A 72,089-nucleotide genomic window follows, 5' to 3' on the forward strand; every position below is an offset into this window, starting at 1 on the left:
GATTGCCAGATAAAACCAGGTAGAATACTTTCCAGTTTGGCACAGCAGTTTTGAACAATGTTGAATCATAGAGATAAATTGCAAGACTGTGGCTTCAGCCTTTAAGGACCCAGGGTCAAAACTTTTCCGCTGTTCTGCCTCCTTTTCTGTCAGGAAATGTAGAGGAGTCTTGACCTTGGTGCAAAGCAGCAAGAATGGTTTAGCAGTGAGCGTCCACTTTATTAATAAGTTACAAAATAACAAGCCACATTGGGCCACAAAACCATAGAGAATGGCACTTAACACAACAAGGCTAGGAAGAGCTGACTGGTTCAATGGGCAAATCAGGATTGTTGATGCGAGCTGGGTTTAAATAGGCTGCAGGTGATGAGTTGGAAACAAGTGGCAGGTGACTCCTGTTAGCTGGATAAAGACTGGGAAGTGCCTGTCCGTACAGTGCCTGAAACTTTTTGGCCCTGTAGATACTCCATAACACCCACTTCTTTGACCTCTTCTTATGAGGACTGATTTGAAATTTTATTTGATAAAGCTCTCGTGAAGCTACAATTCAAATAATTGTTGAATGCTACCAGTTACTGTGAATGATTATGGCTGTACCTTACTCTTGGCAGTGAACAACCTTGGTCACCGCGTGATCTATTTGTACCTGCAGTAAGATTTTTGCTTATATCGCTTGTCTTTCAACTGTAATTTTTTTTTCTATTACTTTAAATAAAGCAATTAAATTTGCCACCTCTGTTTTTTAGAATCTAAAATTCAGGGATCTAAGGACTTTAAATGCTCCATTTCCTCACTTTGACCAAGTAGAGTAGATTTTTAGCATGCCAAATTCAAAAATGAATGACTGACCAGGACTACCAAAAGTGTCTTTCTGGTTTATATCTCTATTAAAAGCATTCAATGTCAGATAGATGTGCAAAACTCTGCCACTATTAATTAGTAGGTTATTTAAATTCCCTTGCTCATGCATCACCCCCGTCCCTACTTCCTCCCCACTCCCCACCCCACTGCTGATACAAGGTCGGCTGCCATAGAGATCCCAGAGCTTACCCACCTAGAGAACTGTTCTTCAAAACTTGTGCAAAACACCCAATCCTCATTAGGAACCTCTTCCCTCTGGTTTTAGTCGTCTGTTCTATATGTAAAGTTTCTCATGATCTAGCATGCCTGTGCCCCTTGTACCTTTGACATATTAGGTATGTCTCCACTACTAGGAGGAAAAACCCAGTCTATTAAGTTGAAATACCCCATCCCAGGTAACATATGCACCTTTTCCAGTCCACCTTCGAATAACTCGCTGGTCTTCACAGCTCTAACTAATTTTCATAAAGTTGTCCCATAATCTCCCTGCTTGAATTCTGTGCCCCAGTTAATCAAGTCATTTGCCTTTTTAATCACCATTTTTATCTATACTGCCAACTTCTTGGCCCTCAATACTATATGCAGTCCTATCATTCAATGGGCATATCCTATCCTGATTAGTCCTCCTAAAATGCATCACTTTACATTGCATTTCATCTGCCCGTCATAGACACAAGAGATTCTGCAGGTGCTGGAAATCCAGAGTACTTAGCCTGAAACACCAGCTCTTTATTCATCTCCATAGATGCTGCCTGACCTGCTGTGTTCCTCCAACATGTCATATATGATGCCTTTCCCACATCACTGAGACCACTCTGCAGTCAGACTATCCTTCTCAGAATCAGCAACTTCAGCAAATTTGTCAATTTTAAATGACATCTCTTTCTCTGTTAACTTAACATGGGTTGAATTTAATTTAATGAATTAATATATTTGTCACATTACATACATATGCATAAACACATACACACATTAAAAGATGGGCAACATCTTTTCATTTCAAAATATATTAGTTAAAACTACTTTTGGATTCATTCACTTTTAAAGTACTCTCTACAGTTTGACTTCAGATAAATACATTCAAATGATCAACAAACAATATATTGTAAATAGAAAGATTTTGTGATTAATCCTCAGTCTCAGCCCATCAAATGCAAGTGCAGTACATTTATAACAAAACAGAGTATCTGTGATATCCATGTATAAACAAACCATTTCTTCCTTTAAACATAACAGATGCATGTATCATTGACTTCTACATCATCATGTTATTTATAACTTGGGTCAATATCAACAAATTTGATCATCAGAAATGTACACCAAGATGAATGCATTACACCTCCACATTTGCTTTATTGGGAATATACACCCTGAACCAAAACAATATGCTCTAAATTTGCGATGAAGCATCTATTAAAACAGAGAAGTCAATAGTTTATTACTAGCAACCTTCTGACTGCATAAATAGAATTATATCCATACATCTTTCAATTAAGGACTCAAATACCATATACCCAACACACAAGACTCTGTAAATACATTGCCTCAATATATTATTCTACCAAAATATTAATAGCAGGAAGTCCTGACATTAGGAATACAAGTGCTCACAGCTGCTCTGCACAATTTATGCAACAGTTCTATGAATCTCAGCTCATCATTACAACAATAATGTGCTCAAATATCTATCTAATATAATAATCTATCGATAGCAGCTTCTGATTATTGATAAGCATGGTGGAAAGAAATACAGTGCTAGAGATAATATAGTCATATCCACACAACAGTAATCCTTCAGATATTAATGGCTTCCACAAATATGAGCCCTCATCAAGAAAATTCAAATCTAAGCTAGTTCACTACTTACACTAAGTAAGCTCATACTGATCTTTTTAAATGTACAATAGGGACAGCCACGTTCACCTTAAAGTTATTTCTTGCACTACTGGCTTGTGACAGCATGTTAACAATATGGGCCATTACAAATCATTTTGTTAGCACTTCAAAATTAATTTACTAATACATCTGTTTAATGCCGCATAGAAGCTTTTATTTCTCTTTGTCAAGCTGTGTGACCTGATACTGCCTTTTCTTTATCCATCTGGCATCTGGTAGTAACGCCAGCAAGCTTCACCCTGGTGGGAGTGGGTGAGATGACTCCATCACGTTACTTCCAGTGACGCTGAGGAGACGCGGTCACACTCAGCACGTGAACGCAGGCTGTGCCATTGCTCAGATGAGGTCCGGTGTAGGTTCAGAAGCCGACGCCAGTGATTGGACTCGGGCGCACCCGTAGAGTACTGCCCAATGACAATCCGACCGACAAAATCATTGCTGCTTTTCATGTTGTGACCATAGACTAAAAAGGATGAAATATCACAATTAGAACTTTAAAATGTAAAATAATAAGCTTAAACTATGATCAATTGCGTTCAAAGCCAAACTCCCAAACAGTGCTCCAACTGGAAAAGCCCAGAACCACCAATGGTAAAAAATGATTTATCTCAGTGATCTCATCAATTGTCCATATTGATTGTAGTATTTGTAATTATTCCAAATTAAAATATTTGAATGTTTTGCTAACATAATTATTTTGTTATCAAAACTCATTAGCAAAGATCTTCAAAGGTATCATGCTACATGGTTTCAGCAGTGAAACACGCTGAAATTTCAGTTCCAAATGTTATTGAAAACAAATTGGACAGCAAGCCACAGCAACAGTGACCTGTAATGTATTTACCAAGTGTCAATTGTACACAAGAATATCAAGCAAAATATTTCTATATTTAAATTTTAAGACCATTATTTAATTTAATCTATCAATATATTTTAAATGTAACAAAAAAGGCTTTAGCAGATTAATGAAATCTCTGCTCAGCAAAAGCAAATACACTTAATAGTTTTGCACCGAGGATTGCATTTCCCAATAGTAAAAGTAATGCATGATATTCTTATCAAACCTATCCACCAGCTGGAGGTGACATTTCAGTTGCCTTGGTTCAGATTATTCACTGCAAATTTAGGCAAGCAAATAATCTGTTCAATCAAAAGAAAATAAAAAGTTAAAATACAACTTTTGAATGTATATTAAAAATTAAAAGTGCAATGTTTTCAATTGAATTTGGAAAATGTCTGCCTTTTATTAATCAGTATTCTCCAATATGTAGAAACCACATTTAAAAAAAGTAACTGCCATTCAAACTCAATATTGTGTATGAATAACTCATAAAAACAAAATGGAAAATAAAGGTAATTATCTACAAACCAAATGGTAGCCCAAAATAGAAGTTTAGTAATAGATTAAAGTTGGTAAAAGATTATAGTTATAGATAAATGAAACAAGTAACATCCCCATTAAAACCTCTGCTGCCCTCAACAGGTTCTGCGGTGAAGTGCAGCATTTAGAAAGTTGATTGCAAGATTAATTTCATATTTAGATAGAAATGTTCTACTAAAATAAGGATATCGAGCAAACATCAACTTATTAGAAGAATGTAACAAGCCTAGTGTAGGCAATATTCAGTGAAAAAATATTACTCAGTAGAGATAAATTAGTCCCAATAACTTCAAGAGAAAAAGTAGGATGCAGCTGTTCAGAACAACAACTTGAATGGAACACATTTAACTTCGTATTTTGCATCCAATATTTCAAATTGCAACATGACCAATAAACTTATTTCTGAAGTCACTGAAATTGTATTGGAAAATGGCTCGACTCAGACATATAGAGAGCGATAAGAAATGCAGAGTGCTATCACTCGTTAAGCAAACATGAACAAGGACAATTTTTTTTAATAGCCTTTTCTTCTGACATGGACCATTCTTCCTCTGAGAGTCAAGGGAGGTGAGCTGCACCAGTACACCATTCTCTGACTTATACAGTTTTGTTGATTTGACTTCCTGAGAGGGTAACTTTATAACTAAGCCTACAGTCTATTTGAAATGGCATTTAATTCATTCTGTCAGCAAGAAGCAGAACCATTTGCAATATTTTATTGGATCTTTAGTGGCATGAATCCCATATAACACGTGTATTACACACTGGTCCATTAATATAATTCACCCACAATTTACTGACCAAACAATGGTAAGCTTAATACACACTCTGATAATAGTGTACAATCATTTTGCCAAAGAATAGATAGATACAGGATAACTGGTGAGCCACAACAAACTGCTGCCAATTTTCACCGTTAGCATCAAGAAATCAATAGCTTGTCATCAAACTCCCATGAGTTTCATGAAATTGCTACATTTGTGTTTTAATTACACATTTAACTCTTGTGGAAAGTTAGAGCAGCAGCGAGTGATTTAATATCCATAGTAACAGTTCATGTCTCTGAACCAAGGAAAACAATGGGTACAGTTTGTTTATTTTTTTTTAATGTTGCAGTTCTTTATTTTGTTTTACCCTCACTTTATTGTTCTTTCCATCCCTGATTCAACTCTAATTCACCTTATTTCCTTTCAAAAAATTCTTTCTGAAAAGCAATAGGAAACCAGCTTCAAAAAATAGAAACAATCTCCTTAGGATATTTAAATGACGCTCCTGTAACCATGCGAATCATGAACTAGTTTCAGTATCTTGTCTCAATATGGTTTTCTCTCCATTTCAAGCTACTTTTAAGGTTCTATCAAATGGCAAGCTCTCCTTACAACAGCTGATTTAATTCTGGTGTACATTACTTAAACATGAAATGACTAGTGATTGCTGATGCAGCTGTGCTGTGGCTTTCTTGTGTTTTCACACACATTTCCTTACATCATGAATTGCCAGACCATGCATCTGTTGAGATATTTAAAGGAATCAAACTGTCTCCTTCATATGAAGCAAGATAAACTAGAGGCCATGCTCCCCCTGTTTTGTAATGAAGTATGGAACGTTGCTGAAGACACTGACAAAAGGAAAATTATTATTATGAATTCTATCAAGACCTCACAATCTACCTTTTCGTGATGTACTCCTTACTCCACATGCCCTGCTCTTTCTTTGAACTATAACACTTTACTCTGCACACTGTTACTGTTTTTCCTTGTACGAGTTCAATTAACAGTAGTAATGAATTGATCTGTATCGATAGTATGCAAGACAAGTTTTTAAATGTACCTCAGTCCATGTGACACAATGAACTCATCAATTAATCAAAACAATCATTCAAATTTGTTTTGAATACAGATAAAAACAAAGCTGTAGATAAAATGAAAATGACACAAACATGAAATCAACTGCTCTTTCCAGGGGGAGGAATGGTTCACATGTAATTGAAAAGCAATGTTAAAATTTTCCCTCTGTGTAGAATATACATCCCTTAATAATTTCTTTTAATAAATCACTTTCATGGAATTCAGTATAATAATTTTCAGTATAATAATCTCTCACTCATTATCTCCCCTTGCAAGAGTCTCCATCATCACTCAATAGTAGAAGTTCATTTCTGGCATTTCTGGGACATCTAAGATTATCCAGAAACTATTCAAGTAACTTAGGATTGTTCTTTGCACAAGAGAAGCTTGATACTTAACCCCTGAAATTTCAGAAAGCCAGAAAAAGAGTTGACTTATTATAATAGTTAACGTCATCCACTAGCATAGGAGTGCCCAAAGGACAGAACTCAACTACACAAATAGAAAGATATTGCATTCCCTCATGAAGCAGCACCAAATAATTCTACTCAATTCCACAGACAGCCCTGAAGCCATCATCAACCAAATTAGTGGATGGTTTTTGGCTGGCAAAATCTAATTCCTGCTCTGTTGAGCATTGACGGCACTCAAAGCAGCTTGAACAGTACAGGCAACTTTCTAATAAGTGATGATAAAAACTGAACAGGTCAGTTAAGGATATTACAAATTGGATGTTGTGGATAATAGTGGCTTGCAGGACACTTCATAATTCTATCACTGTGGGTTTCATCGCCAGGGTAGCTAGGGGTCATTAGACTCTGCGTTACAATTGTTTCTTGAGGGTGTTATTCTGTTTACTAGAAGTATATCAGAAGACAAGTTGTCTCAAGAAAGGTTTCCTCTGTTTAACTTACTACATCACAACCTTACTTTCTCCTCACTTGTAAATGAACAATAAGAAATAGCTCTTCTGCCACAAGATAGTTTCATTCTCCTCTGTGATTTTCAACAAATGAGGCACAGATCTGGTAGATAATCCAGAGACTTTTCCCCAGGGTGGAAATGGCCAATGCAAGGGGGGGCATAATTTTAAGGAAGTTGGAGGAAAGGTAAGTGTTTTTTACACAGAAGATGGTGAGTGGTTGGAATATGCTGCCAGGGGTGGTGGTAGATGCAATTACAATAGGGACATTTAAGAGACTCTTTCGCATGAATGAAAACAAAATGGAGTTCTATGTGGGAGAGAAAGGTGAGATAGAGTAGGTTAAAAGGTCAGCACAACATGTGGGCCACAGGGCCTGTACTGTGCTGTAATGTTCCATGTTCTGCAAATACGCGAGTAATCATTACCTGAGTAAACAAATCTATAGGAAAATGTGCAGTCTTTCTCCAATAAATAACTGCAAAATGCAAACATGCTCCTGATGTACAGTACAATTTTCCAGGGAAAATGGCTATTCATAACAGTCTATAACCTATTTCAGTGCTCCTCCAGAGTAAGATGTGAAGGACAAGATCACTGGAGCAGTTTGGTTGTTCAAGCTGGACAGGACAGTGAGTATCATGAAGCGAGCCCTGCCTAACAGCATCTGTCTGGTAGCACGGAGCCAACTGCTCTCTGCATCTTTGGAGGGCGTTATCCCCCTCACAATTTACAGGAGGCTTGGTGTCAATTGCTCTCCTGAGAGAAGGCAGAATGCAGAGGTTGGCCTTGTCTTTTGCAATGCATGTCAGGGTCATGAGTACTAAATCCCTCTAACAATCAAGGTGCTCACATTGAACTAGCGTGTTTGCAGATGTGTGCATAATATCTGTCAAATTGAAGCGTTCTCAAAGAGCAGGCAAACTTTGTCTGATTACCCGTGTTACCTTCCTTCCTGCCTCCAATTAACACAGAAACACTAAAAGCAGGAGTGAAGTAGACTATTTACATCTTCTAGCTTGCTTTACCATTGAATAAGATCATGGCTGATCATTTACCTCAGTGCTATTATTCAGCACACTTTTCCCTTAATTCAGTAATCTGTCTATCTTTATTAAGAAGAAACACGAGCCCTCTGGAGCAAATAATTCCAAATTCACTGCCTTCTGTATAAAGACGTTTCACCTCACTTCAGCCATGTAAGGCTGACTCCTTATTCTCAATATATGCCTCCTAGCACTGGGCTCCTCAAACGTGCAATCCTGCCTGAATGCTGCCCAAGAATCTGTAAGTTTCGATGAGATATCTTTGATTCAACTTCTGAGAACATAACTCCAATCCTTTCAGTCCCTCAAAGTTCAAAAGTTCAAAGTAATTTCATTATCAAAGTACATATATGCCACCATATAATACCATGAGATTCATTTTCTTGTGTGCATTTGTAGTAAATAGAAAGAAACACAAAAGAACGATGAAAAATTGCACACAGCAGAGATGGGCAAACAACCAACGTGCAAAAGACGACAAACTGTGCAAATACAAAAAAAAAACAGGTATATAAATAAATAAGCAAACAAGCAATAAATATTGAGAACCTGAGTTGTTGAGTCCTTAGAAGTGAGTTCATAGGTTGTGGAATCAGTTCAATGTTGGCGTGAGTGAAGTTATCTCCTCTGGTTTAAGAACTTGATTGTTGGGGTGTCATAACTGTTCCTGAACCTGGTGGCGTAGGACTTGAGGCTCCTGTACCTCCTTCTAGATAGCAGCAATGAGAAGAAAGCATGGACTAGATGGTGGGGCCCTTGAAAATGGATGCTGCTTTCCTGCGACAGCACTCCTTGTTCATAAGTCTTTAAGACATAAGATCTTGCTCAATGGTGGAGAGGGCTTCACCTGTGATGGACTGCATTATATCCACCCCTTTTTTGTAGTTTTTTCTTCTTTAAGGATATTGGTGTTCCTGTACTAGACCAAGATGCGACCACTCTCTTACAGAAGTCCTGCCAATCCTTGAACCAGTCCAGAAAATCTCCATCACTAGGGCAAACAAACTCTCGTGGAGTAACTAAAACAATTCTGAAGTGCTATCTCATTTAGGTACTATACAACTTCAATATAACTTTCTTACTTCTGTACTCAGATGCCTTATAATAAAAGGCAGCATACAACTTGATTTAGGAGACTGAATTAGAGCAGTGCAGAGACATTGGAGGGTTACAGGGCAAAAGAAGATACAGAGATAAAGTGGAGGTTGTAGTGAGATATGGTGGGGGGGGGGGAACCCATCGAGGGATTTGATAAAAGGATTAAGATTTTTTTTTATAGCTTCATGTAAACTGGAGCCAATATACATCAGAAAACCTAGCAGTGAGGGGTAACTAGGATCTGATGTTCAAATTCAGTGGCTGAGATACAGCAACTAGAATATGAAACCAGCCTGGAGTGCACTCTAATGGTTTCAGCCCTCCAAGAAGACTACAATCCTGTCACAGTTTGGAGGATTACATTCATTAATGACCCAAAAATCTATGCTAGCTAGAATCAGGGCTTTATGCTTTGGCTTTTGGTAGGGTCACCCTTGCCAAACTGGCCAATTTCAACTGGTCATACTAAGAGTGATTCACCAGTCCTCCAGGTTTGGGGGTTCAACTCAGGGCTAGCAACCCTGACTGGTCAAACAAAACTGTTATGGAAATAGCAATGAAGGGACAGACAAAGGTGAAGGGGCTTCATTGCTGCCCTAAATGCCAGCAGGTGTAATGGGCAGTAAGTAAGTAATGGTTTCCGTAGCACATGAGCTACAGCAGGGGAGTTAGGTCATGCTATGGAGTTAGAAGCAGGCAGCTTTAAGCATTGGTATTGATACAAGATTCAAATATCATCTTGGGTTAATTAAAGTTGCAAACAATCTGATTCACCTTTTGCCAGAGTGAGGCACAGAAATATCCTCCAAAATGTATCTCCAAAATACTTTGTGAATCATTTGATACCATACCTTTCCTCAGCATCTGAAGAATACCCTTCTGAAGAAAGAAACAAGCAATAGTTTCTCAGTAAGCTGTATGAAGAAGGTGACTGAGTCATCAACTCATATCTCCAATGTTCCCTAGAGAACCCTCCATGAAACAACTGTTTCATTTAAAAGATTAGTGTCCTCCTTTTAACTAATAACAATCTCTTACATTTAGTTAGTATTATTAACACGATAAAACATATCATGGCACACTGCAGAGACATAATCAGAAATTAACAACAAGCTAAAGAATTAAAGTTCAAATTAAATTAATTATCAAAGTATGTACATGTCACCATGCTTCATTTTCTTGCAGGCATTCCCAGTAGAGCAAAGAAATACAATAGAGTCGGTAAAACTACACAAAAAGTCAGACAACCAATGTGTTGACAACAACAAATTGTACAAAGACAAAAAAAACCCAAATAATGTATAAAATAATAAATAATACTGAGAACTTAAGTTGTAGAATCCTTCAAACTGAATTAGTTCATTGTTGAGGTGAGTAAACTTGTCTATGATGGTTCAGGAGCCTGATGATTGAAGGGTAATAGCTGTTCCTGAACTTGATAGTGTGGGACCTAAGGCCCCTGTACCTCCTTCATGATGGCAGCAGCGAGAAAAGAGCATGGGCTCTGTTTGCAAGATGGGTGACTAAAGCATTATTCATTGTGAATTTTAGGTATAGTCTTAATTAGTGATTTCAGCATCAGGATCCAATTTTTAAATTTGACATAATAGAGCATGAGACATAGAAGCAGAATTAGTCCACTCGGCCCACTGAGCCTGCTCTACCATTCCCTCATGCCTGATTTATTATCCCTCTCAATTCCTGATGCCCTGACTAATCAAGAACCTATCAATCTCCACTTTAAATATACCCATGACTTAGCCTCCACAGCCGTCTGTGGCAATGAATTCCACAGATTCTATACCCTATGATAAAATAAATTCCTCCTCACCTCTGTTCTCAATAGACGTCCCTCTATTCTGAGGCAGTGGCCTCTGGTCCAAGACTACTCTGTAATAGGAATTATCCTCTCTACATTCACTCTATCTAGGCCTTTCTATATTTGATAGGTTTCAATAAGATCCCCCCCCCCCCCATTCCTCTAAACTGCAGTCAGTACAGATGCCGAGCCATCATTCCTTCCATTCCCAGAATAATTCTCATGAACTTTTTCTGGACCTTCTCTAATACCAAGACATTATTTCTTAAATAAGAAACCCAAAACTTCTCACAATACTCCATGTGGTCTGACCAATGCCTTATAAAGCCTCAACTTAACATCCTTACATTGCATTTGTCTTCCTTACCAATTATGTAACCTGCAAGTTAACCTTTAGGGAATTCTGTATGAGGACTCCCTTTGCACCCCTGAATTTTGAATTTTTTCCCCCACTTAGAAAACAGCCTTTCCCTTTATACCTTGTACCATAATGCATGACCATACACTTCCATACATTATATTCCATCTTCACTTTGCCCATTCTCCCAATCTGTCTAAGTCCGCCTGCAGATTCCCTGCTTCCCCGGCACTACCTGACCCTCCAGTATCTTTATATTGTCTGCAATCTTGGCCACAGAGCCATCAATTCCATTATCCAAATCACTGACAGCTAACATGAAAAGAAGCAGTCCCAACAACAACCCCTGTGGAACACTGGCTAGACACCAGCAGCCAACCAAAAACGGTCCCATTTAATCTCAAACATTGCCTCCTGCCAATCAGCCAGACTTCTATCCATGCTAGTATCTTTCCTGTAATACCATGGGCTCTTAATTTGTAAAGCAGCCTCATGTGGCACCTTGTCAAGGGCCTTTTGAAAATCCAAGTAAACAGCATCTACAGACTCACAAACATGAGAAAATCTGCAGATGCTGGAAATCCAAGGCAACACACACACACACACACACACACACACACACACACACACACACACACACACACACACACACACACACACACACACACACACACACACACACACACACACACACACACACACACACACACACACACACACACACAATGGTGGAGGAACTCAATGGGCCAGACAGCATCTATGGAGAGGAATGAACATTTGACATTTCATCAGGACTGGAAAAAATGATGAGAAGTCAGAGTAAGAAGGTGGGGGAGGGAAAACTACTAGGTGATAGGTGAAACCAGGAGAGAGTGAGGAGGGGTGAAGTAAAGAACTGGAAAGTTGATCAGTGAAAGAGATTATGGGCTGGAGGAGGAGGAATCTGATATAAGAGGGTAGGGATGTTACTGGATGTTCGAGAAATCGAATGTTCATGCTATCAGATGGAGGCTGCCCAGACAGAATCTAAGATGTTGCTCCTCCAACCTGAGTGTGGCTTCATTGCAGCTGTACAGGAAGCCATGAACTGACCTGTTGGAATGGGAATGAATAGTTTAATTGAAATAGGTGGCTACTGGGAGATCCCATTTTTCTGGTGGATGGAGTGCAAGTGCTCGGTGAAGCAGTCTTCCAATCTGCGTAGGGTCTCATTGGTGTGCAGGAGGCCACACCGGGAGCACTAGATACAGTAGATAACCCCAACAGACTTGGAAGTGAAGTATTGCCTCATCTGGAAGGACAGTTTGGGGCCCTGAATGGTAGTGAGGGAGGAGGCACAGGGGCAGGTGTGGCCCTTGTTCCGCTTGCAAGGATAAGTACCAGGGAGGTACTTCCCTCAGTGGGGATCGGTGGGGAGAGACAAATGGACAAGGGAGTTGTGTAGGGAGCGATCTCTGCAGAAAGTGGAAATGTGGGGGAAAAGGAAAGATGTGCTTGAGGGTGGGATCCCACTGGAGATGGCGGAAGTTAGGGAGAATTATGTGCTAATGGGGTGGTAGGTGAGGGCAAGAGGGACCCTATCCCTGGTATGGTGGTGGGAGGATGGGGTAATGGGGTATGCGAAATGGAAGAGATGCGGGTGAGGGCAGCGTTGATAGTGGAGGAAGGGAAGTCTCTTCCTTGAAGGAGGATATTTCTTTGTTCTGGAATGAAAAGCCTCATCCTGAGAGCAGATGCAGCAGAGACAGAGGAACTAAGAGAAGTGGATGGCATTTTTAAAGTGCCAGGTTGGGAAGAGGTATAGTCCATGCAGCTGTGAGAAAAATATATCGGTGGATAGACTGTCTCCAGAGTTAGAGACAGTGAGATCAAGAAAGGGGAGGGAGATGTCAGAAATGGACCAAGTAAATTTGAGGGCAGAATGGTAGATGGAGGCAAAGTCGATGAAGTCGATGATCTTAGTATAGGTACAGGAAGCAGGACCAATGTAGTCGTTGATGTAGTGTAGGAAGAGTCGGGGAGTGGTACCAGTGTAGGCTTGGAACATAGACTGTTCCACATAGCTGACAAAAAGACAGGCATAGCTGGGACACATGTGAGTGCCTTTGATTTGAAGGAAGTATGAGGAGCCAAAGGAGAAATTATTGAGAGTGAGGACCAGATCCACCAGACAGAGGAGAGTGGTGGTGGTGGGGAACTGGTTGTGTCTATTTTCGAGAAAGAAGCAAAGAGCTGTAAGGCCTTCCTGTTTGGAGATGAGGGTGCATAGGGACTGGACATCCATAATGAAAATAAGACAATTTGGGCCAGGGAACTTAAAGTCATTGAAAAGATCAAGAGACTCTCCTTTGTCTATCATGCCAGTCATTCCTTCAAAGAATTCTATCAGATTTGTCAGGCAAGATTTCCGCTCAAGGAAACTATGTTGTCATTGGCCTATTTTATTATGTGATTTTAAGCACTCCAAAACAACATTTTTAATAATGGATTCCAACATCTTCTCAACCACTGAAGTGAGGCTAACAGATCTATCATTTCCCTTCTACTGGCCCTCTCTCTTCTTAAAGAGTGCAGTAACATTTGCTTTTTTCTAGTCCTCCAGAACCATTCCAGAATCTAGTGATTCTTCAAAGATCATTACTAATGCCTCCACTTTCAGAACCCTGGGGTGTTGTCCATCTGGTCCAGGTGGCTTATCTACCTTCAGATCTTTCAGCTCTCCAAGCACCTTCTCCTTAGTAATAGCAACTACATTCATTTCTTCCCCCTGACATCTCCAATTTCTGGCATACTGATAGGGTCTTCCACAGTGAAGACTGATAGAAAATACTTATTAAGTTCATCCAACATTTCCTTGTTCCTCATTACTACCTCTCTAGCATCATATTCCAGTGGTCAGAATTCTGCTCTTGCTTCTCTTTTACTCTTTATATATGTGAAAAAAACATTAGTGTCCTCTTTTATATTACTTACTAGCTTATTGTTTTTCATCTTATCAAGTCAAGTCAAGTCACTTTTATTGTTATTTATTATGCCTTTGTTGTTGCCTTCTGCTGGTTTTTAAAACTTTCACACTAATTTTTGATATATGGTATCAAAGTTCAAAGCAAATTTATTATCAAAGTACATATATGTCGCCAAATACAATACTGAGATTTATTTTTGTGCTGGCACATTCAGTAAATCAATGAAACATGGTAGAATCAGACTGCACCCAAAAGGACGAACAAACAACTAATGTGCAAAATCCAAAAAACAGCCTCTTTGGCTTTTAAAAACGCAAACACGAGGAAAACTGCAGATGCTGGAAATTCAGGCAACACACACAAAATGCTGGTGGAACACAGCAGGCCAGGCAGCATCTACAGGAAGAAGTACAGACAACGTTTCGGGCCGAGACCATTCGTCAGGATGGACGAAGGGTCTCAGCCCAAAACGTTGACTGTACTTCCTATAGATGCTGCTTGGCCTGCTGCATTCCACCAGCATTTTGTGTGTGTTGCTTGTCTTTGGCTTTTACGCTGTTTTGACTTCCCTTGTTATTGACAGTTGTGTCATTCTCCCTTTAGAATACTTCTTCTTTGGGATAAATCAATCCAATGCGTTCCGAATTGTTCCCAGAAACTCCAGCTATTACTTTTCTGCTGTCAACCCTGCTGGTGTTATCTTCCAGTCAACTTTGGCCACCTCCTCTCTCATGCCTCTGCAATTCCATTTACTGCATTGCAATACTGATACATCTGTCTTTAGCTTCTCCCTCTCAAACTGCAGTATGAATTCTATCATGATCATTGTCTCTGAAGGGCTCCTTTACCTTAAGTTCCCAAATCAAATCAGGTTCAATGCACAACACCCGATCCAGAATTGCCTTTCCACTGGTGGGCTCAACCACAAGCTGCTTGAAAAAGTCAACTTGCAGGCATTTTTAAAGTTCCCTTCTTTGGATCTAGTACCAACCTGATATTTCCAATCTACTGGGATATTAACTATGTTAACTTATCTCCACAAACAGTGAAGGGGCGAGTGATGGCGAAGCGAGTTTGGAGGACGAGCCAAGGTGGTTTGTTGCAGAATTGATGCAGTTGGAGTTCCAATGCTCGTGCAGCCGGCCTGGGAGAGAGGTTGGATTACTCTGGGTGCCAAAAGAGGTCGGGCCCTGGGTGAAGAAGTTCCTTTGCTCATTCAACTGGCCTGGGATTGAGATTCGATTGCTCTGGGCCCTGAGCAGATTTGAAGAGCTTGAGAGCAGCTTCAAGCTGCTCGGCAAAACCCGGGCCCAGAGTGAGTTGCTGGCCAGTGTGGTCTAAATCCTAGTGCAAGGCACAATTCACCGTATAGACAATTTAAGCATTGGCTCAGATCAGAGGCAAGAGACAATTTCACTCGTTCTCTGCGATGTTCACTCCTCTCTCCAGGATGCAGAGACTTTTACTGTTCCATTGTTGGGTCAAGTTAAATGCCAGCCCAGATAGACTGAAAAGACAGGGTATCGGTCAGGATGAAAACTGACTTCAGTCATTCTCTGCGGTGGTCATCTCCATAGTGCTGAGGCTATGAAGACTGCCCCGGCTGCTGTGCTCTGTGCCCGCTGATATGATGAACTGATAAGTAAGGCTTTGGGCCTACTCCGAGCTGCTTCGAGATTCAGATCTGAAGACTCAGTTTTGGTTTGGGATGCTGTTGTTCACTTCAATCGTTTGCATGATTTGTGTTTTTTTTCTCTTGCACATCGAGTGTTGGTCTTTTATTTATTTTTTATTTAAATTGGACTCTTTTGGGTTTCTTGCTTTGTGGCTCTCTGTGACCAAGCAAATTCCAAGGTTGTATAATTTATACATTCTTGCACTTGAATCTTGAATTTTGTATATTGAAATCTCCTATGACTATCGTAACATTGCCCTTTTGTCACACATTTTCTATCTCCCTTTGTAATTTTAGCTCACATCTTGGCTACTGATTTGAGGCCTGTATATAATTCCCATAAGGGTCATTTTACCCTTGCAGTTTCTTAATTCCACCCAAAAATATTCTACATCCTCCAATTATTGCCTCTTTCTAAAGATTTGATATCAATTTTTACCAACAGAACCACCCACACTCTCTACCTACCCCTGTCCTTTCAGTATGACTCAGTGATGCCCACAACGTCATACCTGCTCTATCTGGGCTACAAGGTCATCTACCATATTCCATATGTGTGTGCATTCAAATATAGCACCTTTAGTCCTGTATTCATCACTCTTTTCTATTTTTCCTCCATGTTACACTTCATCTCATCCCACTGACTGGAAAGAGCTCAGGACATCTGCCTGTTGTTCCTCCCAGTCTTGCTACACACTGCCTTTGCTTGTATACCAACCTCAGCCCTATCACTTCACCCCCCCCCCACCCCCATCCTCCTGCCAGATTAGTTTAAACCCTCCCCAACAACTCTACCAAACCTGTGCACAAGGATATTAGTCTCCCTCAGGTTCAGCTGTAACCTGTCCTTTTCGTACAGGTCATACCTTCCCCAGAAGATATCAATGATCCAGAAAACTGAATACCAGCCCCCTGCACTAATTCCTCAGTCACACATTCATTTGCCAAATTATCCTATTCTCACCCTCAAGGACATGTGGCATAGGCAGCAATCCAGAGGTTACTGCCCTGGAGGTCCTCCTTTTCAACTTTCACCTTAATAGCCTATATTCTCTCTTCAGAACCTCCTCCCCTTTCCTACCTACATTATTGGTACCAATTAGTACCATGACTTCAGGCTGCTTATCCTCCTCCCTGTAGAATGCTGTGGACCTGATCTGAGACATCCTGACCTGACACCTGGGAGGCAATATACCATCTGAGTGTCTCTTTCACAGCCACAGAATACCCTGTCTGCTCCTACCACTGCTGCACTCTTCTTCTCACCCCCTTACCCTTCTGAGCCACAGAGCCAGACTAGGTGCCAGAGACCGGGTCACCGAAGCTTCCAAATGCTCGGTCATCCACCCAGACAGTAGCCAATGTGGTAAACTTATTACTGAGGGGAATAGATACAGGGATACTCTGCACTGGCAGCCTATTCCCTTTTGCTTTCCTGACAGTCACCCAGGTAATTGCCTCTGGCAGCTTAGGGGGTGACTACCCCTCTGTAGCTGCTGTCAATCACCTCCACATTCTCCTGTATGACCCAAAGGTCATTCAGCTGCAGTTCCAGTTCCTTAACACGGTCTCTAAGGAGCAGCTGCTCGAAGCACTTTCGGCAGATGTTTCGGGGAGACTGAAGGTCTCAGAGTTTCCACATCTGGGACCTCTGGTATTGCCACATCTCACACAAAAAACACACCACTAAACCCGGGCTGTTTCTCACTGGACTAGCTACGTACTAATAGACAAAAAGAAAAATAAAACTTTCTAGAAACTCACTCTGCCTGTTCTTGCTTAAGACTGTTGAGCTAAATCCTGACAACTCTAACACTGTCCACTCACACAGTGGCCACTACGCTTACACTTCACTTCATTTTATTGGCCCTTGATGAGCGCCCAAGAGATCATTATGATTGCAGCCCACTAAAAAATCCCGAAAGGTCCTGAGCTCTTTTAAAACCTTGTACCACCTCGGCCAAATGGTGACTGCTGATGGATTTAGTGACAAGGTTAGTCAACAAGCACATTACAATTCCCAACACATGCTCCCTACACTGAGCTCCATTGAGGAGAACAGTTTCTATAAGAACACAAAGGTGTCCTCAAAATCTCTGAAAACTTGCTCTATCATCACTGTGCCATTGGAATTCATTGTCCAAGACTACACAGGAAAGCAGCATCCATCAACAAGGACTTCCACCATCCAGGCAATGCTTTCTTCTTGCTGCTGCCATTGGGAAGGAGGTACAGGAGCCTTAGGTCCCACACCAACAAATTCAGGAAGTTAGTACCCTATAGCATCATGCTCCTGAAGTCGGCACGGACTAGGAGGGCCAAGATGGCCTGTTTCCGTGCTGTGATTGTTATATGGTTAAGTGGCAGAATAATAACTCCGAACTGATTCTACAACCTATAGCAACACACATTAAACACTGGAGGAACTCAGCAGGCCAGACAGTATCTATGGAAAAGGGTACAGTTGAAGTTTCAGGACAAGACCCTTCGGCAGGACTGGATTGCGGAGTGGTGGTGGGTAAAAGGGAGATGGAGGATCCAATGGCAGTGCATGAAGACCCAGGCTGGAGGCCAAGGCTGGAGTCAGAGTTGGAGGTTGAACAATCGGCACTTTGGAGATCTCTGAGTTTGCTGGAACCCACATTGATGACGGTGGAATCCAGGTTTTGAATCTGCTCTGGATCATTTTTCTGGAGGCGTCCGGGTCTGCCGATGTCAGGGACAGCAGATTCTGTGGTCTGTAGACGGGCAATCTTCCGATCCTTGCAGGGCGTGAGGAAGTCAAAGATCCGGCGATTGAAAGCGTGGGTCCGGCGGAGGATAAAGCAGCACACAAGTTCATCACAGGTGATGGAGAGAGAATCCTGGAGTTGTGGAAGTGACTGGGATAGGGATGCCAGGTACCTCCTCATGGCGGAAAGAGTGGCGCATAGAACACGGTGGGAGAAGCAGTCAATCGAATGTGAGTACCTGGGGATCGAGAAGCCTGAAAACAAGTCTCGAAACCGTGTGGTAAAACTCATGGCGAACTCATGTTCACAGAAGAGATACATGGCTATGGTAGTGGGACTGGGTGAGCTATGGACTCACTTTCAAGGACTCTACAACTGATATTTTCAGTATAATATATCTATTTATCTATCTATCTTAGTTTTTTTATTTACACAGTTTGCCTTTTTTTGCACATTGTTTGTCTGTCTTTGTGTGTAGATTTTCATTGTATTTCTTCATTCCTCTGTGAATGCCTGCAAGGAAATGAATCTGAAGGTGGCATATAATGACATATACGTATGTTGGTACTTTGAGCCTTGAAGTTTGAACACAAGTGGTGGAGGAGTTTTCAGGATGCATCTTAACACTCCAGGTCTACCTGCTGGAAGCCCATGGAGATGAGGTTTAGGCAGTGGAAGTTGTGTACTGTAGTTCATCAAGTCATTCACCCACCCTGAATGTGGCACTGTTTTCAGATGGTTTTTCAGTCACTCCAGAACTCACAGAACTGCAGTTCAAGCAAGTAATATTCAACCCCCTCCCCCCCACCACATGTAGGGGAAATACATGTGTTTTCACTGTGAGATGCAATAGACCCAGTGGGCCAAATGGTCTCCTTTTTCACAACAGAATATGTGTGATTATGTTTGCCTATAAAGAAGAATGCGTATGTACTGTATGAATCAGGATACCAGGGATGGAAACTCAATGTGTGTTATAAAAATTAACAAATGTTGGGAACAGTCTGATTTAACTTAAGACTGGGATGGGGAGGAAAAGCACGCTGAGATGAAGCTGATGGCTAATTCAATGTTTGCAAGATTTACTTGCAAAAAACTGTGGCTTACAAATGCTGAATTTAGACTGTGGTGCTGACAGAATCAAAGAGAAAATTGAGAGTAGTGGAGACAGCAGAGATTTTAAGAAAGTTAAGGAGAGTTAATGCAACAAATGCTGGTTATTTGTTGTTGGACTTTCAATAGTATTTCCAGTGTTCACAGCAACGAGACTAAAAAATAAATGAACAAAACTGCTGGAAGAACTGTATTATAAATGGTTATGTTTAAACTTTGTTTATATAAGTTAGTTTAGGCCACCATTGAGTTATAAAATGCAGAAAGAGCACATGAGAAGTTGAAAGACCTAGATGGACTTGAAATAGGGTCTGGTGTTTTTGTTGAATAACTGCAGCATTCTTCAGTTACCTCCAGAGGGAGCCCTATTGCTTTACTCTCCTCCATTGGAGACGGACAACAGTACTAATGCCACCAGGGAATCTATGTCCATTCTGGCACCACATCAAACAATGCAAAAGAATAAACATCACACAGTTGTCTACTCACTGCTGCCAGTACTCAGAAGGAGATTCTTAAACACGTGTCCAACAGCAATTTGAACACCTGGAAAATCACCTGTGCAATGGCAACATTATGGTTAAATCATTGCCTTGGTTTGGATTAATAATCATCCAATGACCAGAATTAAACTCCCACCACAATGTAGCTGAGGAATTTAATTTCAGTTAATCAATTAGATCAGAGAAAAAAAACATCAGTGACCAGATTGTTGTAAAATCCCATGTGGTTTACTTGGGGGAGGAAATCTGCCGTACCAACTGGCCTTTTGGTAATACCAGACCACTGTCAATGTGGCTCAATCTTTCCGTTCTTTTGAAAAAAAAGTTAGTGTGCTGTTCAGTTGAAAAGTGATGAGGGATGAGCAATAAGTTCTGGCCCTGCAGACAGTACCCACATCTCATGAATGATTTTTAAAAAAATAGGCACCACAGAAGTGATGTAGTACAGACACAAAATATTGCTAATGTTGTAGCTTTTTAGCTTTCCTGCACATTCCTTTTAGGGATATCGATTTGGAAACCTGATACCTGCTGCATTTAGCATAAACAAACTGACTTTAAGCCAGGTACAAACCAAAACATCAGCAGTAGGTTTAGTTTTCATACCATAGGTGGGGAAGGGGTTACCCCATAACCAATACTGAATCAGTTGAGATCTGGATAAAGGAAAATAATTCCAAACTGGATTCCTTTGTATCTGTGAAACAGTCACAACAACAATTCTGCTTCTAGGCCATTGCCCTTAACACACTAAATTTACAGCCAAATTGAAACTATAGTCACACATGTGTGAACAAAAACTATTGATATTGTCTTATGAAATAATGCAGAGCAAGTATTTTAAAAACAAATTTGAAATTGGGCCATGGTGAAACTAACTATGACAGAAATAATTAAGGCACTAAAAATTGGTTTCTGTATCATTATGTTTAAGCTAATTCAATTTTCATAATGCAGTTAGTTCTTTGAAGCAACAGCAATAATTTCATTTAGCATCTCAGAAAGACAAAATATAATCAATCACAGCTTGTTGCCAAGCCAATTCCTCCATTTGCACTGAGGTATGGAAGATGTAAGATGTCAAATATAATTAAATAAATGTGTTTGTCACTTAGGTAATACAGAAGATAAAATTTACAAATCCTATTCAATGAACTGTCTATTCCCCAAGCAATCCATTTTAACAGTGTTCCAGTAGAGGACACCATAAGACCATAAGGTATAAAAGCAGAATTAGGCCATTTGGCCCTTGAAGTCCGCTCTGCCATTTCATTACAGCTGATCCATTTTCCCTCTTGGCCCCTATCTCCTGCCTTCTCCCCGTATCCCTTCATGTCCTGACCAATCAAGAATCTATCATCTTCTGCCTCAAATATACCCAATGACTTGGCCTCCACAGCCGCCATTGGCAACAAATTTCACACACTCACCACTCTCTGGCTACAGAAACTCCTCCTCATCAATCTAAAAGGACGTCCCTCTATTCTGAGGCTGTATCCTCTGGTCTTAGACTCCCTCATCATAGGAAACATCCTCTTCACATCCCCTCTATTGAGACCTTTCAATATTCAGTTGGTTTCAATGAGGTCACCCTTATTCTTCTGAATTCCAGCGAGCCATGAAACACTCCTCATATAATGCGCCTTTCAACCCCTGAATAATTCTCATGTATCTCCTTTGAACTCTCTCCAAAGTCAACACATCCTTCTTAGATAAGGGGCCTAAAACTGCTCACAATACTCCAAGCACGGCTTCGCCAGTGCTTAATAAAGTCTCAACATTATGTACTTGCTTTTACATTCTAGTCCTCTCGAAAAGAATGCTAACATCACACCTCCTCACCACCAACTCAACCTGAAAATTAATCTTTAAGGAATTCTGCATGGGGACTCAAAATTCCCTCTGCATCTTGGATTTTGGAATTTTCTCTCCATTTAGAAAATAATCTATGCATTTATTTCTTCTACCAAAGTGCATGACCATACACTTCCCAACATGGTATTCCATCTGCCACATTACAGATGATGTATTTATGACATAATCATATCTTCTTCTTAGGCATTGTTTAGGATTGTGAATGACTTGCTTCTACTCCAATTTTGTGAGAAAGAGGTGTCGGATGAGGTAATTTTGGATACACAGAAGGGATAGAGGTCCCTAATCAGTTAGGCTGGTGGAAACTTGCGAGGCAGTGCACTCCTTCTGTCACTTCCACAGGGTTGTGTTGCTCCTGAGACATGGACTTCAGGTTCTTTATTCTCAGAATCAGAATCAGAATCAGAATCAGGTTTATTATCACCAGCATGTGACGTGAAATTTGTTAACTTAGCAGCAGCAGTTCAATGCAATACATAGTCTAGTAGAGAGAGAAAAAAATAATGATAAATAAAACATAATAAAGAAGCAAATCAATTACATATATTGAATAGATTTTATAAAAATGTGCAATAACTGAAATACTGTATATTAAAAAAAGTGAGATAGTGCCCAAAGCTTCAATGTCCATTTAGGAATCAGATGGCAGAGGGGAAGAAGCTGTTCCTGAATCGCTGACTGTGTGCCTTCAGGCTTCTGTATCTCCTACAGAAAAGGGCATGCCCTGGGTGCTGGAGGTCCTGAATAATGGACACTGCCTTTCTGAGAGACCACTCCCTAAAGATGACCTAGGTAATTTGTAGGCTAGTGCCTGAGATGGAGCTGACTAGATTTACAACCTTCTTCAGCTTCTTTCAGTCCTGTGCAGTAGCCCCTCCGTACTAGACAGTGATGTAGCCTGTCAGAAAGCTCTCCACGGTTCGACTATAGAAGTTTTGGAGTGTATTTGTTGACATGCCAAATCTCTTCAAACTCCTAATAAAGTATAGCCGCTGTCTTACCTTCATTATGACTACATCAATATGTTGGGACCAGGTTAGATCCTCAGAAATCTTGATGCCCAGGAACTTGAAGCTGCTCACACTCTCCACTTCTGATCCCTCTATGAGGATTGGTAGGTGTTCCTTCGTCTCACCCTTCCTGAAGTCCACAATCAGCTCTTTTGTCTTACTGACATTGAGTGCCAGGTTGTTGCTGCCGCACCACTCCACTAGTTGGCATGTCTCACTCCTGTACGCCCTCTCATCATCACCTAAGATTCTACCAACAATGGTTGTATTGTCAGCAAATTTGTAGATGGTACTTGAGCTATGCCTAGCCGCACAGTCATGTGTATACAGAGAGTAGAGCAGTGGGCTAAGCACACACCCCTGAGGCGCGCCAGTGTTGATCGTCAGTGAGGAGGATATGTTATCACCAATCCACACAGACTGTAGTCTTCCGTTTAGGATGTCGAGGATCCAGTTACAGAGGGAGGTACGGAGGCCCAGGTTCTGCAACTTCTCATCAGGATTGTGGGAATGATAGTATTAAATGCTGAGCTATAGTCGATGAACAGCATCCTGACATAGGTGTTTGCGTTGTCTAGGTGGTCTAAAGTCGTGTGGAGAGCCATTGAGGTTGCATCTGCCGTTGACTTACTGTGGCGATAGGCAAATTGCAATGGGTCCAGGTCCTTGTTGAGGCAGGAGTTCAGTCTAGTCATAACCAACCTCTCAAAGCACTTCATCACTCAAAGCAATTCTATGCCTAGTTCCAGATCTCTACTGGAGTTATCATGACCAGAAATTCTGGAGAATCGGGAGCAAGTTCCAAATTTTTGAGGAGCTTTCTTGAATACTTTTCTACCTTCACTTTGTAGTCTCTTCCTATAATAGCATTTGGAATACAGTTCCTATTTCACAAGTCTAGTGTTAGGCCATCTCCCCAATATATTCTGCTAAGTATAACTAGGGCCCTGATACCAATACAGTACACTGACATCCATTCTTAGAGAGAATTTAAACCGTTCTGCTGGAATTATCTTTCCAAAGACTATTGTTTGTAATCAAGATTTCAGAAGAAAATGAGATAGATCTGAGGCTCTTTGAATACCCTTTTCTCACTTGTCCAAAGGTAATGTTGAATTTTAGTATCAATGTCTGTCTTTGTTGAGAGATGGATTCAAATGGTCTATATTTTCCAAATCCTGCAATCAACTTTATTGTTAAAAGACAGTGTGCTATAGCATTGGGAGGTTGGCAGAGGCCCTTTGCCTTACCAGTGTATGCTTTGGTGAATGAGTCAACAATGGCTTTGACCATGGTATTTGAGTAAACACAAATACACACGCTATCTGAATTCTATACAGCAACTTCTAAGGTTTGTGTAATTTTGCATCATAGCCTGAACAAGCTCCCATAAAGTATGAAGTTCAACTCCATTCTACAGGGAATTGATTAGAGACAGCAGTGTTGAAGAAATGATACACCCTTGTTTGACATCTAAAATTGTCTCTTTTGCAGACCCATTGATTAGGTTCATGGCTTGAATGCTATCAAAAAACAAATATGTTGTAAATCAGTGAAAATGTTATAAACACAAGAGATTCTGCAGATGCTGAAAGTCCAGAATAACACACACAAAATACTGGAGGGACTCAGGCAGCATCTATGGAGAGGAATAAAGAACATACATTTGGGGTGGGACCCTTCATTAGGACTGGTAAGGAAGGGGAAAGATAGCAGAATAAGAGGGTGGTGTAGGGGAAAGAATACAAGCTAGAAGGTGATAGGTGCAATGGGGCGGGGAGGTAGATGGGTGGGGAAAGTGGGGAGAAGTGAAAAACTGGGAGGTGAAAGGTGGAAAATGTACCACCATGTCCCATGGACCATGGGAGAATGGAGGGGGGGGGTGTGATTGGCAGGTGAGAAGTGGAATAAAAGTGGAGTCAGAAAGGGGCATCAAAAAAGAGAGAAGGGGAGAAATCTGATTTTAAATTTGCTTTATAATAGCATGCAAGCCACGAAATACACCCCTCCTGTCAAATTTAAGGAGACTATACAGTGATATATATGCCACACATAACTAAGTAATGAGAACATATCCAGCAATTGATTATCACATAGAAAAATAAACCATTTCCTTTTCATCTCAAACTTTTATTGCAGAATAAAAGACTATTTCAAGTAACCTAATTTATTGTAGTGTTCAGTGGCAGAATTGGTTAAGTTACTGGACTGATATCAAAAATACTCGACAGACATAAATTTAAATCTCTCTGTGGTAGCTGTAGAATTTAAATTTATTGTTAAATAAATCTGGAACATAAAAATTAGCTTACTGTCATTAACACTGAAACTACTGGATTATCATTAAAAAAAATCTTAAAGAATTCTCCTGTCTTTACCCAGTTTGGCCTATTTTTTGACCCAGGCCATATTTGTGTCACTATGCAGCTTGGCCTATCTGGAACAGCAAGGTGGTTGAATTTGAACTGTCCTCTGAACAAAGCACTTTGTGGAAAGTACAGTTGAAAATGTATAATACTGTATATATGCTGGTCTGAGCAAATTAGTAAATGTTACCAAGCCCAGTAAGCTGATCATTTAGACATGGTCCAGTTGTGTGCTGGCTATTGATGTCCATTTCCAAAGCACCAACATTTTATACAGTGCAGTACGAATTGTTTTCTTATTGAAAACAGACCCAGCTGGGCTGAATTAATTGATCTCAGGCATGGCACCAGCTGGGCTACTCCAAATCAGCTTAATGCTTCTGGGCCCGGAAGAAGAAAATCAGTTCAGGATTTTATTGCTGGTACAATCTAGTGATAACTGCAGCAAAATGTTTGTGCGTGTGCTTATCAGCTGCAGAATGAAATCAAGTTTGCCTGCCTTGGTCTGGGCTCTTATACCCACTTCCTACCTCTCACTGCCCATGAAATAGCTTGCTGCCACTATGTGTGGCATTGGAAGCCTTCCAGTGTTTAGTAGACCACTGAGTCACAGAATTATAATGTCACAGATGAAGACCACTCAGCCCATCAAATCTATGCCAACTCCTAGTTGAGCAATCCTACCTCTTCCCTAGTACTTCTCCTTAGTGTTAAGATTACTCTAAATTACTGATCCAGCTCCTTTTGGAAGGCACCAGTTGATTCTGCACGCACCATCTGTACAGGCAGTGAATCACAGATACTAATAATATTCTGAGGAAAACTCCCTTCCAACTTGTTGAAAATTCTCAAACTTTGTTCTTGAACCAACCATTAGTGAGAGGCCTTCCTAATCTAACCAAAACCAGTATTGATTTTATAAACCTCAATGAAATCTCCTCTCAGGTACCTTTGATTTATTGATTCCAGCCAACTTAATATCTAACCACGGGACTATTCCACACACTTGACAGAACCATCACAAATTTGCTTAAGTTTGGTAATGAGAAATGGACACAATATTTCAGTTGTAGTTTAGAATCATCAAAATGTACAGAGCAGAAAGGGGTTGCTTCAACTTACTTCATCCATATTGACTGTGATGTTTGTACTATCCATGGACATCAGTTTGGCTTAACCTGTGTATGGACAGGTTCAACATAACTCAAGTTAACCCAAACAGTCCTTACAAGTGAGGCAACACTTCAGCTGTGAGTCTGTTGGGGTCATCTACCGTATCCAGTGTTCCCGATGTGGCCTCTCTACCTGAGAGCAACATAGATTGGGAGACCGTTTCGCTGAACACCTTCACTCTGTTCACCAGTAAAAGCAGGATCTTCTGGTGCCACCCATTTCAATTCTGCTTCCCATTCCCATTCTGACATGAGAGTCCATGACCTCCTCTACTGCTGCAATGTGGCCACACTAGCAACACCTTATATTCTATCTGGGTAGCGTTCAACCTGATGGCATGAACAGCAATTTCTCAAACTTCCAGTAATTGCCCACTCCTCTCCTTTACTATTCCCCATTTCATTTCCCTCTCGTCTCTCCTTACCTGCCCATCACCTCACTCTGGTACACCTCCCCCTTCTCTTTATCCCACAGTCTTCTGTCCTCTTCAATCAAATTCCCCCTTCTCCAACCCTTTAGCTCTTTCACCAATTAACCTCCTAGCTCTTTACTTCACCCCTCCCCCCTCCCGGTTTCACCTACCACTTACCACTTTGTACTTCTTCCTTTCCACCATCAATATTCCTACTTTGATTCCTCTGCTTTCTTTTCAGTCCCGATGAAGGCCCCCGGCCTGAAACATCAACTGTTTACTCCTTCCCATAGAGCAGGGATGGCCAATCTATGGCGCATGCGCCAAAAGTGGCGCATTGGATAATTAGAAGTGATAATAGTAAAAAAGTAAGCCTACTCATGCAGAGTATTACCAAAAACCGATCTGTAGAAAAAAAATCTATAACAGGAATTTGAGTAGCTTAGAGCCAGAAATGGGTTTTACTGAGAATAAATCTAAAACTTAGCAATTATTTTTAGCAATTTTATTATTTCGTGCACATCTTTTGGAGAATGTTATCTTCTTTCACATTAATCTATTTTCAATTTTTAAAAATGTTCAATGAGTCAAACTAGGAAAGAAGGACTTCTGTTCTGCAGTCGTTCCATAACTGTTCAATACACGTTTGACCCTGAGGCGCCAGGCGTCTGCACCAGCGGTGCGTCGCAGGTTTTTGCCAGTCAGTTTACAATTGACACCCGTGTGCTATGGAGTTGTGCTTTGTTCATCCTTTGTGAACATTTGCAGTTTAGTACTTTTTCGAAAACTAAGCCTTGTTTTTACATTCAGTTACCCATCACAGTGCAAAAGAAAATGAGCAAAAGAAAAGCAGAAAGTGATAGTAAGTGTGAATTCAATGAATAGTGGCAAAATGAGTTCTTATTTATAGCGGGTCCGTCAGGAAAACTGTTGTGCATTGTTTGTGAAAACACTTTCTTACATAATGAAGACATGATCTGAATAGACACTATAAAACACAACATCAGACTGAAATAGAAGGAAACTGAAGCTAGTGCTTGGGTCTGAGTTACAGAAAGAATATGTGATTAAGACAAAGGAAGAAATTAAAAGAAGACAAAATATATTTGTTAAAAGTCTCATTAAGGTAAGTAATGTTTATCTTGTTTTTATATGTTATGAATGTACCACAGCTCTGAGGGGCCGAAGGGTGCGGGGGAGCCCCCTCCTTTGTGAGAATCGCAAGAGCATTATTGGGTTGGGTCAGAGGACCCAGGAAATGAGAGAGAGAGAGACATGGCCATTGTCTCCTGGAGACAACGTTTGTGGATTGGGGACTATGCTACGTGCAAGCCCTCGGGCAAAGTGGGCTGGTTGAGAGAGGGATTGCATCATCTCAACCTGACTGACATCTGAGACCCCGTGAGGAAGTATAAGAGAGGGTCTGGGGGAACAACCCCTTCAGACGCACCAGAAGAAACGCTAGCGATCCCGTAATAGCGGGAAGCCATTTGAAGGAAGCCACGTGCATTCGGTTCCCTTGCCTGGGGACTGGTGGCTGGTACCACGGAAAACAACTTGGAACTAACAACGGGGAACCAACTCCCCCCTGACTCAACGGATTGGCCTCATAAAAGACCCGGGCAAGCTTCAAACCGTCTCTCTCTTAAACCCACACAGCTGCAGCTTGAAAGGACAGTGACTTTTATCTTTCCATCAGACAATACAATATCCCCTAGACAAACGATAGAACTATTGCTTAATTGATGATTATTATTATACCCGCGTTTTTTAGATTGAGTATTGACGACGTATATTATCTGAATGTCTGTATTAATCTTATTTTTGTGCCCCTTTTTAAATAAAGACTTTTAAAAATAGTACCATCAGACTTCAACGGACCTCTCTATCTTTGCTGGTAAGTGATCCAGTTACGGGAATTTCATAACATATATTAAATCAATATATCATGTAAAAATGCTAAATATGTCTATATTGACATGTTTTTGAAAGAATTGAGTGGGGGTACAACAGTTGTACGGCACATCTGAACTCGTCTGTGAAAAACTTGATGCATGGAATGTAAAAGGTTAGAGGCTGCCTGACCTTCTGAGTTCCTCCACTGTTTTGTGTGTGCTGCTTTGGATTTCCATCGTCTGCCAATTTTCTCATGTTTGTAGCTGTACTGCTTTCCTTCTCTAGATCTTGGTTTTGAATCTCAAAATCCCACACCTTTACCAACCTCTCAATGCGTTTTTAAGGATTTAAGGATGTATACGGAGTTAGCCTTGTTTGTGTGCATTCTTCACAACTGTGCAATTGAGTCTAAATCTTCTCTGCTTATTCTTTCTGCTAAAGTACATCATCAGACACCTGAAAGAAATACTCTGTTCCAATCTCTGAAATGGAAAGAGATTACTAGGTGGTCAGGGGAAAAGATTGAAGGCTGTGCTTAAGGCAACTCCAGTCATTTTTGCACATCTCTTACCCACTATCAATCAAAGTGGAAAAGGAGGATTCAGGGTGGTGGTCTATGTAATGTGTTCTAAGCAGCAAACAGATGCACTATCTTCTGATTTTGAGGGACTGCTTAAAAGGGCCAGAAGCATCACGCAGCACTTCTATGCATTAAATTTCATCTGCCGCTTGTCGGTGCATTATTCAGCTATTTATATCTACCATGGTTTTCACTGCTCACCACACTCCCATGCTTTAATATACTGTACATCAGGCAGAGCAGTGTTTGATATATTCCCAGTACTAATCCTCGAGGAATATTGCTGTTTATCACCCTCCAAGTGTAAAACAAATATTTGCCACCATTCTCAAATGTATGCCTTTAATTAAAACAATTTCTATCCATGCTGCTATTGATCCTTCAATTTTAAAAACAATCTGCCAAAATTTATGGTGAAGTAAAATGCACTTTCTATTATACATGCGCAGTTAGTTTAATATCTTAAGGCAAGAACAGATACCTTGTTTAACTTACAACAGAAAATCAAGTAAAACCCTAAGCACGCTCAAGCATGTCTAATTAATGGGAGACAGTCTTATTTACTTTAGAAGAAATGATGGTTGACTATAATAGGACTGATAATGTATTTAAATATATGTTTTAATTACTTTGTAATAAATAGATTTGCTGAATTTCAAAGTCATTCTCAAAGAAGAGTGAGATTGTACTCTGACTGAAGGCTCAAAGGGCTAATTGTTTTTATATTTTATACATAATTTTGACAAACTCTTAAGGTATAATTTTGAAATTGCCTTCAGTAAGAAAAGCAACACAGACAAAATGGTGGAGGAACTCAGCAGGTCAGACAGGATCCATGGAAATGAATAAACAGTCGACATTTCCTGCCGAGGTCCTTCTTCGGGACTGGGAAGGAAGGGGGACACACCAGAAGAAAAAGATGGAGGGAGGGGAAGTGGGGTAGCTGGAGGGTGGTAGGTGAAGCCAGGTGGGTGGGAAAGGTAAAGGGCTGGAGAGAAAGGAATCTGATATGAGAGGAGAGTGGACCGTGGGAGAAAGGGAAGGAGGAAGGGACCCAGTGGAAGAGGACAGGCAGGTGAGGAAATGAAGAGGCCAGAGTGAGAAATAGAAGAAAAGAGGAGAAGAGGGAATTTTCTTTACCAGAAGTATAAATCGATAAGAAAAATTGGGATTTTGGTTAACAAATTTAATTTGCACATTAAAGTTATTTAAGTAAGTTTATTTTATTAGGAAATATTGTTTTCTCATTTCATTGGAAAATCCACTGGGAATAATGATATTCGCCAAAGGAGCACCACACTGCATACTTACAGGTAACAAAGTAAAAAGCTTGCTGGACATTCTCAGCAAATTACACTGTATCTGTGGAAAGAGAAACAGGATTACTACCTAAGCTCAGGGAACCCTAATGAGGACCAGGAAAGTGAGAAAACAAGTGGAGGAAGGGAGACACTGGGCTCCTGAGTCTGTCACTGTATTCTGCATTCCAATTCAATTCAGACCCATTTGCTTGTGATTTCTTGCTTTGTTGCAACAAAATCACGCTTAAGCTTGAGGAACAACACATCGTTCCCCAGCTCTGCTGTAAGATTATCCACCTGTCATTTAACTCAGTTTTTCTCTTGCCACAATCACTGCCTGATCTGCTGGGCATTCCCAGTGCTTTCCTTTTGATTTCAGATTTCAGTAACAGTTCTGATCTGCAAATTCACAGACTGGCTTATTTCCACTTTCATTGGAACCTGTACAATCCTGATTGACAGATTCAATAAGAAATCTATCTGAGCAGATAGGACAAAAAAAGGAATAAGGAATAGGTAGGACAAAGGGAATATATTTGGTATGATAAAGCCATGGATCTATCCTGACTGATTTATTCAGTCAAGATAAATCTATAGCATTATCCTACCAAACATATTCCTTTTGTCCTATCCATTCCTTATAAATTCAATTTAAATACTGTACCTCTGCTTAAAATGAATTCAGACTCTGCTTCCAGAGTCTTTGAGGAAGAGACTCATAGCCTTTTGAGAAAAAAATCACACCATTGTCTTAAACTGACAACTCTTTATCTTAAACAGTGACCTCCAGTTCTAATTTCCTCTGCAGAAGGAAACATCATTTTCAATCCCACTCTTTCAAGACCACTCAGAACCTCATGCATCCATCCTTCCTTGAATAAGGTGATAAATAATTCAAATATGGTATCACTAGTACCAAATATGACTGAAGTATAATGTACCAACTTTTGTATCCATTTCCCTTCACAATAGTTACTGGGTGAGCAGTACTTAGGCACGTACTGTATATATAGCTAGGGTGCCTCAGACTTTTGCACAGTACTGTATTAATTCTATGTATTGTACTGTACTGCTGCCACAAAAATAGAATTCATGACATACATGAGTGATGATAAACTTGATTCTGATATGGGTCCCTATTGAGGACTAAGAATGGAAGGTGGATAGGGACAGAGCAGAAAGCACCAAAGATACATTCTGTAATGATCAATAACCAATGGTTTGGAATCAAGTGACTTTGCCTGGTGTCTCAGGGATGGGTGTGTTTCCACCCGTGTCACATCTCACCCCAGTATGCCTTCTCTGTTACCTGTCCCATACTCCTCCCAGAGCATTCCACCCTCACCATTCCCAACATCCTTTGCTCCCACCAGATTTACAAACACTCTCTCCGCTCCATGTTGACAAATTCAGTAATGTGCAGAGGACTTATGCAATCTAGCTATAAATATATATACAGTATATACCACAGATATACTAGCCTTCAGTGAGTCATACCAGTAACCTCTTAAGGCTATAGGTCAGGGGTTCCCAACCTGGGGTCCACAGACATCTTGCTTAATGGTATTGGTCCATGGCATAAAAACAGTTGGGAACCCCTGTTATAGATCATGACTGCGCACTAGTAAAGCTGGGAATAGACTGGATTGAGTACTTGTAATGAAGCATTGTGTTTTCAACAGGATTATAGAATTGGGTGGTGATATATACACACTTGGCTGTCTACTGACCTTACCTAAACAAACCTTTGGTCAGATGAGTTTGAAAGGTAGAAGCTAATCAGAAAATGAGACCAGGATGAGGGGTTTCATTGAAAAAAAAATACCATTAATTTGGTTTTTTTCCCCACGGTATTTCTATGAACTGGTCAAAACACGAATAAGACAGTTAGATTTTAGCAATGTGCTAAGAGTGACTGTCCTTGACGTGTTAGCAGAACTGAACTCATGCTTAGCTCCAAGCAAAATACTTCTGGTTGTCAGAAGACTATCTTCCCAGCCCCGAAGCATAGAAACATAGAAAACCTGAAGCACAATACAGGCCCTTCGGCCCACGGTGCCGTGCCGAACATGTACTTACCTCAGAAATTACCTCGGGTTACCTGTAGCCCTCTAGTTTTCTAAGCTCCATTTACCTATCCAGGAGTTTCTTAAAAGACCCTATCGTTTCCACCTCCACCACTATCACTGGCAGCCCATTCCATGCACTCACCACTCTGTGCATAAAAAACTTACCCCTGACATCTCCTCTGTATCTACTTCCAAGCACCTTAAAACTGTGTCCTCTCATGTTAGCTATTTCAGCCCTGGGAAAAAGCCTCTGACTATCCACATGATCAATGCCTCTCATCACCTTATACACCTCTATCAGGTCACCTCTCATCCAACGATACTCCAAGGAGAAAAGGCCGAGTTCACTCAACCTATTCTTATAAGACATGCTCCCCAATCCAGGCAACATCCTTGTAAGTCTCCTCCGCACCCTTTCTATAGTTTCCACATCCTTCCTGTAGTGAGGTGACCAGAACTGAGCACAATACTCCAAATTGGGTCTGACCCGTGTCCTATACAGCTATAACATTACCTCTCGGCTCTTGAACTCAATCCCTTGGTTGATGAAAGCCAATACACCGTATGCCTTCTTAACCACACAGTCAATCTACACAGCAGCTATGAGCGTGCTATGGAGTTAGACACCAAGATCCCTCTCATCCTCCACACTGCCAAGAGTCTTACCATTAATAATGTACTCTGTCATCATATTTGACCTACCAAAATAAACCACCTCACACTTATCTGGGTTGAACTCCATCTGTCACTTCTCAAACCAATTTTGCATCCTATTGATGTCCCACTGTAACCTCTGACAGCCCTCCACACTATCCACAATACACCCAACAGTTGTGTCATCAGCAAATTTTCAAACCCATCCCTCCACTTCCTCATCCAGGTCATTTATAAAAATCACAAAGAGGAGGGGTCCCAGAACAGATCCCTGAGACAGACCACTGGTCACAAAACCTCCATGCAGAATATGACCCGTCAGCAACCACTCTTTGTCTTCTGTGTACAAGCCAGTTCTGGATCCACAGAGCAATGTCCCTTTAGATCCCTTGTCTCCCTATTTTCTCAATAAGCCTTGCATGGGGTACCTTATCAAATGCCTTGCTGAAATACGTATACACTACATCTACCTTCATCAATGTGTTTAGTCACCTCCTCAAAAAATTCAATCAAGTTTTTAAGGCACTTGACAAACCCATACTGACTATTCCTGATCATATTATGCCTCTTCAAATGTTCATAAATCCTGCCTCTCAGGATCTTCTCCATCAAATTACCAACCACTGAAGTAAGACTCACTGGTCTATAATTTCCTGGGCTATCTCTACACCCTTTCTTGAATAAACCCTGCAACCCTCTAATCCTCTGGAACCTCTCCCATCTCCACTGATGATGCAAAGATCATTGCCAGAGGCTCAGCAATCTCCTCCCTTGCTTCCCACATTAGCCTGGGGTAGATCTCATCCAATCCTGGTGACTTATCCAACTTAATGCTATCCAAAAGCTCCAGCACATCCTCTTTCTTAATCTCTAAATGCTGAAGTTTTTCAGTCCGCTGTAAGTCATCCCCACAATTGCCATTGTCCTTTTCCACAGTGAATACTGAAGCAAAGTATTCATTAAGTACCTCTGCCATCTCCTCCTCCGGTTCCATACACACTTTTCTACTGTCACACTTGATCAGTCCTATTCTCTCACATCTTATCCTCGTGCCCTTCACATACCTGTAGAATGCCTTGAGGTTTTCCTTAATCCTGTCCTTAACAAGGCCTTCTTGTGGCCCCTTCTGGCTCACCTAATTAAGCTCCTTCCTGCTAGCCTTTTAATTTTCTAGATCTCTATCATTACCTAGTTTTTTTAACCTTTTGTAAGTTTTTCTTTTCTTCTTGACTAGATTTTCAACTGCCTTTGTACACCATGGTTCCTATACCCTACCATCCTTTCCCTGTCTCATTGGAATGTACCTCTGCAAATATCCCCTGAACATTTGCCACATTGCTGCCATACATTTTCCTGAGAACATCTGTTCCCAATTTATGCTTCCAAATTCCTGCCTGATAGCTTCATAATTCCCCTTACTTCAAATAAATGCTTTCCTAACCCATCTGTTCCTATCCCTCTTCAATGCTATGCTAAAGGAGATAGAATTATGTTCACTATCTCCAAAATACTCTCCCACTATGAGACCTGACACCTGAACAGGTTCATTTCCCAATACCGGATCAAGTACAGCCTCTCCTCTTGTAGGCTTATCTACATACTGTTTCAGGAAACTTCCTGAACACACCTAACAAACTCCACCCCATCTAAACCCCTCACTCTAGGGAGATGCCAATCAATATTGGGGAAATTAAAATCCTCCATCATGGCAATCCTGTTATTACTGCACTGTTCCAGAATCTGTCTCCCTATCTGCTCCTCGATGTCTATAAAAAACACCCAGTAGAGTTATTGACCCCTTCCTGTTCCTTTTGTCTACAGAGACTCTGTAGACAATCCTCCATGACTTCCTCCTTTTCTGCAGCCGTGACACTATTTCTGATCAACAGTGCCAAGCCCCACCTCATTTACCTCCCTCCTTGTCCTTTTTGAAACATTTAAAGCCTTTCACTCTAAGTAGCCATTCCTGCCCCTGAGCCATCCAAGTCTCTGTAATGGCCACAACATCATAGCCCCAAGTACTGATCCACGCTCTAAACTCATCCACTTTGTTCATGATGCTTCTTGCATTAAAATAGACACATCTCAAACCATCAGTCTGAGTGCATCCCTTCTCTATCACCTGCCTATCCGCCCTCTCACACTGCCTACAGCAGGGGTTCTTAACCTGGGGTGCAAGATGGAATTTCAGGGGGTGCGACAAAGACTGGCTTGTGTCCTTGAGTGACAAGTTACGAATCATCACTCAGCCAGCTGCCAGCATGCCTTGAGAAGTGGTAGTAACGTTTGTCCCAAGCACATTCCAGTCTCCTGCTGCCTGAGTTGAGAGAGACTCACTCCAATCTCCCGCTGCCTGAGTCAGCATTGAGGATTCTCGTCAGTGATACTTGGGAATTACACCTCGGAGTTGAGGAGTCTCATCAATGTTAGCTAGAAAGTTACATCTCAGAGTTAAAAATCATCTCATAACGCCAAAATCTTTATAGATTCTGAATCAACCATCGAGGAACGACTTCACATTAAAATCAAACCTGCAGAAAATAGGTAAATTATTCAATTATAAAATTTTAAAAAGCTGCATTTTGATAAAAAGCAGCTTAAGTCATTCATTTGTATTTGTCTCAATGCATTAAAGAAGTTTTTGAATTTCAAAGGTTTTTTTCTCTTAAAAGGTTTTTTTTCTTGAATCGTTGATAATTTTGAATTGTGTTAGTTGAGGAGGTATCATGGTTAGCACCGAGGACGTTGAATCATGTGATGGGAGTTCATATCTCCGGTAATCATCAGAAATCGTAAATTCAGTAGACAGTAGCCCAATAAGCTGCGTCGCATCCCTGTAGCATTTCCACCTGACGATTTATCTTGGCATAACTGCAGATAATATCATAGTATAGTATTCAAAAGCATATTTCTCGTGATACTTTTCTATAGACATGGCTGGTTGAGTAAAGCGGTCATCCCTGACTTAGTCAGATAGTTTTTCTCATATTAGCTCATATTTTTCTGTTTAACCTTAACCCTTCATCATGTCAAAAAGAAGCAAATGGGATGATGACTATGTGTGCTTTGGTGCGTTATGTTTTCCAACTCAAATCTGAAGCCATCCAAGCTTCAAGAGCACTTCAAGAAAAAGCATGGCGGAGCTGATGTTGAAGGACATGATGTTGGGTCATTGAAAATCAAAAGAGCTTGTTTTGATTCACAAGGAACTCTTCCAAAATTAGGTTTCATTTCTGTTGAAAAACCACTACTTCTTGCTTCATACCAAGTGGCATATAAAGTGGCCAAATCCAAGAAGCCCCATACAATTGCGGAAGATCTCATCAAGCCATGTGCACTGAAAATGGCAACAATTATCCTGGGCAAAGAAGCAAGAAAAAAATTTGAAAAGGTGCCCCTATGAAATATTGTCATTCACAACCGAATCAGTGATTTGAATGAAGATATTTTGGACCAAGTCATCTCAAATGTCAGAGCTAGTCCTCTTAAAATCTCTACTCAGTTGGATGAGTCAACTGATGTCTCCAGTTATAGTCAACTCATCACATTAGTGAGGTATGTCAATAATGGTGCTGTGAAGGAAGATTTCCTGTTTTGTAAAGATCTGAAAACAAACAACTGCAAAGGATGTGATGCAGCTGGTGAAAGACTTCCCTGCCAAACATGATTTAGATAACAAAATCATTGGTTCTGTGTGCACTGACGGGACACCTGCAATGCTTGGAAATAAATCTGGTTTTTCTGCATTGATGAAAAAGGAGATTCCAGACTTGCAAGTTACCCATTGTTTTCTTCATCGGCATGCTTTGGCATCAAAAACATTGCCTCCAAATTTGAAGAAAGTCCTTGATACTTGTGTGAAGATCATCAACTGGATCAGGGGCGTGCTTTGAACCATCGCATCTTCAAATCATTTTGTGAGGATCTGGGAAGTGAGCATTCAGTTTTGCTTTTCCACACAGAAGTCCGTTGGTTGTCACGAGGACAAGCTTTAACCCGCTTCTTTGACCTGCGGGAAGAAATCAAAGTTTTTCTGGAGGAGCATGAATGTGATCTGGTTGGGGCAATGGAATCACAAGAATTCGCCCAAATGCTGGCTTACTTAGCTGACATTTTCACTCGTATGAATGAGCTGAGTGTTTCTCTTCAAGGAAAAGGGATAAACATATTGAAGGCTTGTGAAAAGTTGAATGCCTTGAAAGAAAAGTTACACCTTTGGCGTCGAAGGATGGAAAGAGGCAGTCTCTCAAATTTTCCTTCACTAGGAGAGATGGTTGATGATGCTGGATCCATAATTCCTACTGTGCATGAAGAAACTGTGGCTCATTTGGAAAAGCTGTCAGAATCGTTTGATGGATATTTTACTGCTGGAGACCTGAAGATTTCAGAAGAATGGATCATGAATCCATATTCCTACAATTTGGAGAAAATGTCAGATGATGAAGAGCTGAAGGAAGATCTTATTGATTTGCGGACAAATCGAACTCTTGAAATGCAATTTGAAAGCAAGACTTTGGAGGAGTTTTGGTGTGCAGCACTAATATGTTCCCAAAACTTGGTGGAAAAACACTCCGTGTCCTCATTCCATTTGCAACAATGTACTTGTGTGAATCTGGATTCAGTTCTCTTTTGTCAATCAAGACAAAATCTAGGAATCGCCCGAATCCACAGGCAGACCTATGGATCGCAGTCAGCAAGAAAGTTCCACCTTTTGACAAAATCATGAATGAGAAGCAGGAGCAAAGAAGTCATTGAATTTTATGTTCACAATTGGGATTGATTTTACTGTTTACAATTTTTTCTAAATAAATTAGAATCTAATTGCTCAATTTATATTTGCATGTTATGCACTGTTAAAAGCTTTTTTTTTTAAGTTCAATTTGTTCACCCGCAGTATTGTATGTGGTTCCATTTGTGGTTCAAAAATTAGAAATAAGACTTCTTCATCTTCAAATGTGATATTACTTTTGTAGGGGGTGCGAACATGAATCGAACATTTCCCAGGGGTGTGGGGCATAGAAAAGGTGGGGAACCACTGGCCTATGGGCTTTCTCTATTTGTGAGCCAACCGTCCCTTCTTCTGTCTCTTCAATTCGGTTCCTACACTCCAGCCATTCTAGTTTAAACTCTCTCCACTAGCCTTAGCAAACCTCCCTGCCAGGATATTGGTCTCCTTCAGATTCAAGTGCAAACTGTCCTTTTTGTACAGGTCACACCTGCCCCAAAAGAGGTCCCTATGATCCAGAAATCTGAATCCCTGCCCCCCTTCTCCAATCCCTCAGCCAGGCATTTATCCTCCACCTCACTCTATTCCTGTCACTGTCACTGTCACTGTCACGTGGCACAGGCGGTAATCCCGAGATGACTACCTTTGAGGTCCTGCTTCTCAGCTCCTTTCCTAACTCGCTGTAGTCTGTTTTCGGGACCTCCTCCCTTTTCCTGCCTATGTCGTTGGTACCAATATGTACCATGACCTCTGGCTGTTCACCTTCCCACCTCAGGATATCTTGGACACAATCAGAAACATCCCGGACCCTGGCACCTGGGAGGCAAACTTCCATCTGTGCTTCTTTCCTACCTCCACAGAGTCGCCTGTCTGTCCCCCAACAATAGAGTCCCCTATCACTGCTGCCATCCTCTCCCTTTCCCTGCCCTTCTGAACTCAGGTAGTTCATTCCCCCAAAACTACACAAACAGGAGTACTTAGTGTTAAGGGGGACAGCCACAGGGGTACTATCTAGTATCTGACTCTTGCCCTTCCCTCTCCTAACTGTTACCTACTTATCTGTCTCCTGAGGCCTAAGTATGACTACTTGCCTGTAGCTCCTCTCTATCACCTCCTCACTTTCCCCGACCAGACAAAGGTAATCGAGCTGCATCTCCAGTTCCCTAACCTGGTCCCCAAGGAGCTGCAACTTGACGCACCTGGTGCAGATGTGGCCATCCAGGAGGCTGGGAGTCTCCTGGACATCCCACATCAGAAACCCAGTACAGGGACACCGGCCTCACAGACATACTTTCTGTTTCTATTCTACACAAGTAACTTACCTCATCTCGACCAGTTATCGCTGAAGCCCCATTGAGCCAAAACCCTCCTACTCTGACTCTCTCTACTCTGTTGCCCATTCCTCTGGCGCCCACTCTATAAAGCTATCTTCTTGTTAAAGCCCTCCCGCCGGTTTAACTCGCTGACGTCCATGCGCTTGCGCAGTCGTGCCTCAATCTCAATTGGAGGAGTTCTGAACATTTTTAATTATTTTATCATTGATTATTCCTCCAATCAGAAGATTAAAAGTGGTTTTTCATTTGCAGCAGCTCAGGTAAATAAGTTGTCCTAAACCACTTGCAGAAAAGCCAAGCCAAAGTTTGGGCTCCAGCAGATAAGTGACTGGAACCTTTTGTTCTACAGTGGTATCAAACATTATTCATCTCCAGCAAATATGAGATCAGCTTCATCAACAACACTTCCACGAATGAAAGAGAATTCTGGAAATAATCACTAGAGGAGGTAGCATCAATGGCGAGATGGAGTTAACAATTCAAGTGGCTAAATATCCTTTGTCAGATTTGGCGATCAGAGAAACCAGTTGCTATTAAGTTGCAAGGAGGGTGGTGGAGTCACAGATTTTGCCCGGCCAGCTGAGTGTTTCTTTTATCATTCCAGATTTCCAGTGTCTGCAGTTTTTATTTCATTTACCAGTATCAACAACTTAAAGTCCTAATTAACCAGAAACTCAACTGGACCAGCTACAGAAATATTGAGGCTACAAGACCAGGTCCTGGTCTAGGCCATTTGCAGTCTGTGACTCCTCAAAGGTTTTCCAATACCTGCAAGACACTGGCTAAAAGTATGATAGAACACGCTCTAGGGAAAAATAGATCTCCAAGTTAAGCAGCCTACTTCATCCAGGCCCTTTAGATTGTGATATATTCTATTAGTCCTCTATCGATTATGATTATTCCCTATAGTACCACTTCACCAGGGCTGCAATTAATACTATTTACAAGTCAGCGAGACTTGTCCAGAGAGCTCCATGATGTCCCAGCTGTACCGAGGGCAACAGATGTTTTGTATGACCACCAACACTAGTTGCAGTCCAAGAGGCCTGGCGCCAGGCAAATAACCTCCAGTACAGTTGTTAATTCATTTTTCACGGGTTTCTGTTATATGGCAGAATTAAGGACTGAAGCCTGAGAAATCTGCAGCCCCCGCTTCTAGCATAATGTCCCGAGATTTACCAGCTGAAATGATGCATTTTATTTATCTATTAATTGACTTAAAGAAGGAGATTAATATATTACCTTTCATAATTATTTTGTAAAATGTTCCTGCTGTTGGGTTAAATAATCTCAGCTGCATAACAACTGGCCATTACGAATAATAAGTCCAGGGAACTATAAAAATAGGAGCAGATTTTGGCCATTCGGTTCATCGAGTCTGGAATAGTCTGCCACAGCTAACTACTAAGTTCTTTCACTTGGTACAAAATGTCTGGAGCCTAATGCTATCCCTAGAAATGTATAAAGTTAGAAGATAATTTTCAAGAAAGGAATGGGAAATTGGTATTTGCATTATACATAACAAAAAAACAGTTTCTGTTTGAAGTCACTGACAAATGTCTTTTTAACTCAGTTAGCTCAGAATCAAATGATAAATAATGTGTGTACCTACCTGTAAAAACTAAGCTGATATCCTCTAATTCTTCTACTTGAACTTTAAAACTGAAAGATTCATTGTAGAATGGATCTATGGTGCCCTTCATGCAAGATGTTCTTTTTGTTTTTACAAGTTTCAATCCATGCACCAGCTGAACTTTAACAAATGGATCTATCAGAAGTTTAAATGTAAAACAAGTTGAAAGCAGTCATAATGACTCTCATTATAAATAGAATTATCTCTATTTAACTTGTATTTTGCATACAGACTAACATAAAATATGTTTGAAAATAAATGCCTTACTAGATTTTTACCTAACAATCACTATTAGGTATTAACAAAACTCTTCTTTACCTGATCTTTGGCTCATATCTGTCTGAAGGAGTTGTTTTGCTCTAATAATATCCACATTTAGTCTTCCTGCACTTGGCAAATAATTAAGAGAGATCAATAGTTCCCCTAGTTCAACTTCATTCTAGAAAAGAAAAGCACTCAATTAGAATACAGAAGATTTGTATCAAAGAATTTAATAAATATACACTCACAATTAGGGAAAAGGACATGTTTCCTAGCATTTTCCCTGTTCAAAATATTACATAGCCAAGCAAGTTACAATACACAAAAGGAAATGGTGTAACCAATGAATGCACAATAAACACCCAGAAATAACTATTATGAAAGTTGATTTGGCATATAGTTTGGCTAGGGCATTGCAGGTAATCCTCCTGGACATCAGAAAATCTGCAGATGCTGGAAATCCACAGCAGCACACACAAAATGCTGGAGGAACTCAGCAGGCCAGCTCATATTTATGTAAAAAGTGTAAAGAATCGACATTTCAGGCAGAGATGCTTCATCAGTCCTGATGCAATCATTGTAGTAACATGTGAATGCAAAAATAACACAACCAGTATCCCAATGAAATCCTGAATAATAAATTCCCAAAACTTCGGGAACACCACTTTGGGAAACAGCCCGAATCGTTGACTGTTTACTCTTTTCCAAAAAGGCCGCCTTGTCTGCTGAGTTTCTCCAGCATTTTGTGTGCTTTGTTTAGGTAATCCTCCTACTCATCTTCAAAAGAGGAGATATCAGACTCAGACAGTACTCAAAAGCATTTTAACACAACATGCAAAAGTTTGCATCCCCACAGTTCCTCAGTACCTCAGCTCATATTTTTGCATGCCGAATCTTGAGGTAGACATAAACCCCTAATCTACCGAAAGGCATGAATTTTACCAAATCAATCACAGCTGATAACTAGATTATGTACTTATGACTTGAAATAGCTGGAATATTTTTATTGTCAATTGATTTCTATAATCACAAGGGAAAACTCATTGGAATTAGAACCACCTTTACAACATTCTGTGTGATAATATGAAGATAAAGATTCTCCCACTCCTATTAACCTGATAAGGGGTCTTGGCCCAAAACATCAACTCTTTATTCCTTTTCATAGGTGCTGCCTGACCTGCTGAGATCCTCCAGAATTTTGTGCATGTTACTCTGGATTTCCAGCATCTGTGGAACCTCTTGTGTATATAATTTTTGTACACATATTTATCTCTTGAAAATCTCTATGAGATCAACATTATGAATTTAGAATGCAACAAAGCAGCCAGGCTAGTAAACATCTAACATTTTTGAACGAGTTGAATTCCCTTTTAAAGTAATATTTTATACAAAGATATTTTAAGCATTTGACTATTTTGACCTGTTTTGAGTTCCGTCGATGAGGTTATTCTTCGTACTCACAATCTCACATAAATGACCTGCTGTTCATGAATGGACACCTTTCCGCAAGTACTGGTTGCCCTTGAAGCCACAGTCCACATAACCATGCATTGGAATACATTATCCATCTCCTTTCACAGTTATTTAAAGAGCAGCATTCTAGAAGTGCAACGAGGATTTACTCTATGCCTTTATGTTGATGAAAATCCCATCTGCTGCAATTTGCTTTGTAATTAGAATATGGAAGACAATTGTATTACCACTGAATTTATTATTCATGATTTCACTGGGAGACTGGTGGTGGTGTTATTTTTCTTCAATGACAGTTTTCATATATTATTAGAATGATTGTCTCGAGCAACAAAACTTGTCTTGCACCTTTTATACAGCTATACAATCCTGGGACACTACAAGTAGAAACTGGCTCTCATGGTAAAGTCAGGCTAACAGATATTTAACCAAAAGGATCGAAGAAGCGGTCCAAAGAAGCAATATTCTTAGGAAGGAAAGTCCAGATAGATAAAGTTGTGGTTATTCGTTGTGGAACCATTAAAACTGGATTGTTCAACAAATTGTACAGCACAGAAACAGCACTTTCAGCCCATCATGACAATACAGGCCATCAAGTATCCATTGTTTCCTAGTCCCATTTCCCAGAATGTGTCCTATAGCCTCCTAGGCCATAGTATTTCAAATACTGAAATTGCTTATTCCTAAATGTTGAGAGAGTACCACCCTCCACTGACAGCAGTGTGTTCCAGATTTCAAAAACCCTTTTGGGTGAAAGATTTCTTCCTCAGTTCCCTTTGAAGTCATTCTTACCTTAAACTTGTGTCCTCCGGTTATAGGCACAATTACTAAAGGGAAAGGTTTCCTATTATCCCTTCTACTTACGCCCTTCATCAATTTAAATCAAGTTCCCTTTCAGGCTCCCCTACTCAAAGCAAAACAAATCCAGCCTCCCCAGTCTCTCTTCATAATGAAATATTGCATCGTAGGCAACATCCTGGTGAATCTCCTCTGCCCCGTTTCCAATGTCCTCCATCCTACATACTACGAGTGACTAAACTTGCACAGAGTACTTCTCCTGTGACCTAATAAATGATTGATAGCATCATACTATAATTGCTCTGGCTTTGCATTCTAACACAACCAATGAAGGCAAATATCCTATATACAGTATGCAATCTCTGCATTACAGGGTGTTGCTTTCCTAGAAAATGGTTCCTATCACAACTTTCCACATTGCAAAGCTGTTTTCATCTGTGCATGTGACAAGAAATGTGAGTTGAAAGAAAAATGTTTATTTACTTTTTTTGTATAAATTCAAAGAAAGAGAACTTTATGCTGTATCTCAAAAGTTTGGGTATGATTTGTGAATCCTATAAAAACAATTTTTCAACACCCAAAGCAATATAATGTGGGAATTTTCTGTATGTTGTTTTTTGATACCTTATCTCACATGCTACTGCTTTTAGGTATCCTTAGAATGGTAATTGTTCCTAAGAATTTCTTAGTGATCAACCAATCATTATGCACATCCTAGTCTTAACAATCTTCCCAATGCACATTACCTCACAGTTTCCAATATTAAATTTTATCTGCCATTTCTCTGCACACCTAACCAAATCATCAATTTTGTTCTGCAAGAGGAGAGTACCCTCCTTTCTAACAAGAACACTATTGACTTTCATGTCAACTGCAACCGTATTAATCATACCTCTGACATTTACAATTGATTATAAATATACATAGCATGCACAAAAAACATGTTTAAGGACTTTGATAAGGAATGTTGGAAATAGAATGAAAGATTATAAGGAAAGAGGAATCAAGATAGTTTTATTTACACCATTTGGCTTATCTGCTCTATGCTGGTATTTATGTCCCACAGACACATTTCTCCCACTTCTATTTATCTATGTTCCACTTTAAATAGATCTATGATACAGCCTTAGATATACAAAGAAGAAATAGTGTGGGATGAAAGTAACCAGTATGCTACCCGAGGAAAGAATAATCACTTCCATATTTTCCTGTCTTGGATACTTTATAATATTACATTATTTATTTTTCAATATATTCCTAGAACCATGTCTAAGGAACTGATTGTTGACTTCAGGAAGTGGAAGCCAGAGGTTCATGAGCCGGTCCTCATCAGAGGATCAGAAATGGAGAAGGTCAGCAGTTTAAAATTTTTCGGTGTTGTCATTTCAGAGGACATGTCCTGGGCCCAGCCTTAGGTGCAAATACAAAGAAAGTCTTCCCTTGGACTTTGCCAAGATTTAGCATGACATTTAAAACTCTGGCAAACTTCTGCAGGTGGAGAGTATACTGACTGGCTGCATCTGTGCCTGGGATGGAAACACCAATGCCACTGAACGGAAAATTGTACAAGAAGTAGTGGGCGTGGCTCAGTCCATCTCAGGTAGCATCCTCCCCACCACTGAGCACATCTACAAAGAGCTTTGTCACAGGAAAGCAGCATCCATCATCAGGGCCTCCCAGCATCCAGACCATGCTCAGGACTCAGGACTCCTTCCACCAGACTCAGGAACAGTTATTACCCCTCAACCATCAGGCTCTTGAACCAAAGGGTATAACTTCACTCAAATTCACTTGCCTCATAACTGAAATGTTTCCACAACCTATGGACTCACTTTCAAGGACTATTTCATTTCGTGTTCTTGATTGTTATTGCTTATTTATTTATTTCTATTATTATTTCTTTCTTTTGTACTTGCACAGCTTGTTGTAGTTTATACATTGGTTGAACACCCACTTGGCACAGTCTTTCATTGACTCTATTATGGATATTATTCCATTATGGATTTATTGAGTATGCCTGCAAGAGAATAATTCTTAGGGTTGTAAATGGTGAAGTATATGTACTTTGCTAATAAATTCACTTTGAACGTTAGGATACATTTGACAATACTGCATTCAATGAAAACACATTCACATTTTCAAACTATAATCTTAGCTCTTTATATTGAATTGCAAGTCTAATACTATAGCTTTGTGGGTATGCCCAGTTATAGCTAATTGGAAGGTCCAAAGTAATTTCTTGAGTATCATGTTCCTAGTAATGAATGTATTATTGTGCTCTTTTGTGTAATCAAAATATACCTGAAGACAGGTCACAAATTTTACCTATCAAAATAACAACTTTAATTCATCATAAAAGTATTGCTTTTTCACATTCATTAAACATGGCCTCACAAAACGAGTTAAGGAATGTTTCCACTCCTTAGAGGACATTTTTTGCAAACTGGCCTGTCTGTTCAGCCAGTTTTCAGTGTGATGGGTTGCCAGGATTTTGCCAGGATTTGCTTTTACACCAGACATTTGCAGACAAGTTCACCGAGATAATCTCTGATGAAGGGTTTCAGAGCTGAACCATTAAATTTGTCTTATTTTCACCAGTGCTGCCTGAGCTGTTGATTGCTTCCAGCATTTTGTTGCATTTATTTCAAATTATCAGCATCTACACTCAGGGTCCACTTTAGTTGGTACCTCCTGTATCCAGTAAAGTGGTCACTGAGTGCATGTTCATGGTTTTCGGCTGCTGTTGCCCATTCACTTCAAGGCTTGAAGTGCTCTGCATTCAGAGATACTCCTCTGCACTCCATTGTTGTAATGCATGGTTATTTGAGATACAGTTAGCTTCCTGTCAGCTTGAACCATTCTGGCCATTCTCCCCTGAGCTCTCTCATTAACAAGGTATTTTCACCCACAGAACTGCCACTCACTGGATTTTTTTTTTTTGCTTTCCGCACCATTCTCTGAAAACTCTTGATATATTGTGTGTAAAAATCACAGAAGATCACAGTTTCTGAGATACTCAGACCTCGTACCTGGAACCAACAATCATTCCATTGTCAGTATCACTTCAATCACATTCTTTCCCCATGCTGATGTTTGGTCTGAACAAAAACTGAACATTCTGACCATACATTGAGTTGCTTCCATAAGATTGGCTGATTAGATATTTGCATTAACAAGCAGGTCTACCTAAAAAGTAGCCACTGAGTGCACATTTTTTTCGCTTATCAAAAACATAGAAATGGCCCTGATGCAGAATGATACAAAAGGCATTTACGTAGAAATCTAAAACATAGAAAACAAATCATATGTTACCTGAGAGCTTGGAATTAGTGCTTTCCACCAATGTCCACCTTTCACAAGGTCTACTTCATTTAATGGCATTGTAATTTTTCCAATGACACAATGACGTGAAAACTTATCAAAGTCCACAACCGTTAAAAGGAGAGTCCTCCTCTGAGCTTCTAAAAATGGGATTTCAAATGTATATCGCTCCTCAAAAACCGGGTTCTGTGTTTTGCGTTTAACACCTGTTTGTCTTGAATTCTTTTGATCTGGTAAGAGGCACATCTTAACATAAGGATTTGAATGAGCCATATCTTGTTTTGAACCGTCATATGAGATCGGGGGAGGGAGATCTCTGGCTTCAATCACTCTCACTATCAAGTGGTTGTGTAGGAGATCATACTGAGTACTGAAATGAAGCATGCCAAGCTGATATTTGGAGAGAATTTCTTCATCAGTCAAAGAGTCTACATCATCGCTGCTTGAATCAACAGAGTAGAGCCTAGGCTCAAATTTTTGAAAATAGTCCTCCGACGTGGGCTTTCGGAAAACCTTCGGCTGCACTATTTCCTTCTTGGATCCTATTGCCCAAAACTCAATAGGCTTGATATCAACCAGAGGGGAGCTTGGTCGCCTAATGGACTCGAGATCTGCAAAATTGGAAATCCAAACAAGCAAAACAAATAGTGTGAGAGGGAAGCAAACCATTAGAACTAAGAAAACATTCAAATTCCTGGGATTTACATTGTCCCAGAATGGACTGAAGAGTGAATCATTATAATGAATCATTTGATCTTAGCACACAAGTGTGGCACTTGCAGAACACCATAAATTCTTCAGACTTTGTTTTTTGGCGTAATTTTACAGAATATAACCTATTTGACCATGACCATTATGGAAACTTTTATGCCACTTCATTATTACCCCTTATTGAAAGCACCAAGAAGGTATGCATTCTCTTCCATTATAATAAGCAATAATAGGGATGCATCACGGCTTGCTATGGCAACTATTCTGCATATAACCGCAAGAAACTGCAGAGAGTTGTGGATATAGCTCAGGATATCACAAAAACCAGCCTTTCTTCTATGGACTCTGTCTTTACTTCTCACTGCCTCAGTAACATAGCCAGCATTATCAAGGACCTCATCCACCCAGAACATTCTCTCTTCTCCTCTCTTCCATCAAGCAGAAGATCTAAAAGCCTGAACGTGTGTACCATCAGGCTCAAAGTTTCTACGTCACTGTCAAAGACTACTAAATGGTTTGCTATGACTTTCTGACCTCACAATCTACCTTATTATGATCTTGTTTACCTGCATTGCACTTTCTCTGTAAATGTTACATTTAATTCTGCAATCTGTTACTTTTTTTTTTACCTTGTTCTACCTTAATGCACTGTGTAATGATTTGATCTGTATGAACAACATACAAGACAAGCTTTTTTACTATATCTTGATACGTGTGATAATAATAAGCCAACTCCAATTTCAAATCCAATTTATTAAAACCATTCTTGGAGAGAAAGCTGGAAATTTTGGTGCAAAGCAACAGTATGGATTAGAAAGTATACGAAGACTCTGGTAATATACAGAAGGTCCACCATTCAATGCACTAAAAATTAGGGCTGAGATAACTGAAAGTTCCATCAGCAGAGTATAATTAGAGGAAGGAAAGAGGAAAGAGGAAGGAAGGAAAGAGGAAAGAGGAAGGAAGAAAGATAAAAACAGTTGATGGGTTTGCAAAATCACACTGGTGCAGAGCTACAATGTCTCCAGATGGGGAAGGAGAATTTAAAATTGTTTGAGGAAGTGGAGCAGGTGAGTGGCAAGGCATAGAGTTGATGGTTGAAGGATTATCTGTGTGATTAGCAAATGAAGAGCATGGACCACGTACATAGGCAGCACTAAAATGGAAACATTGTTATGGTTCTATCTTATAAAGTTTTGTGCAGTTTGGTGACCAGGAGGTTGGGAAAGAAAGAAAGGGGGAAATTGAGCCTAGCTGTGACAAAGTTATCAAAAAGGGTTTTCTGAGAAATAGAGTTTTGAGAAATAGAGAATGTCAAACACTGAGTAAGCAATGTTAACTGAACAGGAAGTTAGACTCATTGAGTTATAATATGCAAGATATGGAACTCAGCTCTGAAGCATACCAATGCATACACCTGGTTTATTATGATTAAAGTAGTGAACGAGGGTTTCAGACATGATTAAAATGATCTCAAATCTTGGGCATTTACAAGAAGCAATAGCTTCAGTATTCTTAACTTTGAAGCATTGGGAAGTTTGATGCAACTTTTAAAAATGTGATCTGAACTCGGTGAGAAGGGAGAAGAAAGGGATATGATATATTATCTCCAATATAAAGACAGAATTCTTTCCAGTGATTAATATTCAGGGGCTTGAAAATCTGTATCTGGATGAAACATGAAGTTTTGAATGGGATAACATAACTTATACAAGCATGCAAGCATACAAAGTGGAAACAAGAGGAGGGATTCAGTCCCCTGATAACATCATTAAATAACATAATAGCTGATCTTATTGTAACCTAATTGCTGCCTACATCAGTAACCCCTAATAATCTTTGGAACTGTAATAACATAAGACTGTAAGTAAGATATAAAAGAAAAATTAGGGCATTCAGCCCTTTCAGCCTATTCTACCATTCATTACATGGCTGATTTATTTTGTTTCTCAACCCCGTTCTCCTGTGTTCTGCCCATAAGTATTCATGCCTGTACTACTCAAGAATCTATCAATCTCTGCTTTAATTATACCCACTGACTTGACCTCTACAGCCTTCTGTGGCCATGTATTTCAGATTCACTCTCTCTCTGTTCTAAAGGGATATCCTTCTATTTTGAGGCTGTGCACTTTAGTCCTAGACTCTCCCACTTTTGGGAACATTTTCTCCACCTCCACAACAATCCATTTTCATAACATGATTTTACACAAGAAGACCGTGGGCACAATTGCATTGATCGTAGTAACCGTCACCATCCAAACCTTACATTCTTTAAATCACTGACCTCAAATTCTTTCTTATGCAATGCAATAATACCAGGAAGAAGATGAGATCAAGTAGCTGTATATTATGGGATATTTCTGAGGCCTTACCTCTCTGTAAGGCATTGTCCTGAACTGAATTGCAAATCATCATGCATCTTCTTCCTTGAATCTTCAGCGGTACAACAAGACCAAGTGATAACATTTAGCCTGACACAAAACAATAACTGATTCCACCTGCTTCCAAAATCACCACAGGTCCGTTTACTACGCGAGTTTGGCAGAGGTCACAGCAAGATTCAAGAAGTAAAGGCAGGAAGAAGGGAAAAAGAAAATATGTCCATTTCGCAAAACCATGAATGTCAATTTTATAGACAAGGCGCTGCCATCCTCCAAGTTTGGCCTACAGATAGGAATCAATGAGGGAGCACTCAGCACTTCCAGCCACATCAAGGCATTACATTGCAATGTTTCTGTCTTCAATTGCAATGCACAGTAGCTTGCAGCATATGTAACACGGTAATTACAAATTCTTATCTTTACTCCAGGCTAACTGCACACCACACAAGTCTCAGAGGTTATGATGCCATCTGCTTTTCTTACCGCTTTTAATCATTTCGTTTTCAAATTGCCCATCCTGTTAATCTGTGTTATCTACTATTTTATACAAATATTCTCATTACTTTTATCCTTTGTCTGTTTGCTTTAAGATACTTATTACTTTCTCTCTAGGAATTTTGAATGGTGTTACTCAATACCTAGTGACTTAAACAATTTTCTCTACAATCACATATTTATTATTCCCAATGCATTCATAGAAAGTCAAAATGAAAAATTAGGAAACAAAAAACTGCAAACATCACAGAACTTTGTAGATGTCACTAAAACATGAATAACAATATGTTACATAATTCCTTAATCAGAACTATACATTGCTCTTTGGGATAATGTGGCAACTATTAATCTTGACTGCATCTCAAATATTACATATGAAAGCACTTAATTCAGAGTACAGGGTTGATTGGCTAGATTAGTGTTCCCCTTATTGTATGAGATCAAAAGAGTGATCTAATGGAAATAATTAAGATGATTAAACAGTTTCCCAATATAGATGAAAAGAATCTATCTGTTGGTAGGGGAATTTAGGACAGAGAGGCATAAAATTAGAGCTTAGCTGTTGTGACATGATGTCAGGCACATCTGAGCAAAAGAAGTAGAAAACTTTAACTCTCTTCTAAAAGGACAGCCGAGGTCAATTAAGAATTCCATAACAAAGTTCAATAGAGTTTACTAAGTGAGAGTATTAAATCAAAGGTCTCACCAACCCTAGACACACTCTTTTTCCCTCTCTCCCACTGGGCAGAAGATGCAGAAGTTTGAACGCACATACCACCATGCTCAAGGACTGCTTCTATCCCACTATTCAAAAGGCCTCTTGTACAATAAGATGGACTCTTAGTCTCACAAGCTACCTTGTTATGAGCTTGCACTTTGTCGTTTTCTGGCACTGTACTATTTTGGTGGATTTTACACTGTATTCTACATTGTTATTGTCCTACCTAATTCTAACTCAATGCATTGTGTAACGATTTGACCCCTATAAACAGTATGCAAGTTAAGCTTATCATTGTTGACTAGGCACATGTGACAGTAATAAACCTGTACTGATACCAATTATTAAGAAATATGGACCCAAGAGGATAAAAAAATTTCATTTTTGTAACAATTATGATGGAAGTGAATGGCAGGTTAAGGAGGCTGACTGATTATCTCTTACTCTGTTGAATAAAGCATGTAAACTGTAATGTACATAATATTCCTCAGTCTTACTTGAAATCCGTCTTGTGAGGCTGTATGTGGATCGTGATGTGGCCGAGGAACTCTTTCTGTCGGGTGAGATCCCTTGAGGCGTTGGTGGAGGATCACTGTTGGTGTTCTCAACATCTGTTTCTCGATCATTGCTACGGTTATTTATTCTGTTTCATTAAAAAGGCACAATTTTAGGTTCCTGATAATTTCAGCTTTTCTGAACAATCCTACAAAACACCTCTTCATAACATTTCTCTCATACTTATTTCGTTTGAAAAAACTTTCTTTGTCTCAGACTCATGCTGATCCAATGCAACATTGTTATAATCATAGCAAATGATTCACAAAGATATTGAAACATACAGTGTAAAAGTCTTAGGCACATGTAAAAACATTCTGTAAAGTGAAGATGCTGTTAAAAAATGAAATGAAATAAATATCAAAAAAAATTATAAAGAGCAATAAACAGTAAAAAGCTAACTCAAATCAATATTTGCTGTGACCACCCTTTGCTTTAAAAACTGCAACAATTCTCTTCGGTACACTGTACTGTAATGCAGTTTTATAAGAAAATCAGCTGGCTGGTTGTTCCAAGCATCTTGGAGAATTTGCCACAGTTCTGCAGACTTTGGCTGTCTCTCTAGGTAGTCCCAGACAGTCCTGACGGTGTTGAGATCAGGGCTCCGAGGAGATCATACCATCTGCTGCAGAACTCCTGGTTCTACTTTTTACTGAAGATACTTCCTTATGACCTTGGCCATTTTATTAGGGTCATTGTCCTGCTGCAGAATGAAGTTAGGACTGAATGGATGCCGCCCTGATGGATGAGAATCTGCTTGTAATTCTCAGCATTGAGGATTCCATTCATTCTGACCAGATTACCAACTCAATTTGCAGAAATGCAGCCCCAAGCCTGCAGGGAACCTATACTGTGCTTCACTGTTAGCTGCGAACACTCATCCATGTAGCGCTCTCCACCTCTTCTATGGACGTTGCCTCCTGTTTGAGGGAAAGCTTCAAATTTTGACTTGTCAGTACAGAGCATTTGTTCGGCACCTCAGTCCTTGCATTTTTTGTGTGTGGATGAGTCTCTTGGCTTTGTTTCCACTTTAGTGAAATTGATTTTTGGCAGCAACTCTTCCACGAAGACTATTCTGACAAGACTTCTCTAGACTGTAGAGGGCAGACTTGTGTTCCAGAGGTTTCTGTGAGTTCACAGATGATTGCAGTGCTGGACGACTTCTGTTTTAGAAGGGATAACAGTTTGATGTTTCTCTGGCCTGCTGCACTAACTTTCCAAGGCTAACCTCTGCATTTCCGTTCCTCAACTTTGCCCATTTCTTAGTGCTTTTTCAGAAGAGCTTGGAAAGCAGATCTTGAAACTCCACTAGAAATTTCTGCTTGCGAGAGACCTTGTTGATGCAGAATGGCCATCTTGTGTCTTGTTTCAATGCTCTCTCTTGCCATGGTGTGAAAATTGATGATTTGAAAGTTAAACTGCCACATCTGCCAGATCCTCACCTTTTAGTTTGGTTGTTCTTCACCAGTTTAACTCCTTCTTCACCCATTTCTGTTTCAGGTAATCAGGTTAGTTCATTCAACTCATTATGTCATTGATCATTAACATGCTTTGTGTTATATTTGTTTAATCATGCACTGGACTACAAAGTAATCAAGTTTTCATTTGAACAGTAATGGTATTACTTAATATGTTACTTTCTTGAATGAAATACAAAAAAATCTCTGCAATATTTAATTTTTTTTGGAAAAAGAAAGTTTGGAACTCTAAAATTTTCTCTTTTCTACTGACACACTAATGCAGAATACAAAAAAGCATCTAAATCAAAATTTATATAAAAAATCTAGGGTGCCTAAGACTTTGCACAGTATGATAACTCTGTGTGGTCTTATTCTGATTTCCCTGAATATACAAAACTGTGTCCTTCTTTAAACAATATACAGTAAAACTTTGGTAGTGCTCAATGAACATATTTTCCTGATTCTTGGATGTTACTCTTAATAACTTCTAGATTTAATTTTATTCTATTTATTCCACAGTAATATAACATTTTTCCAGGAACCCAGTGAGTTTAAAAGGAGTGAGCAATATGCAAGCATTCCAACCATGGCTCCAGCTGCAAACCTGTCCATGTTCCTAAGCCCTGGTGTTCCAGAACCCCAACTATACTTCAGCACACAACAGTCCAATGGTGTTGCTTCCTGCCTTGATTGCCCACCAAAACCAGACCTTATCCATACCCAGCCTGCTCACACTCCAGACTTAATGAATGAGCAAGGTACTGAGCTATCAGGATCTCTGAACAATTGAGTACCAGAATATTGACATTCAAATTTCTCCCTTTTCACTTTAAACCTGTGACTTCTAACTCTAGACTTCCCTGCCCTGCAAAAAGAAAAACTCTGACTATCTGTCCTATATATGCCCATCAGATTTTATAAACCTACATATGGTCACTCCCTCGGCTTCTTCACTCTGGCAAGAGAAACTCCACCCTTCGAATTTTTCCTTATAACTTCAGCACTCAAGTTCAGGCAACATGCTGGTAAATATCTTTAGGCTTCTATACTCTTTCCACTGTGACTGCATCCTTCCTGTGGACAAAAGCAATTTAACTGATGTCTTGTACAACTACAACATAAGTCTCAGTTCTTACAATGAATACTCCAGCCAATGAAAGCAAATATACTAAATGTTTTTTAATGCACTACCCATCCACCTGTGCTTTCACTTTCAGTGAGTATTGTCTTGTTCCCCAAGGACCCTCTGCAAATCAGCACACCTGAGATCCTCACATGTCCACCCAAAAGTTGACTTCCTGAAGTATATCACTCCATACTTGTCTGGATTCAATGAAATATTTCTTAAAGTTTGATATTAAATTCCACCTACAGCTCCATACAGCTTTATGGCTAATCTACATCTTTGGCCAAGTTTCACTATCTATTGACTCCACCAATGTTTATTGCAAACCTAGTAATCAGACTACATAAAAATAATGTATATTTAACAAACAACAAATGTCACAGCACCATCCTGGGCACTAACCTCCCCACCTTCGAGGCTACCTTCAAAAGGAAGTACTTCAAGCAGGAGACACTGTGATACACAAACACAAGAACAACTGCAAATGCTGAAAACTGTCCGTAAGAAGGGTCTCTGCCTGAAACGTCGAGAGTTTACTCTTTTCCATAGATTCTGCCTGGCCTGCTGAGTTCCTTCAGCATTTTGTGTGTGTTACTGTGATAAACTATTTGTTACAGACTTCCAGACAGAAAAACACCCATAGCTAATGTACATGCAAATATCTGTGCCAGAGACCAAGGAATCACTTCTGTAATTTCCCTTTCCATTCCTTTATTACAATCTGATATTCAGAGACCTTAAAACCATTTAAAATTGTTTGAAGTACAGCCATTTCTATTGTTAAAGTTATTAAAATATTTCAAATATTAAAGGAAACATTTGAAGAAAATTTTAAAACAGTAAAAATAATAAAATAATTTTAAAGATGTTAACTTCCTGCCAATTTTCCATTTATTCCACAAAACTGAGAATTTCTATTCAAGTGGATCAGGATCCTGGTCTTAATACAGGAGAGGTAGATTCCCCAACATAATGTCAGGGAACCCCATCACATCTGAGCTCTGCCATGGGACTTCATATGGAGTCCTGAGACAGAAGAGAATGATGCTCTCTGCAAGTGGCTGAATACTTCTGAACTGCTGGCCACAGCAGCTTGATTCAGTCAATTATCTCGGAATAATTCTCCTCTTCTTTCAAACTGCTTCCCAGTCTTCTTACTATACCTGTCTGAGAAAAGAAATGGGGGGGGGGGGGCTTGACGTAAGACTTCCATCAGAATGCACCATTTCATTAAAATACCAGAGCTGTCCAAGAGCTTTATGTGCATCCAACTTTCTGAGTTAAAGGCAGGAATAACTGAGAGTAGGCCACACCTACTACTGGGAGACTCTTACTTCCAATTGTTGTATGAAAGATCATACAGACATAAGCATATTTTCTGTACGGCGTTATAATGTTGATGCGTCATTTTTACATCACCTTTGTATTTAGATATCATAAATTTGAGATAAATCTGATCAGATTTTAAAATTTGCTTCTGCATTCCACACTGAAATAAAATAACTCCAGCTAATTTTGATTATCTCTCTTGCCAAAGCGCTTCCTTCTTATAAAGTCTCATCATTTATAATGTTATTACCTTGGCATCTATGATACTATATCGTGAATTGTGGTGTTTTATCATTACACCCCGCGGCCATAGTGAACGCACGGTTTTGTCAGCCAAACGCACTTCCCCGCCATGGTTTTACGGGCTCGGCGCGACATCATGACACAGGCACCATGGCAGACATCTAGAAGCGGAGAGCTGACAACATCACAATAGCCCCTCGCATCGAATGCCATTTTGCCACCGTACAAGTTCTAGCGCGGCCACTTGTTGAACAATCCAAGCTTCAGCGCTCAAAGATGCGTACAATTTTTTAAAAAAAAATAGACTTACAGCCACGGCGGAGTCTGTGCGGGGAACGGTCCCAAAATTTCCACTTCGTCCTCACTGGACTGACAGCAGCTGCAGTCATAGCACTTTTGACAACACTTCCTACAAGTCCATCTGCACAGAATAAAATCTGATATTCTGGTCAAAAACCCCTGTTTAACGAAGAGAACGAAATGGAATTAGTGCGCGTTGTTCCGCGTTGTTCCCTCATGCCTGTCTCCCTTTGCCGTGGGCTTTTCAGTCGGTGATGCGAAGGGACAACTGTTGTTAATCTTCGACCATTACCCGTTTTCTGCGGGATTTTGATCGTTATTCGCCATCGCGGTTGCCGACAGGAGCAATTCGAGCATCGATCGCACTTGCAAAAGAAAGTGTGTGGGGTGGGGGAGGGGTGGAGAGGAAGGGGTTCCCCGACGTTTGTGTAAACCAATTGCTTTCAGAATTCAATAAATAAGGAACTGTTGGATCTGATCTGAGCAGCTGTTACTAAAAGTGCGGTATTGTGTCATGTTCAGAGAGTAAAAGACTCACCTGGCTTATAGGTTCCAACTGTCCTTTTAGAGATCCGTGTCAAGAGGGGAAGGAGGAAAGAAAATTAAATCAGTTTAGCGTTCTAAATGCAGACAGTTTCCCAGCTATATAGTAAAAAATATGCCATTTGACATTTGTTATATCTGGTGCTAGTACTGACGGGGCAAAACTGCTAGGTGTCAATGATCTTTCGACCACAGATGTAGCCGTGGGCTTTAGGGCTGGTATCTTTCCTTCCCAATTAGCTGTGGTTGTCACCATGGCAACTGCGGCCAGCACTCTGACGCATCGCCCGATCGGTACCTCTGTTAAAAAAGATATTGAAGGTGCAAACCGAGAGAATTGTGTTATTTTTCAAAGCATTTCTGTGCAGACAGCAACTGTTGCTTTCGCGGAAAGAAAGGCGTTTTAACAAAATGAGCGCGATGCATTCAAAACTAGGATGTTAAAATAAATTTGTTGCGGAATATGTCAGTTTTCAATGAGACACCTCAGGGAAGCCAAAGGGGCACCGAAAACAATAACAATTAGCTGACAATTATACAAAAAGACAATTTGCAGTGTGAATTCATTACCTGAACATGTTTATTATAAGCACTTTTATATTGCTTTGATAAAGAACAAACATTTCTGATTGTTATTCCACCCTTCCATTCAAATCCCCCAGTACATTTTAAAACGGTTCTTCCTGCTCTGCAAATTTACCTTTAGGTGTTTCCAACCCTACCTGTATATACGCCATCTTCGCTCAGTGTCTCACTACTTCATGCCTCGTCCTGCGCATGGCGTCTCCCCTCTCTGCTCTCAAACAGACGTGACTTGTATGAGTGATAGTACTGGCCATTCCGATTTTACTTTTAGATTCTTCGACAAGCCGCCACCGCCACCACCTCTCCCTCTTCACCCAGTTAAACCACCTTGAGTTGCGATCTCTTTGCGCAGTCGACCCGCACTTCCCCGCCCCGCAAATTCCCACCCACAGTAACCGCTCCTCTTGTTTACACGGGCAGTACAAAAGTAGAAATGCCGCACTTTCAGACCTGTCGTTTTCCCCGCCGGCATCTGCCGTTCAGTGAGACACAGAAAGGGAAGGAATCCCCGGGCGTCGTCACTCCAACAGCGCACCAGCCGCGGACAACTGGTTCCAACTGGCGCAACCGTGTGTCCGCATCCTCCACTGCCCAAGTCAAGCCATGAAGGTAGAGGAAGAACTAACTCTTGTGCGGGGAAGTGACACTGTATGTTTGCCGCGCTAACAAGCTTCCATAGTGTATACGTCGACCCCGGCTTTGTGCTGATTGAATGTGTTACATGGCACAATTAAAAATCACATCGTTCAGATTGGGATTCCCATCGGCTCTTAAGGTGGACGTCAGAAAGTAGAGACGGGCAACGATAAGAACGTGCCACTATTATAGAAGTCTCAGCTTCCAATATCTGTTTATATCAGTAGTCATACTGAGTTCTAGTATAAAACTAGAACGAAGCTCCCTCCCCATCTCTCAAACCCAATTATATATTCCCGGCCAAAGTTAATGCCCACAGTGAATTCGCCTGGTGCGTGCTGCCGCAAGCGCATAAGAAGGGTTTAAATGACAACGTTTACATGTTCCTCATGAGTTTTTAGATAAATAATCGTGAAACAAAGTGCCACGGTGCGATGCGAGTGACGGGGTTACCCATTCGTTGGGTCTCACAGATCAACAGTTGGAAGCAGACGAAATCCAAAATCTCGAGCACTGACAAAAAAACTTTCACGACTGTCGACGTGAGTCAGGACAGGCATTCTCTGTGCTTTGAAACGGTATAAAGTTCAAAACTTGCAGAGCCCACTGAAACGTGCAAAAACCACAACCTGGCGCAGTGGGACGCGAAAAAAAAAGGTGTACTGTGCGTGCTGGACGGTTGCGGTGTATTTATGATTATACCTGTTTACCTGGGTGGCGGCTGGTACTTCCTGAAATGCAAATTGATTTACGAAATAGTTTAAAAGGTGCGATTTGGAAATACTAAGCAATTTGGTTTAAACCCCGATGTTATAATGTTTCTGTTAAAGAAGTCACGTACAATGTGGATGGAATGCTGCGACAGGTTTGTTTAGCAGTGATTGGCTCGGCGTCTACGGCCGTAAACACAGGTCTAAACGCCTAGAAATTCCACCAGGAAACACCAACAAACGTGAATGCAAATCTCATTTGTGTCGCTGTTTTGAATATTTTACCAGCTTAACCTGTGATTTAACATCAGAATCAGCTTTAATATCACTAGCAAATGTCGTGAAATTTGTTATTTTGCAGCAGCAGTACGCTGCAATTCAAAAAAAAAATTAAATTACAGTAAGTATATATATAAAAAAATTAAGTTAATTAAGTAGTGCAAAAAGAGAGGGGAAATAGTGAGGCAGTGATCACGGGTTCATTGTCCACTCAGAAATCTGACGGCGGAGGGGGGAAGAAGCTGTTCCTGAAATGTTGAGTGTTTGTCTCCGGGCTCCTGTACCTCCTCCTCGATGGTAGCAATGAGGAGAGGTCATGTCCTAGGTGAAGGGGGTCATTAATGACGGACGCCGTCTTTTTGAGGCATCTCCTTTTTAAGATGTCTTCGATGCTGGGGAGGCTAATTCTGTGATGGTGTTGGCTGAATTTGCAACTCTCTGCAGCTTTGCCCGACCCTGTGCAATCGTCCCTCCAAGCTGGATGCTGATGCTATCCGTTAGGACGCTCTCCACGGCAGGTCTGTAGAAATTTGCGCGTCACTTTGATGACACATCAAGTCTCCTCAGACTCTAATGAAATATAGCTGCTGTCCTTACTTATTTGAATTTATATCAAGATCTTGGGCCCATGCTAGATCCTTAGAAATGTTGACACCCAGGAACTTGAAAATGCTCACACTTTCCACTGTAGATCCCTCGCTGAGGAATGATGTGTCCCCCCCCCCCCCACTTACCCTTCCAGAAGTCCGCAATCAGGTGGAGTTACTGACGTTCAGTGTAAAGCCGTCGCTGCAACACCACCCAACCAGCAGATCTGTCTTGCTTTTGTACGTCCCCTGGTCACCATCAGAAATTCTGCCAACAATAGTTGTGCCGTCGGCATTTCACCTGTGGCTGGCCACATAATCGTGAGTGTAAAGGGAGTGGAGCAGCGGGCTGAGCACCCGCAGTTGAGATAGGTCAGTGTTGATTGTCAGCGTGGAGGAGATGTTATTTCCAATTCGCACAGACTATAGTCTTCCGATGAGGGAGTCAAGGATCCAGTTGCAAAGGGAGGCACGAAGACCCAGGTTTGGGAACTTCTTGATTAGAACTGAGGGTATGACTGTGTTGAACGCTGAGAGGTAACCCAGAGAACCTATAAGAGGAACTATGGTAGCAATAATAATTAGAAATGCCACAGCAAGGCAGGCGATGGAAGTTAATTTATTTGTACTGCTACACAGTGTCATCACACAAAACCCATCATATAAGACCCAGTATCAGTTTATCATTGACAATTTAACAGTATTTGAAATATGTACTGATGGGAAATGGCACTTTTTTTCTTTATGGAGGGGTTGCAATTTTTAAACTGAAAATTTCCAATTGAAATTGTAAAGTGTTATTTAATTGGGACGATAATCTAATAATCGTGTTACTCTTTTATAGAGGAGCAGGCAATAATATAGCGTTACTTAAAATGATGTTTTCGAAAGCCTCGAAAAAAATCAGCATTATTTCACACAGAATAAACAATAAATAATTCTCTTATCCGTGTTCATAGGCACGTTCTTGGATGATTATTCGAGATACTGTTATGTCAAAGCATCATAAGATTTAGAGCGGAGCGATAGCAAATTTGTAACAAACTGAGAGGAACTGTGGTACAGTGACCCCAACCGCACGAAACAAGCTAATGCATCAAGGGCTTGTCCAGCAAAATGTCAACTGTAACACTTTGCGCTCAATGCCATCAGAGCTGCATTTTGACTGGAAGTGCAAGGCGTGCGGGCATTCTCCATTCCAGCCAGCTTCGCCACTTGTTATTGACGTGTTTTGCAGAAATAAGTCTCCAAAAGTTACACAGGAGACGTAAAAAAAACCACTGAGGTTAGGGTTAGGGTGTTAATGTTAAGTTTGGAATGGGGAATATTTGGCTTTTTGGCTGATTCTTTTCAAGAACGAATTATGAACGCAAACATTCAAAACCTTCTGAGGCTCTTGGAAGCTATAGATAATATTTGCACGCAGCAGTCCTTTATTGTGGGCCAGCTAAGTTTGATTTTGAAGTTAATAGTTTTTAGGTTTTAGTTCCTTTACTAAAAAGAAACAAGCAAAGTTAACCGCTCCCCCCCCCCCCCCCCACTACCCCCCGGAATGTCCCCATGGTTGTTTCTTTAATACACCAGATTACAGGTTCCCAAAGACTTCATGTCTTAAACAAAATGTGCTTTCGTTCTATAAGTAAATAAATATAAACTGAAATCAAACAACCGCTGTATCTAAACAATCTGCAAAATATAAATGGACTGAAAAGTTGTTATCCTTTGGAACAAACTATTATTAGATGTATCAGGAAAGGAGACTTAGTAAGTTCTGTATCTGGAAACTGGAAAGAAAACTTTGAAATCAGCATAATCTACAGTAAGTACTGTATGTTATGTTTAGTAGCTCCAAAACACAAACTGTCTAACTTCGTTTTTACTTCAAGCCAGGCGCGCATATGACGCGCTGGCGGGATGACGTATGCCTCACGTACCTTTACATACAGCCGTTAATGAATGATTTAAACACGATTGTTTAATGATATTCAAATATTACTGAAATATTAAATACACACCTCCCTGCTTAGCTATAAAGTCCAGCTCACTATAAAATGCATTTCAAATACATACATACATGGTACACCATAAAATACAACTACTATCTACACCATAGTAAATTTTAAATTGCTCCATTCAGGCCGAAAGATTTAATCGCTGCGGAGGCTTTCTTACTCTTGAGGGATAAGATCTTTCAGGACGCGGGGAGGGTGGAACTTTGCTTGGCAGGTGAGACTTGCGACTGAAACGATCTCAGGTTCTAGGACCTCCTCTGTGGTTGTAGGAGTTGACTTTGGGACTACAGGAAGTGGTTCTGACAGCTCTGCACACTTTCCTTTTCTTACAATTGACTGTGCACTCCTCAACTGATTGACGTGTCATCGCTAGATGGCACCAGATGCAATTTCTATTGTGCAGGAGAATGGTCCAGTTCTGACCTTAATCTTTCCAAGTACCCTCTAGATCATCTCCATAGTCAGAACTGCTTGCCCTGGGATGATCACTGAACCTCTTTGGTTAAAGAGCCCTGGGTTTGTCTCAGCTGTTTGTGCTACATACTCCCTCTGAGATTGGGTTTGAGGAGATCCAAATGTGAATGCAAGGGATGACCGAGGAACAGTATGGCTGGTGAGTTGTTAGTTGTGGCGTGTGCTGCATTGCAAGTACTGATTGAAATGTTTTATATCCCAAACCACTCAAGGCCTCTCTCAATCTGTGCATTTTTCTCTATAGCGGTAAGGGAATGTGTTGAAAACCCTATGGGACATTCACTTCCATCACTAGTAACATGTGACATGACTGCACCTATACCATAAGATGTGCCTCCACAGAAAAACTTCACTGGACGGTACTGATCATAATGCGTGAAGACAGTGTCTGGTATTATCTCTTTTGGAAAGCCACGTCACACTATTTCTCCATTGCGATTTCCTGCTGATCTGTAGTAATGACTCAAGGGATGGAGTACTTTTACACTTTAAATATATTACAGTATTTTACACTTGTGGACTGCCCCAATGTATTCTTAGGTTCTGTTGGTTGTCCATGTAAACAATGGATTTCACTGTATGGTTCTATGTACATGTGATATATAAATAAATCTGAATCTGAATCTATTGTAATCAAAATCACAAATCTCATTTTCCTGCATATAAATTGGATGCAACAGTCTCTCTTCCCTTGACTAAGGCCTACTACAGAACTTTTTGCACTGTCTGTAGTTGATGAGAGTCTTCCTGATTTTTATCAATGTAAATACAGTTAGAGCATCTTTAGCAATGGTTTGTTTTATTTTCTGCTTCAGTTCCCTTCCTCTTCATTTCACCAGAATCCATAAGACCATGATCCTCAGGTCCTTTCTTTTCATCGGCTACTCTTGCGCCTGTTGATATGTCCAAAGACATGTTCACATGTGTACAGATGGCAAACAGGTTTACCTTGAAAGAACTCTCCATGGCCTCTGTGTCATCTGACTGATTGTTCTACATCCAACTTTCTCTCATCAAAATCTGAGAGGACTAAAGTGACATTGTTCTGACCTACCAGAAATAACATGTCCCTATCAGCAAATAAATTCTGCTATATGCTTAGATTGGACCAAATGGTTTACCATGATTTATATTTGAACTCAATGCCAAGTTCTAACCTTATAACCTCAAGATCACAAGAACTGATAAAGGGTCTCGACCAGAAGCATCAACTGTTTATTTCTCTTTTAGATGTTGCCTGACCTGCTGAGTTCCTCCAGAATTTTGTGTGTGTTGCTCCGGAATTCCAGAATCTGCAGCATTTCTTGTGTTTATCGTCATAACAACTACCCTCTTCCATTACAAATGTAAAACAATATTAATCGTCAAGAGGTAAGTTTCTCCAGCAAGGCCTCCAGTGATTATGACATAGACCAACTTACTGAGTTGCAGCGGTTTATGTGGTGAATATGCTCCTAAGTGCAGTAATACCAGAAATTCCAGGCTTTCATTCAACAGCAGTTGAGAAACACCAATAAAGGTCAAAAGATCAAATTGTACGTGATTAGAGTTGAATGTAAATGTCATGATGACCTTTGCATCTTCTACTGATTAGGTCCTCTTAGCTTGTGGAGGTTACAGGTGTGCAAGGCACCGACAAAGGACTGTTGATGAGTTACTGCATGGCTTCCAAGTGGACAATAGATTCGCCACATTTAGCGCTAAATTTTGGCCTAAAGATCAGTTACCAGTCAAATGAATGACATTATCTTGGAAAGTGTTTGATCTCTTTAAAATTGTGATAGTCCCTCAAGTGGATTATAGTCCTGCATTAATTTTCATGTCATGGATTTGGCAGATAGTTATTGTGGAGCCAGCATACACACAATATAGACAGATTAGGAAAATGGGAAAAGAAGTAGCAGCTGGAGTACAGTCTGGGAAAGTGGACAGTCATGTACTTTTGTAGGAGGAATAAAGGCACAGACTGTTATCTAAATGGGGAGAAAATTCAGAAATCAGATGTGCAAAGGGACTTGTCAGTCCTAGTGTGGGATTCCCTGAAGGTTGCTTTGCAGGTTGAGTTGGTGGTAAGGAAGACAAATGCAATGGTAACATTCATTTTCAGAGGACTCGGAATATAAAAGCAAGGATGTAATGCTGAGACTTCACAAGGCATTGGTTAGACCTCACTTGGAATATTGTGAGCAGTTTTGGGCCCCTTGTCTAAGAAAGGATGTTTTGTCATCGGCAAGGGTCAAGAGGAAGATCCTGAGAATAAAAGGGTTAACATATGAGGAGCATTTGATGACTCTAGGACAGTACTCACCAGAGTTTAGAATCTGGAGGGAGCTCATTAAAATCTATTGAATACTGAAAGGCCCCGGTAGAGTGGACATGGAGAAGATATGTCCTTAATAGGGGAATCTCGGGCCAGAGGACACAGCCTCAGAATAGAACAGAGATGAAGAGGAAATTCATTAGATAGAGGGTAGTAAATCTGTGGAATTCATTGCCACAGATGCTGTGGAGGCCAAGTCATTGTGTATATTTAAAGTGGAGGTTGATAGGTTCTTGATTTGTATGGGTGTCAAAGGTTACAGGGAGAAAGTAGGAGAATAGGGGTGAGAAGGGTAATCAATCAGTTATGATAGACTGGCAGAGCAGACTTTATGGGCTAAATGGCCTCTTTCTGCTCTTATGTCTTATGGTATTATGAATAAACTGCATTAACATTAATAACATATTTAATTGAATTTTTGGGGAAAGGTGCAAATTGATATTGGAGATACATAAATGTTGCTGATATTGAACATCCAGGGAAAGGGTTCCCAACCTGGTGTTCTGGTATTGGCCCATGACATAAAAAAGGTTGGGAACCCCTGATCTAGGGAGAGATACACAGTCTATGTTGCAAGTGGCCAATTGAAAATTATACTGATATTTGATGCTACCTATCGATTCAAGTCTCAGCATTAAACAAGCTATGCAGTTTACCTCATTATCTGAAGAAGTAAACATAGAGTTAAGAATTGTGGAATCATCATCGAGTGGGGCCATTTTTGACATGTTAAGCAGAAGGTTATTGATGAAGCAATGACTGAGCTTAAAGACAACACCGAGGAACTATTGGAGCAGTATCTTGAGATGAATTGCCTTCAATTACTATTTACTTTTGTGTGAGTTAGAATTCCAGCTGTTGGAGAATGATTGCCTAATATCAATTATCTTCTGTTTCACAAGAATTCCTTGATGCCACACTAAATCATCTAGGGCAGCATGGTAGTATGTTGGTTAGCATAACGCTGTACAGCCCCGGTTGTAGGATTGGGGTTCGATTCTCACCATTGTCAACTAGAAGTTTGTACGTTCTCAATGTGACCATATGGGCTTCCTCCAGGTGCTCCAGTTTCCTCCAGAATTCCAAATATGTACATTTAACCTCCGTTGTGGGCATGCTATGTTGACCCCAGAAGTATGGTGACACTTGCAGGCTGCCCAGCACAGTCCTCACTGATTTGACTTGATGCAAATGACTCATTTCACATATGTTTTGGTGTATTTGTGACCAATAAAGCTAATCTCTAAATGAACCAATCTGTGCTCTTGGGATACATTTGGACTGAAGCTGAAATGTAGGTAGGATTTAGCTGATTCCAGCAGAAGCTAAGCTGTAAATTACCATGCAAGTTACCTACAAGGGCTGCTGTGGACTTTTTTCATCGCTGTGTGAGTGATGAAATGTAAGCTGAGGAAGTGGTACATGCTCAGATTGAAATTACCCAGGTTTATGTGGACAGAATGTGAGCAATTTTCCAAATTAAAGGGTAGATTTGAATCACAACTGCATTGAACATTACCTACTGTTGGCTCAGCATATCTACTACTCAAGATCTCCAATAAATATTTGCCATATTCAGATGTGAATCGCTGTTATTCTCTCCCAGCAGGTTTTCACCTTACAGAACCTTTACATCTGAAACTCAACTGTCTATATCAGTAGCACTCCACTTACTCTTCTAATCATCTCCTGGTCAACTTTGATCACCAGTTATCCAATATTCACAATTAAAATACTACTTCCCTTTTGACATCCTCCCTTTTCCTCAATCTGAAACCTTTTATGATCTTACAATCCTCCTAGAGGTATGGTTTCTAGTCCATCCTCCATTCCTTTTGATCCAGTTCTGGTACCTTGAACATTTCATCTCTCTGTAAGATTCATCTCCTTGGCTTCAAGTTTTAGAAATATGTTCCGGTTTCCATAGTGACTGAACAGCTTCAGATTTCACATTTTTCTGTAAAGCTCCTCAGGAAGTTTTTCCAAGAGGAAGGTTTTATGTCAATGCATATGACTGCTGCAGTTATTATTGTCCTCCCTGACTCAACAGCAATACTGTCCTCTGACATGTAGGATAAAGTCCTGCTCTGCACTTCTGATAACCAGAATAACACTTCAGCACAGTACTGAAGGTATACTGCACTTTTAGACATACTGCCTGTTGAATTAGGCAACTGGGCCTGGGGTTGTCAGTTGGAGGAAAGAATTCCAGAGCATTGGTGGATTTTTCTGTTACCCTGACTAATGATTACAACAAAAGGAACAGCACAAAAGCAAAATATATTGTTCTTGGTTCCCTTTATATTGATGGCCGTTTAGATCACAGAAGTAACCACTCTTCAAGAACTATTTTATTGAATGAAAAGTACATGGTAACCTCCTGAGCTAACAAATAAACATTATTGAAAGTCTTTTCCTTCAATGACTATGGTGCTTGGAGAATAACTGCTTAAGCTCCTTCAGACTACTTACAATTCTAGGCAATTTCAATGAAACCAAAAATACTATACAGCTTATGACAAACAGTTTAAGTAAAATTGCCCACTACGTATTATAACACTAGACTAAAGTTACCCAGTTTCAGCCAAGAAATTTTACTTGAAACAAGAAAGTCCTGTTAAGAGATGCTAAGAGAAACTGCAATTTGGAACATAAACTGAGACCAAAGCACTGGACGTTGGATTCTGATCTCCAAACTCTCTTTTGCTCATTCATGTTCACGTAGCATGTACATTTCTGTTTTGAATGCAGCCTTTATTTAGGGGTTCTGCCTGTCTGTATTTGGAAATGAAAATTGGATAATTATGTGGAAAACTGTGCAGAATGTCCACTTCACAGAAAGCAAGGCAAATCCAGTTACTACCCAACAACCTCCTCTAAATCTTCAGGATGGCACTCAACAGTATCAAGCTCAGATTTCTACAAGACTACTCTGGTCTATTGTACACCAGACCTTATCTTGGTCCATAGCGCTGAGGTGAGAATGACTGCCCTTGACACTGAAGTCAAGAGGCATCAAAGGAAAAACAATCCAGGAGTTAAAATGGTTGAATTTGTTGAAGGGTAATCATCACAACACTTGGATATCACTGAAGGGTTCCTCATGACAATGTCCAAGGACAAATTACCTTCAGCTGATCCATCCATGGATCTTCTTTCTATAATAATGTTAGAAGTGATGAAATGATTGCATATTATTCAATCTCAATGGTAATATCAAAGTTCGTAGCCAAAGTTCAAAGTAAATTTATTATCAAAGCACATGTATCTCAACATATATGCATGAGATTTACTTTCTTGTGGGCATTCACAATAACTACAAAGAAACACAAAAGAATCAATGAAAAACCACCCACAAAGAAAGACAGGCAAACAACCCCTGTGCAAAATACAACAAATTGCACAAATACAAAAAAAAGGGTAAAATAAATTAATTAATACAGTACTTACAAAAATACATAAATAAATAGAACCTGAGTTGCAAAGTCCTTGAAAATGAGACCATAAATTATGGAATCACTTCAGTGTTGAGGTGAATGACGTTTCCTATTCTGGTTCAGGAGCCTGATGGTTGAGAGGTGATAACTGTTCCTGAATCTGGTGCTGTGGGACATATGGCTCCTGTATCTCCTTCCTGATAGCAACAGCGAGAAGAGAACATGGCCCAGATGGTGGGGGTTCCTGGCGATAGATGCTAATTCCTGTAACAGCGCTCCTTGTAGATGGGTTCAATGGTGGGGAGGGCTTTACCTGTGATGAACTTTTTGTAGACTTTTCAGTTCAAGGGCATTGGTGTTTCATTACCTGGTCCTGATGCAACCAGTCAGTACACTCTCTACCGTGTAGCTATAGAAGTTTGTAAAAGTTTTAGATGACATGCCGAGTCTTCACAAACTTCTAAGAAAGCAGTGGCACTTCTGTGCCTTCTTTGTAATGGTACTTACGTGCTGGATCCAAGACAGATTCTCTCAAATAATAACACTGATGTTTTTAAAGCTACTGACCTTCTCCAGCTCTGATCCCTTGATGATGCCTGGCTCATGGACCTCCAGTTTCTTCCTCCTGTAGTCAACGATCAGATCTTCGGTTTTGCTGATGTTGAATGAGTGGCACCATTCAGACAAGTTTGCAATCTCTCTCCTATTTGCTGATTTGTCAACATCTTGGTTTGGCCAACAGCAGTGGGATCATTAGCAAACCTAAATATAGCATTGGGGTAGTAGTTCACCTCACTATCATTAGTATAAAGCAAGCAGAGAAGGCGGCTAAGTACACAGCCTTGTGGTGCATCCGTGCTGATAGTGGTTGTGGAGATGTTGTTGCTAATCCAAACAGTACACACATGATGCAGCTCATACCTGTACGTGCAAGACCAGGACCGCATTTAACCATGGCCTGAAATTAACAGAGGTGTCACAACATACCAGGGAATGAGCAGCTTCAACAAAGGTGATACTAACAACCTACCTTTGACATTCTATGATAAGCTTATGCTCATTCCCCCATCATTAACTTCATGATGTCACATTGACCACAAGTTCAAAAGTAACTAATAGAGCAGACAAAGTCTGGGTAAAATGCAGCAAGTAATCCACTTTCTGACATCTCAAGGCCTTTCCACAATCTACAAATATACAAGTCAAGAGCATGATGAATGCTGTTCACTTGCCTAAATAAATGCAACTCCTAAAAACTTAGTGAGTTTGTCACTACCTATGTCCAAGCTACACACTTGATTAGCATCCTGTCCACCATCCTAGGCATCCCTTCTCTCCAGTACAGGAACACAGAGGCTGCATTGTGTTTTATTTACAAAAGACAGTGTGGTCACCTCATTAACTTTGACCGCCTCTCTCAAATCCTTAACTGCTTTCACCAGGAAGGAAGGACAATGCCTACTGCTGCATAGACACACCGTCACCCGCGCACTCCTTCCCAAGTTGTACCCCACCCTGAAGTACAAATGCATTAGCAGGATTTCATCATTGCTGGGTCTAAGTCCTAGAACTTCTATCCATTACCTTCACCAAAAAGCTCTACAGCTGTTCAAGAAAGTAGCTCAGGAATTCTTTTAAATAGCTTTGATAACTCTTGACCAATTCTATGTCAATCATATGAATTATGATCGAAACAGACCATGGTATCAAAAGTGACCAACGACTGGTATAAATAAATCATTACGTAGTTTATTTGACTGTTGGTAAACTGATATACTTTAAGCTGCAGTAACTGACAGTAATTGATTCTGTTGACTCATGAAAGGAGTTTAACTCCAGGCTGCTGGCAAACTTCTCCCTGCCTTCAACAGGTCTACTGATGATATTGAACTTTTATCTGAAAAAGGAAGAGGAGATCGAGTTCAGAGTCTCACATGTAGAGATGAGGCAGGAAAATCTTTCCTATGGGTCTTAAAATGATACAGGAGATCATTCGGACCATCAGATTCATGCTGGCTCCCAGAGGAACAATCCCATCAGTTCTATTTTCTCTTTACTACTTCCCTGTACCTCTGCAATTTATTCTGCCTGAAATATGCCCATGACTCACATTTAGTTTTCTTTTTGTCTTTAGCCTATACTCAAAGTGAATTAATAGTCACCAATCTTGGAAGTTCTTTTGCAAGTAATCTGTGCTCTAGTTAATGGCATAAACTCCCAGTACTAGTTGCTGATCATGGGCACTGACCTGAGATGAAGAAGTTTGCTGGACCCCTCCCAGGTAAGGTACCTCAGATTATCCTGGCTAGTAAACCTTGCAATGCCTGGGCCAGAGAAAGCCCAAGGACAGAGAATGATACTCACTAAATTTGCTCAGCAACGGAACTTTCATAGGGCTAGGGGATGGAACAGGCATCCTGAGACACTGATAAGAGGACAGTGGACGTGGAACCACCTCACTGGAAAGAAGCCTGCAGAACAACACACACAAAATGCTAGAGGATCCCAGTAGGTCAGGCAGCATCTGTGGAGAAGAATAAACAGTCAATGGTCTGAACCAAGACCCCTCTTCAACACTGAAAAGGAAGGGAGAAGACTCCAGAATATAAAGGTGGGGGAGGGGACAGAGAATAGCTAGAAGGTGATAGGTGAAGCCAATGTGTGGAAAAGGTAAAAGGCTGGAGAAAAAGGAATCTGATAAGAGATAAGAGTGGACCAGAGGAAAAAGGGAAGAAGGAGGAGATAGGCATGTAAGAAGAAGTAGCAGGCCAGAATAGAGAATAGAAGAAGAGGGGAGGGTGAGGGAAATCAAAAGGATAAATCAATATTTATGCCATCAGGTTGGAGGCCACCGAGACGGAATATTGCTCCTCCACTGAGGGTGACCTCATCTTGGTACAACAGGAGGCCATGGACTGATGTATATAAATGGGAATGGGAATCCAAATTAAAATATTTGGCCACCAGGACGTTCTGCTTTTGGCAGATGGAGCAGAGGCGCTCGACAAAGGGGTCCTCCAATTTACAATGGGTCTCACCAATGTAGAGGAGGCCACATCAGGAGCACCAAACAAAATAGATGACCCCAGTAGATTAGCAGATGGAGTGTTGCCTCACCTGGAAAGATTGTTTGGGGCCTTGAATGAGGGTGAGGGAGGAGTGAATGGGCAGGTGTCGCACTTTGGCCACTTGTAGGGATAGGTGCCAGGAGGGAGATTAGTGGGGATGGATAAATGGACAAGAGAATCACAGAGGGAGCAATCCTTGCAGAAAGTGGGGTAGGGTGGGGGGGAGGTAAAGATATGTTTACCTCTATAATAAATACTCAACTTCGGAAACTGTTGAAGGGGAGGAAATAACAGAAGGAGGGGGAGGGGGCAGGAAGCCACAGTGACCAGATTTCTGACTCTGAGTCTGTTGCTGTGACTCAGAAGAGAAGAGAGGTGAGGAGATCTGCAGTAGTGATAGGAGATCCTATAGTCAGAGGAACAGAGACAAGACTCTGAGGGTGCGAGAGAGACACCCGGATGATATGTTGCCTCTCAGATGCCTGGGTCAGGGATGACTTGGATTGGGTCCACAGCGTTCTAAAGGGGGAGGATGAGCAGCTAGAGGCCTTGGTACATATTGACGCCAATGACGTGAGGAGGTCCCGAAGAGAGATTTTAAGGAGCTAGGTAAAAAGCTGAAAGAAGCGGAACTCCAGGGTAGTCATCTTTGGATTGCTGCCTGTGCCACACACAACTAAGGGTAAAAATAGGATAATTTAGCAGGAATGTGTGGTTGACCAACTGGTGCAGACGACAGGGGTTCAGATTTCTGGATTATTGGGGCCCTCTTCCAAGGGGAACCAATATCCTTGTGGACAGGTTTGCTAGAGTTGTTCAGGAGGATTTAAGCTAATTTGGTAGGGGAATGGAATGTGAGACTGCTAGCAAAGTCAGGTTGATGATAGGGCAAAATTGAAGTCAATGGGGTGAATTGCAATGTAAAAGGGAGACAAGATCGAAAAAGTTTGATGAATTCAGGACTGAAGGTATTATATTTAAAAGCATGCAGTATATGAAAAAGGTAGATGAACTTGTAGCACAG

General features: G+C 40.5%; 1 protein-coding gene across 1 annotated transcript; it reads right to left on the minus strand.

The window, feature by feature from the left end:
* Positions 1 to 2,914: 2,914 nt before the first annotated feature.
* On the minus strand, positions 2,915 to 58,052 carry syt17 (synaptotagmin XVII). The gene is made up of 9 exons (XM_059979384.1): positions 57,993 to 58,052; positions 57,680 to 57,750; positions 56,953 to 56,970; positions 56,425 to 56,573; positions 51,899 to 52,044; positions 47,088 to 47,707; positions 41,565 to 41,685; positions 41,226 to 41,381; positions 2,915 to 3,220 (listed from the first exon to the last, which is right to left on the minus strand). The coding sequence occupies exons 2-9, from the start codon at positions 57,692 to 57,694 to the stop codon at positions 3,024 to 3,026; spliced, it is 1,422 nt and encodes a 473-aa protein (XP_059835367.1). The 5' UTR covers positions 57,695 to 57,750; positions 57,993 to 58,052; the 3' UTR covers positions 2,915 to 3,023.
* Positions 58,053 to 72,089: the final 14,037 nt, after the last annotated feature.

This window comes from Hypanus sabinus, chromosome 9, assembly GCF_030144855.1.
Source record: "Hypanus sabinus isolate sHypSab1 chromosome 9, sHypSab1.hap1, whole genome shotgun sequence".
NCBI lineage: Eukaryota > Metazoa > Chordata > Chondrichthyes > Myliobatiformes > Dasyatidae > Hypanus > Hypanus sabinus.

Excerpts from the sequence above, each read along its gene's own strand:
- syt17 (XM_059979384.1), bottom strand. Across the intron at positions 41,686-47,087 it reads CACTAATTCCAAGCTCTCAG|AATGAAGTTGAACTAGGGGA; the intron begins GTAACATATGAT and ends TTTCTTTTCTAG. Across the intron at positions 3,221-41,225 it reads TATCAGCTTAGTTTTTACAG|TCTATGGTCACAACATGAAA; the intron begins GTAGGTACACAC and ends CATCCTTTTTAG.